The sequence below is a fragment of the Rosa chinensis genome, chromosome 7 (genome assembly GCF_002994745.2).
Source record: "Rosa chinensis cultivar Old Blush chromosome 7, RchiOBHm-V2, whole genome shotgun sequence".
NCBI classification, from domain to species: domain Eukaryota; kingdom Viridiplantae; phylum Streptophyta; class Magnoliopsida; order Rosales; family Rosaceae; genus Rosa; species Rosa chinensis.
Window position 1 is genome coordinate 13969829 of NC_037094.1, and position 70300 is coordinate 14040128.

The window sequence follows — 70300 nt, forward strand, 5'->3', positions numbered from 1 at the left end:
TACTACTTTTACTAATCAATTTTGCTCTTAGAACCAAGTAAGGTAAATAATTAAAAATTCACTAATTGAATCACAATTTTAGCTCAGTTTTAAATTTCAAATTCATGTATCTAAAATCTAAGCAATTCATCGATGAATAATTCTCAGACATATAAGACTAAGGGGGGTGTATTGTATTTAGATTTCTAAGGTGTTTTAAAGACTTTTTTGGACTTGAAAAATCTATGGGTATTCAATTATGATTTAATAAGACTTTTAAAGAGTTGTTGTAAGTATTAGGGTATTCAATTTGGATTTGTAAAGGGAGATTTTAATTCCACAAAAATCTGAAGGTATTCAAAAAATCTACGAATTTTATAGAATTTATAAAGTAGTGAACTCTTGTGGATTGCAGAGCCTCAGGTATAAATACCAAAGCTCCAAACAAATCCAACGTCTCCACCAAAGATTTCCACAGTATTCTTTTTTCAAAGCAGCTCGACATAGGTATGTGAAACCTCTTCTCTCTTTTCTAGGGTTTCTTTTCTCTCGCGTTTTTTCTTGAAACTTGGATCTCCTTTCTCTCGTTTCAATCATTTTCTTTGCTCCTGTACATATTGCTATTGTATGTATCCATATTTTGATCATCTATGAATTGTACCATAAGCCCTAGGTTGACTTCAGTAGAATTCTTGTTGGTGTGAAAATAATACCGATCCCAGGAGATTCATTCCGTTAATTACATGCTCATCTTCAAGATTTTGTTCATATGCTTTGTCAATTCCACTGCTCTTCTTGACATGCAATTTTGATCGTCTAGCCTTTGTACACTGTCTAACACCAGGGGATGGGCTATCAGCTTGTGATTTTCGTTGTCCACCCCTTTCTTTTACGGGAGTGGTAATACAAGACAGGATTAGAGTTTCAACCTCATTCTATTGCTAGGGAAAACAGTATGGTTCCACTAGTAAATTGTCAGTTCAAAAGTCATAAATTCCTAAGTATCCCATTCAAAAAGAAAAGGGGAATAGTGCAACAACATCTTTGCAAAATTCTTGAGAAAATCTTCCTAAACTATACTTTCTAGGACAAGGTTATTTACCCCTTCAAGTGGTAGTAAGGTCTGCGGTTGTAGACTCTCACATTGGTAGTACAATTATGATCCAAGAAGAAAACTATTGATAACAGAATATATATATATATATATATATATATATATATATATATATATATATAGCACCCAAGATTGCCAAATCAAAAACCTGGCATCTGAGTTAAATTCACATACTAGAAAATTGAGGAGCAAAGATCTTCAAGAAAACAACCAAAGGTTTTATCACTACATAATATCTAGTAATGTGAGATAGTTTGAATGGATAAGGACCTTCACGGATATCGTTTGCCTCATCCCAAACCAAAAGGGATTTCGATTTGGCCACTGCTAGAATCGAATTGGGAAGTTTTGCTTGGGAGCTCGATGCTGGGTACACACTATCTGCTTTCACTCTCCATCTCATCTCTATTTCCTTTTCTGTTTCTTTTTGTTTTTGTTTTTTTTTTTTCACTCTTTTGGTCTTGGGCCAACAAAAACACTCCATCAAAATCCATAAATTCTAGCAAAAAGTTTATACAAATCAGAAAAAGTCTATACGAATCTATTTATATAAAATCCTAAATTTTTTTACAAATCTATTGAAAAGTCTTTACAAATCAATAAAGTCATAAAATCTATTGAAATCTATCACTTAAAAAAAATCCACTAAAATCCAACTACAATACATCCCCCTAAATTCATTCGTATGAAATCAATATACCTAATATGCAAGTCAAGAAACATTGAAAACTTATATACCTACATTATAGGATGAAAAACATTAGAAGAAAAACGAATTCATACACTATAGCTTCAATTGTATTTTTATCTATATAGTAGGTATTTAAGGATGTATACTAGGTATTTAATTCACCTAGACATATGAAGCAGGAAAAAAACATATATAATATAACCAACCTAATAAAAAAGTACAACGTACATTTAGAAATGCCTAATTACATGGTAAAAAGTATGAAAGAGAGATTATGAGACACTATTGCAACCTCAGATATAAATATATACATAAACTTGTATTTTTGAAACTTGTGAAATCTTACCTACAAATGAAACATATATGTGAAAAAAAAAAATGTGTAATCAAATTTTAGGACAAAAGTTGATTAGTACCATAATCGTTCTACATTGAAGGTATGCAAAAACTTCTCACCATGTACATACTAAAGGTAGCTATGAATTAAAGAAGTCACATTAACAAGATATAAAAAGGAAAGAACTTGGCTGACCAGCCCTGGTCAGGATGGGCTGACCACAGCCACTAATAATTTGACACCTGTCTTTTTTTTTTTTTTTGCCTCTTTCCCTTTCTGTTCTCCCCCCTCTGTTCTCCTTCTTCGACATATCAGCAGGACCTTGGGCTTTTCGGCGATGGCGGAGATGAGATCGAAGCAGAGGAGCGGCTCCGGTGGCTTCTGGGCTGCGGAGAAGGAGAAGAGAAAGGGACGCCGAACTGAGAGAGCGACGGCGGAGATCGAAGCAGAGTCGATGGGCAGCCATGGGAGTGGAGAAGAGGAAGGAGAACAGAGGAGGAAGAACTGAAGAAGGAGAAGAGAAAGGGACGTTGAACTGAGAGAGCGACGATGGAGATGAGATCGAAGCAGAGTCGATGGGCAGCCATGGGAATGGAGAAGAGGAAGGAGAACGGAGGAGGAAGAACTGAAGGAGGAGAAGAGAGGCCAAAAAAAAATACACAGGTGTCAGATTATTAGTGGTTGTGGTCAGCCCATCCTGACCAGGGCTGGTCAGCCAAGTTTTTTCCATATAAAAATGAACTAAAAAGGAAGAAGCTACATATTTGGAGAGAAAAAGAAAGAAACAAAGAAATGAAAAGTATGTGCTGGAAAAAAGATAGCCGTGGAAGAAGGAGATGAAGAAATTAAGAGGCGGGATTGGGATTGTGGGCGCTTAAACTATAATGAAACTAAACCAATGGACTATGATAACATTCATACCCCAAAGAAGAATTCAACTGAAATATTTCATTGCAAGATAAATGTACGTATTCAACAACACTATTTCTCAATTTCCCTTTCCACATATGTATTTCAATTTCCTCTCTCGTCCATCCTTATCATTTGTGGAGGAATATATATGTATATGTGGACTATGGTCACACTCATACCCCCTTTTTTTCTTCTTCAAAATATTCAATTTATACCCAGATATCCCCTTTTGTATATGATATTAAATCTGTATATGTAGTGGACATGTTCTTCTTGTACAGTGTTCCCTCATTTATTAGAACTTGGCCAATTTAGAAAGCTCATCAACTGCTTCAACCAAGTGATCAAGCCTTGCCACAAACTCAATAAGCAAGGAAGTGAAGGTAGCAAGTGACAATGCTGCAGTGCTCTCCAATGCCTTCATCCTAGGCAAGAAGTCCGAACCGGCAGAACCATCATCCTCAAAAGCATCAACCTGTCTCGGAGGCCATGAATAATGAAGCCTTCTTGACTGCTTCCTCATTAACTCATGGTAAGGCTCTGCAGTCTGCTGCTGTGTGCTTTGGTTCTTTTCCAGGCTAGTGGTGCTATCAAGCTGAACTGCCTGTAATTGGTTTGAGAGGTCCGAGAAAGTGCTTGATAAGGTTTGAGGGAGCTTGGGAAGTGGCTTGGAGAAGTTGTTGCTGTCCGGGGGGTCAATACTTGAGGTGAGGAGATAAGAGTGTATGTCAATGGCACGCTGTAGTTTCTCGGTGGAGCTGTGAAGCTTTTTTAGTAGAGATGTTCTTGTGCTCTTTTTCATGTTGCAGATGTCTTGGCCTAAACTCCTTACTAGTTCTGCAGCTTGGCTTGTTGCTTCTTTGATCTCTGACTGGAATGTGATTCGGAGATTATAAGGCGCCTAAAGAGGAAAGAACAATCAGTAAAAGATTTATGTGAATTATGAGGTTGGAAGATATGCTAATACTGGGAGAACATGTAATGGTGAAATGATGAAAGAACTCAATGTAGAAAATGAATTTCTTTTTAGTTTCCTTTTGGTTTGGATTTTCGGCCAAGTACTTCAATTGCCATGACTGCCTCGGCCAGTATAGACCAACAGAACACTGTTGAAGGGAAGCTCAATGCAAATATTTTCGCATACCTCATGAGGCGAGACAGAGCTCTGTAGTGTTCGTCGAGTATGCTATGATTCCGAAATCCTTGAGATTTGTCCCACGGCCTTGTGACAAAGGATCTGCGCCCACTATAGTACTAGCAGATTCCCACAGTTTGAAAATTTGTATTTTACTTCAAAACATTATGTGTCCATTGACATGTTATGTTCCCGGCTGGTGAATTAGATCATAAATTGAAGAAAGATTTCAAATGATGTCCCTAGAGTCCCCCAATAACCTTAGTGATCGAATTTGATTTGAAGAAAAATTTCTTGTGAATCACGTCACTGGAATCTTATACTTTTGACTTGTAGTTCACATACATGCATGTATGAACAAATTAAAGAATAGGATCTTGAATGGCTTTTAGCACTTGTTAATTGGACTCCAACTAGCTATAGAGAACAAACACATCGTATAATATGTATTCATTCGATTCGCAAAACCAATTCATTCTTTTTAATTATTCCTCCTCTACCGCTGAAGTAATTATACGTTTTTCTTGTTCTTTAATATTTCTGTGGATACCTCAGATATGTTTGCTTTTTAGCAGTAGTACAAGTTCCTCTAAAAATATGAAACAAAAGGCTTCAAAAAGTACATGGTAGAAAGCTTGACAATGAAAACTTAATTGCATCCCATATGAAGACATATGGAATGAGAATAGTTACCTGAATTTCAGAGTGCAGAACTCCATGGAGGGCCATGACCTCATAAGCACAATATCTTAGAACTGCTGCAACTTTAACATATTCTGACCAAGGATAGAAGAAGTGTCTGAACCTTCCATGTGGTGGCTCCCATTTTGCAGATACAGCCTTGTATTTGAGATAATGCAGCAAACCGATGAGCAGGACTATCTTGTTAGGACTATTTGATTGATCTTACTAGATTCTAATTTTATGATCAAGTTAGGAAGAGAATCAGAGATAATTACCAACGACTCGAGCTTTGCGGATGAGTTCAATGTGCTTCGGCATTTCCTGTAAGCAGGCTCGTCCGGAAACTCATCCATGACAGTTTTGGAGAATTCAGGGTGCTCTGCCCCATCATCTTCCAGATATTTTTCAACACATTCTGAAATTTTCATGATGACTAAGAACTTTAGTAATGGTTCAGTAATGACACAAGTAAAATAGAAGTACTAATTAACTAAACAACGTAATTTTTTCATCACGCACTAAATGACATTAATGTACATGTGTATGTTTAAACAGTAACGCTAGAGAGATCACATTTTCTAACCATTATTGAATAGATCCAGATATGACCTTTTAGACTTTTTCTGGTAGATTTCTAGGTTGTCTTTCCCAAGTGCAAGTACATAGGGACAATTTGCAGACTATATTTGCATGGGATCCAATCACCATATATATATATATATATATATATATATATATATATATTTTTTTTTCATGGGATAGAAGCTGTCAAGCTGATATAATATGTATAATTTGATTACATTACCTTCGAGTGAGTCAGCCACTGAGTTAAAGTTATTCACTAGCTCCTTATGTAACTGCTCGCCAGCCCATATGGGAAAAACAAGGACATTCACGAAGACTGCTACAAACCCTCCGATAGCTATGGAGTAGAGTCGATCCATGGCCGTCCTGATGGGATTTCCCAGCGATATTCGATACCCAGATACTACTATCAAACAATAAGTGAAGAGTATGACTCGGAATCCATACTCATAGGGCGCAAGTGATGGCCACAGTTTCATAAAAGATGTTACAGCTCCTGCGTGGAACTTTTGAGTTAGACAAAAAAGTACTCACATTGTATGCAAAATTTTCTTTTGGTAAGATCTTAAATGGCAGATGTTGTTAGATTATCAATATGTAATTATTTTATTGGTATGGTATTCTAAACTCGTATTGTGGAATATTCAAATCGTCATATATATAAGAGAAATTGAAAAATTTATGTCTGCATTACCGACAATGAAGATGCTAATCCCAATGATGACAGGTTCAGCCACGCGGCCAGATCTTAGTGCTACTTGAGCAACACCTATGGCCAGGATTCCAGCAAGCAAACTTCCAAGAGCTCTGTTGAATCCCCTGTTAAATGTCGCACCTAAAATTTCACAACATGACATGTATTACATATGATATTTTAGTATCAGCGTGATTAGTGTTAACTATTAATCTCGAAACTAATCACATAAATGAATTAAAACAGATATGTGCATGTGAAATATATTAGCAATCTAGGAAAATATTTTACAAAATAGATAATTTAAATGAACGATATGATAACATATATATATATATATATATATATATAACATACTAGATTATTCAATAAGAAAGATAACAACTTGGAAAACCATATATTTCCTAATCAAATTAATTAGATTAGAAGTAGTATAATCACATAACATACCAAACGATCTAACTAGCTAGAGAAAACAATTTGGAAAACCCAATATTTTACCTGATAATTCAGACTAATATATAGTTCACATAATATAACATACTGGACGTCTAACAAGAGAAAATTTTAACATAGGACATGCATGAATGAACATATAACATACCAACTGTGTACTCGAACATGATGGCAACAGTGAGGATAGACCAAATGATATTGGTGCCAAAAACTTCATAAGGTGCTCGAAATAGTATAAGCAAAGACACAAGAAGCACAGCAAGGCCAACTTTGAATGCAAACTTGACTCGGTTGCTATCTTCTTTGATGAAATCCCAAACTCTCCGCATCCAAGCTCTAAAGGAGAAGCTTTCTCCTCCTTCTCCTCCCTTCTTGCCAGATTTCTGGCCACCATTAGCTTCGATATCGTGCTGCTTCATCACCTTCGTGGTAGCACAAGGAATGTTGATCTCCATACTGCCCTTCTTGCCGTTCATTCTCCAATGCAACAATATAGTCTCTTCGAAGTGCTTCAAGACCTCCGTGTTGTTAATAGAGACATGGAGTAATTAAGGAGTTGTAGAATGAAAGAGATATGGAGTACTCTGATCACAAACTTCAGTGCGAATAGTGAGTGATATTTCAGAGAATAGAAGACAGTACGTTATAAAGAGAAGGGTGTATGGCACTGTAGCTTATGGTTGCTGTGCAAGTAGTGAGAAAAAAGTACGTCTAGTCAGGATGTCATATATAGATATGGAAAGAATACAATACGACAATAATAGAGAATGAATGAGAGATAGTAGTAGTATACTGAAGCTAAACACTTCAGGAGATATGTGGCTAAAAACAGTAGCTCTGGAGATAAAAAGATGCTTAATCTTAAATTCTCAATAATGCTGCATGCATGGAGAATTAGAATCTAAACTGCAGTTTTCAATCTCCACACACGTTTTATCCTCCAGCTAATTCATCACTTCTACATGTTGGGGTGGTAATTATAGTCCATCCATCATCATACATATAGTTAGATGCACACATGTTAAAATTTCGATTTTCAAATGACTTTCACCATATAATTACAATTACTGCTACAAGAAATGAAGTTTGACTGAACTGACATTAATTAAGTGCATGCATGGTAAAAGACAATTGGTATTGGGAAATTAGTTAAAGGCTAGGGTACCTTAAAATAGCTAGAGAAAAAGGTAAGAGTGAAACAAGAGGAATGTTTATGGAATATTACTCCTTTCACAGCGAAGCCTCTCTGCTCATCTTTCTTCGTGTAGGAATATTACCTATGACTAAGATAGCTAGCTATATACCTGATCAGAGCATTGCAATATAACATGCTCTGGGATATGCAGGCCTAACTTATGAAAATAATTTCATCATAGAATTCGATCTCTATCTATCGATATCGATTCCTCATCCTCAATCTCCTGCTAGCTAGCTAGCTAGCTCTTTTCTATTTTTGCAGCCTAATGATTAAGAATAATAACATGTTCTTTCTTTCCTCTAAACAACAAGTTCGATCTTTCTTTCTTCTAAGTCGACTGGCCATGTTCTTTCTTTCCTTGACTAGCTAGATTTGACATGGAAATTGATGCCATGGATGATTCTTTGATAATGCATTTGTATATATATCCATTCATTCTAGTACTACATCCAAATATTTGTGAGGATACAGATATTTTCTTCGTTCTCATAAATTCAATTCTTCAATTAATTATCATAAGGAACATATTCCAGGAATAAAATGACGTGCGCGATATAATTTGGTGTGAGCATTTCCATGATTAAGGAATATTGCAGAAGGAGGAAAGGTGACTAAATCATATGTTGATGACCAAATTGGTGGTGCAGATAATGAATTTACAAAATCTTAGTTTAGCGATTAGAATCTGACCTTTCTAACTTATAATCATGCATACATAGGAAACTTCGTATGCTCAATACAAACACATGAAATCCATCATGCAACTGTTGAAGACTACTTAGCTAGAGTTCTATAAACAAGCTAGCGTCCAGAAAACATGCAAAATCCACTAATTTGCAGTAACATGATTGCTTGGATTTAATAAGGTTGTTAGGTTTAATCTCTACTATTGTCATCATGGATATATGGTTCAATTAAGATAACGTACTAAATCATTAGTACGTGGTCAACTTCTTGCTTGGTCCCAACTTGGTATATATCGACTCTTGCAACAATACTTTTCATGATCAGCTTAGTGGTCATTCTTATTCACTTGGTAATTTTGGGCAGGTCAAACTCTAAGCAAGAACTCCATATGATTATAGGTTTCCTTTTTATTATGTATAATAAATGAAATTGATAGTCTAATAACATTAGATATAATGTATATTACTGATGCAAAATATCGATCAATTTATAATTTATGTGTCATATTTCACGTGAACATCAATTTAGAATGAAAGCAAACCCTAGCACATATGGTGGAATTGGATTCCCACGGGGATCCCCAAGTTCTATTCTATACTCCCACGATTGCAGATGAGCTATATGCTTGTGGGTTGCGTGGAGAGATGCAAATGGACCACAGCATTCCCAGCACCACCATGCATAAGTGAGACAATGGGAAAGCAAATATACAGAGCTCAGTCGAAGACTCGAAGCTACTTCACCATAGCAGATGACGAACTTTGTGCAAGTACATATACAATTGTAATGTGATCGATTATCACTCTCCTGCAGGTTAATTTACATTTTTGATTGGGGAAGATAATAATGTTAAACATTTGTAAAGAACGACCACCCCTTCCTAAGTTTATTCAGTACGTTCTTCACCTTTAGGAATATGGATATGTGTTGAATGCTTGAATCTGTTTCCATGAGGTGATTACAACTTGATGTAAAAGTTTGAGCTTTCAAATGCGGTTATTGATGATGAAGGTTGGAATTGCATGGCAATCAACCCATGAGAAGCATACTCTATTATCTAGCTAGCAAAACAACACTACTAGACCCACTAGCTAATAATTTTTCGATTTTAGAAATTTTTTTCTCCATTCAAAATTTTAATCAATGACAATTAATTGGGTTTGTAACTCTAGTGCTTAAAAGAAAATTACATATCAAAGATTTAAGTTCAAATTTATATTTATACATATTAGTATCTTCAAATTAAAAAAAAAAAAAAACTTAATACGGTGACATTTAGCCAAATTGACTAGCCACATTGTTTATAGACCACCGGGTAAGAAGGTGGAGAAAAGAAAGCTGAAAGAAACCACTGATTAATTGGTGCAAATTCAAAAATTACATCAAAAGAAAAAAGAAAGAGATGGATAAAAAAAATAGAAATTGTGAAGGAGAAAATTGAAGTTGACAAGGAGAAACTGCGAATTAGGAAACTTGAGGCTGAGAACAGGAAAATTGATGCTGAGATGAGAATTATGTCTATGGATACATCTACTATGAATCCTGAGCAGAGAGCATATTATTCCAAACTTCAGATGAAAATTTTGCAAGGTGATATATGAAGTTTATTCCAATGGTTTTTGAAGTCTAGTTGCTCATGTAATGTGCAACATAAGTTTGTATGGGGTTCAAGAAAACCTTCTAGTTTTTTTACTTTGTATCAGTTTGTTTGGTTTCCAGTGAAGTACTATATGTTTATGTTTTAATCTATTTAGGTTTCCTGCTATATATGTATGATCTCAAATTCTCATAATCTCAATTGCATCTCTTATACGGGAAGCATTCATTGTATGATTTTTGATTTATAAGATAAAAAAAAATAAAAAGGGAAAACAACATAAATATATATATATATATATATATATTTGTTTTAGGAAAACGAGAATTGAGAGGAATTTGCTGCGTATTCTCATTGATAATAGGGGCCTCTTTATATAGAGGATTCAAATGCATAGAGTTAGAATCATACAAGGAAAGAGAATCTCTAAATTCTTCTAATTGAACCCTATTACCACTAGATCAAGTAACCTAGAGTTTGGATTAAACACAAATAGAGATATCCTTAAACACTCCCCCTTGTGTTGTCCAAACGCGGTGCTTCTCTCGTTGCCTCGTTAAAAACCTTGCCTAGTAACAAAAACCCAGTGGGACAAAAATAACCTCGGTCGAAGGGGAAAAAGAGCACAACACACCCTTCACGTTTCGAGGTGAACATGTAGACATCTCCCCCTGATGTCTGCACCTCCCCCTGATGACTACAATCATGAGAGTTCAGATAATTTCCGCAAGCCAATTCTTGCCACATGCTTCTCGAACGTGGATTTGGGCAATGACTTAGTAAACAAGTCTGCCTCACTGTCCTCAGATCGAACCTAGTTCACTTTGATCTCGAGGAGTGTCTGTTGTTGCTGATTATGCTTGGTGTTGTCGCTTTTGATGTAGCCTTGCCTCATTTGTTCAAAAAAAGCAGCATTATCCTAAATGCTCGTAGGATCATCTGTGGTAGACTTCAAACCACAATTGCTTCGAACATGCGTAATTATGGATCCAATCCATATACATTCACGAACCACTTCGTGAAAAGCAATGATCTCTGCATTGTTCGAAGATATAGCGACTAGGATCTATTATGTAGACCTCCAAGATGTCACAGTCTTTTCCCATGGTGAACACTTAACCGGATTGGGAATGACCTTTGTGTGGGTAAGAGAGATACCCAACATTAGCAAAACCTTCCAAAACACATGTCGTTTTGGGATGAGGATAGTGGACGCAGGCCAGTGTTGGTGGCGTACCTAGTGTGTGATGGGTCTGAATCCATCATCTCTTTGTAGGGATAGAACAAGCCCATATCACTCATACATCTCAAGTATCGAAATATATCTTTTACACCAATCCAATGGCGTCGCGTTGGCGCAGAGCTATATCTAGATAACAAGTTCACAACATATGAGATGTCCGGTCTTGTGCATTGGGATAAGTATAATAATGCGCCTATTGTACTAAGTAAAGTACTTCTGCCTCTAGCACATCTTCGTCATCATTCTTTCGACGAAAAAGATCCTTTTCAGGATCAAGACTATGGACGATCATGGGGGTGCTCGAAGGCTTGACCTTGTCAAAATCCCTAAGCATCTATCGACACGATGCTCAAGTTTCAAACCGAGACATAATCGTGTTCTCCCAAAATCCTTCATCTCAAACTACGGATTTCAAGTGTTCAGCGGTTCCCCTTAACTCTTTAAGGGCTTCTAATGAAGATCATGTCCAACATGAACAACGATAGAATCTGAAACTTGTCATAGAAACGAGTGGGCATATCCCTTCCCAATCAAGTAGTCACTTTAGTGAGCGTTTCAACCTTATTGTAAACGCGCTCCGTGGTCTAGAACCTCTTGACTTGGGTAAATGAAGTTAGCCATGAACCTTCATGTATATTCCATATCTAGATCCCTATAGAGATACGTAGTGACCACATTTGTAAGCTGCATGTTCAGTTATTCGAAAACTACCAAACTGACAGGGTAGTGGAGTGCAATGACATCCATTACGAGAGAATATGTCTCATCGTAGTCGATTCCAGGGCGTTTTGTGAGAAGCCTTGCGCCATAAGGCGAGATTGCCATCTCTTTTTCTCATCACGCTTTCTAACGAAGACCCATTAGTCAACAGGTTCTATGTTAGGAGGTGTTGGCATATCTAGCTCGAAAACCTTCCTCTTCATTAGAGAATCCATTTTAAACTGGATCGCATCTTTTCATTTAGGCCAAATTTCTCTACATTGGTATTCATTCATCAACGGAGCATGGTTCGATATCATCTGACTCAACAAACTCATGCGCAACTACATCATCAATTATGATGGAGTTTCTATCCCACGTCTCATGTACACTAGTGTAAGTTTCATAGAGCTCTATATTCTCAGGAATAAGTTCTGACGTTGAGGCGTCCCCCAACGATAACCATAACCTGGAAGATACTCATGAGACGGATTTTGAGTGTCGATGATCAAAGGATTGGTTTGTGCCAATGTATCCTTCGAACCCACGGGCCTCCCACGCATCCTAGCTGGGGCCATGGCCTGTAACGCCAGAGTGCCACTCTCTTTGGCATTGGCGCCATGCTTACCTCCGTGTAGGGTGGCGCTACGTCCTCTCGTAGGGACGTCCTTCCTTGCAGGCATGTTTGCAGGATATTTGTGTGATCTCGTCACTTTAATAGGGATCAAGATGAGACATAGTGGGGACAGATCACGACAATTCCTGTTGTTCCTGTTGAACATCTGTGTTCTTATCTCCCCCGAAAGACGGGAGGACTGTCTCATCAAAGTGACAACCCGCAAATCTAGCGGTAATGAGATCGCCTTGCAAGGGCATTAAGTGGCAGACGATTGTTGGAGTCTCAAATCCAATGTAGTTGCCCATTCATCTGTAAGGACCCATCATAGAGTGTTGTGGCGGCGCAATTGGCACATAAATGGCTCACTCAAATGTGCGTAAGTACAAAATACGTGTACCCAGTCACTAGCTGTAACGCAGAGGTACATTGAGTGGCGGTAGGTCGTAGACGAATTAGCATAGCTGCATGTGATATTGCATCACCCCAAGCGGATGTAATAAGATTGGTGCGCATTACCAATGTTCGGACTACTATCGTAGGCGTTTCCGCAAGACCAATTGGGTGTGTACATGAGAATGTGATGTCCAACATCAAGCCCATCGCAATATCCATCGAAAGTCTTTCGATGTAAACTCTCTAGTATAGTCAAATCCAATTGACTGAATAGGATGATCTGGGGAGTGAGCCCGTTGTCATATGATATGTGCTAGGAGTGTAGCGTAAGCAGCATTTATAGGTGGATAATGGCACAATACGTGACCAGCGTGTTTGCGTGTCAACCAATATCATGAAATATTTAAGCGTCCGCAAGTTGGTTTAATCAATTCACAAAATCCCTACGGATTCTTTGTAAGAGCAGAATGAGTATTGTCATATCCTTTGCATAGGATGGTCTTAGTCCTAGTTTCCCTAAGGAACGGGCTTTGTAAAACGAGCGAGAGGCCTTAGAAGCAACCAATGAGGATTTTGGTTGGGCCTGAGTGTCTGTAGCGCTATTAGAAGCAAAATGTGTGACTACATCTCCCATCATGGCATTGGAGCCCTGGAAATTAGCATGTATGGTGTCATGGCCACAAGGAGGAACAACCATGGCGTTATGCTCATGGTTGGCGTCATCAGATTCTTGCTTCATTTTGCTCAAAAAGATGGATGTCCAAGTGAAGTCTTTAGTAGACGGATCATCATATCATCCTGTCGTGACAAAGCCAATATGTGTCTAAATCTAAGAGATCTTCTCTCATAACTTTATTGGATTTAATAGCTCGAATAGTGACATAGAGTCCACTAGAGAGACACATAAATTTCTCTAAGATGCGCATTTGTTCGCAATCATTTGAGGTAATGCAAAAGAACTCATTTCCGTTCTCTACATGCATTTTCGCATGGAATTCGTTGGCTATTCATAGGGTAAGATTTGCCCTAAGAGCGTAGAGAGTTTCTGTGACAGCTGTAATCAAGGTGCCATTTGGCAAGTGGAACTTGGGCTATTCCATGTCCTTGAATTAATCTTGATGGCCCAGCCATCGTAGTCACAAAGTAATATGCTCAGAATCAAAATTGAGTCATAATGAAAAGAACTCGAAATTTTATTCATAAGCCAACGGAGTACATCATTGTTTCTTTGATCAAAGAAAATCTAATCCAATAAAAAGTAATATAGCAATCGCCTACATCTCTTGGAAAATAAAAAGACTTAATCAAAATCGCCAGTTTCTGGGTCTTGATCCTTGTAGTCTTCCACCCTTAGATCTAGATCGCCATCTTGATCTTCTTGTTCCATGTAATTTGCTTCCCTTGCTTCACGATACGTCTTGTATGCGTTTGCAACATTCTGTGGTGCTGTACATGTTTTGGCCCAATGTTCAGTTGATCTACATCGAAAACAAACATCATTATGGTCAGGCTCCGTTGATCGAGGCGCCATTGGGGCGCAATTTGGATGACCTATGCTCTTGGTGGCGTTACCACCATCGTCGGAGGCTCCGCCTCTCTTTCTCTTCACACGTTGACCTCCACGGTTCCGTGCACGCCTCTCTCGGCGATTTCCTTCCTCTTTAGGGTGAACATATGGACCAGAATGTCCAGAATTGTCCCTACTCTTAGGGTTTTGCTCCTTGCGTCCTCCATTGGCGGCGCGACTATAGTTAGACTCCGGAATAGACTTAGTTCCCACGGGTCTAGCATTATAGTTCTTCACAAGAATATTGTCGTGCTTTTCAGCTACGTTCATGGTGCCAATGAGCTCATGAAACCTTGTGATACGTCCTGCATTTACATCAATCCGATAATTCTTTGAAATCATCAGTGCAGAGACGGGGAAGGTAGATAGAGTTTTCTCGATCAACATCGTATCAGTTATGGCTTGGCCACAAAATTCCATCAGAGACTTGATACGAAGAGCTTCCGAGTTATAATCAAGCACAGACTTGAAATCACAAAAGCGGAGGCTATGCCATCGCACTTCTAAATCAGGAAGCAGGGAGTCACGAACGTTGCCAAATCGCTGCTCAAGTTCTACCCATAGCTTTCTTGGGTCTTCCTCATTGAGGTATTCATTTTGGAGCGCGTCATTCATGTGCCTTGTCATGAGAATTATGGCTTTAGCTTGTTTTGCTTCAAAAGCAGTAACTTGCTCAATGGAGAGCACGTTCTGGCTAGGCTCTTGGATGGCTTCCAGAAGTCTATCAGCCTTAAGATGTTGGCGCACATCTCGGACCCACCTATGGTATCCTGCGCCAGTTGTCTCTAGTGGAACAAAGTTCAACTTGTTCAGGTAACTCATCCTGAAAAACAACACAAGATTAGGGTTAGTTTCTCAGCGAAAAAGGCTACCACGAAAAACTAAATTTCTGAGCGTAGTTACTTCCAAGAAATTAGGAATTTTCTGAGCGTAGTCGCTTCCAAGAAAATCCGATTCCAAGAGGGGTTTTGGATTAGATCGAAACAACGATGTATGTGGTCGATCGTTTTCTTCTCAACAAACTCTAAGTTTGGAGGACTCTACAAGCTCCAAGCTTGGAGTGAGCACGAACCCCCATAGTTTGGCTTTTGGTCTCCCCCTATGTAGAGAAAAGGGGGTAGAAGAAAGGATGATGGAAGTCCCCGAGGAAAGAAGAAGAAATTGAAAAACTTCAAAAAAACGGGAACTTTTAGAAAAGTTTACCTTGAAAAATTGTCGGAAATCTTGACCAAAAAGTTGGCCGGAAAAATGTCGCTGGAAAAGTTACTGTAGATGACCGGAAAATTCGTCGGAACTTAATGTAGATGACCAGAAAAGTCATCGGAAAATGGCAGGAAAAGTAGCCGGAAAGTGGCTGAAAAAGTGTTGACTGACCGTTGACCGGGGGTGCTGACGTGGCAGTGCGGATGATGACGTGGCAACTGACTGGACGCCTGCGTGTATGCTGACGTGGCAGGGGATTCTGCGGCTTGGCGGCTCGGCTGATTCACGTGGGCTCCGCTTGGGGCTGCTGCACGTGGGCTCGACTTGGGCTTCAGCAGTTGGACTTGGGCTTAAGCATCTGGGCCTAGGGCTGACCGGAGGTTGATGTTGACTGAAGCACAGGTTCAGGCGGCGGTTCGGTGGTTCAGGTGGCCGGTTCACTTGGTTCTAGGCCGGTTCCGATTTTGATTTTTCGACTCCGGTGATCTGGGGTCCGGCTGCAGCTGCTGGTGAAGTTTGGTAGTAGTAGGCAGGGAGGAAAGCTTCGAACCGGGCAGAGGGACTTTCGCTACTTCCGGTGGCCGGTTCGGTGGTTTTCCTGCCGGTTCTGGACTCCTGGAGTTGAGATCTTCAAGGTGGGCGGCGGCGGTTTCTAGGATTTGAAAGCTACGAATTTAGGATTTCAGGGTTAGGGCTTCATGCTGATAACGTGTTTTAGGAAAACGAGAATTGAGAGGAATTTGCTGCGTATTCTCATTGATAATAGGGGCCTATTTATATAGAGGATTACAATGCATAGAGTTAGAATCATACAAGGAAAGAGAATCTCTAGATTCTTCTAATTGAACCCTATTACCACTAGGTCAAGTAACCTAGAGTTTAGATTAAACACAAATAGAGATATCCTTAAACAATATTAAAATAATATTCAAATTTGACATATCCATTGAAGCTAAAATGAGTCAAAACTTGTCACGTCATACGTCAAATTCAAATTTAACCAAAATCAAAAGACATAACCGTCGGAGATGCTCTAAGCAAACCAAATTATTACTTCCAAGTTCCGAACTACTTGTTTGGTGTTTCCAAATAGTGAAGATGAGCAATTGAAAATTTTACGTGCGTGTCCTTGTATGGCGTTGAAGGGAGAAATGGTACGGTGCAAGTCGAATATCAACGCAGTCTCCATTGCGGTGCTCCATCTTCTAATCGAGCTCGATTGCGATTAGCTGATCTATGAACTTCTATCTCAACTCAAGAATCTGTATAACTAACTGATCGATCATGTCCGTTTCGTACGTGAATCGACCCAGACACCAACACCGGTTGGTTCCGTATCAATTTCCACCTTCTCGATCTGGAGAGAAAACAGTAGAACGAAATGGAATTTTGTCGGTAAATATGTTTATGAGGTAAATTATTTTATTACTATTTACACCCTCTTTCATTATCTCCATTTTTACCCCAAAAACGTTTATCATGATTTCTCCAAAAAGACCTCCACCATCGTCAACCGGCCATGCAAAGTCCACTATAGTCATTTCAATCCTTCCATCCCACAACCAGTTTTCAGCTTTCAGCTTTCAGACAAAGACACACTGTACCTACCTGCCCCTGTCCTAACATCTCTGCCTTGACCCGCCGTTGACCCTCTCCAAATGGGCGGCAACTGCAGCACCGCCGCCGGCGACGCTCCCGATCCCCGGCCCTCCAACGGCCACGTCCGAGTCCGCCCCCCAAATGCCGCCCCGACCCGACCCGCCCCCCCGCCCAAACCCCACACCACCGCCCCAACTACCAGCACCACCGGCCGCGTCCTCGGCAAGCCCATGGAGGACGTCCGCTCCACCTACACCTTCGGCCGCGAGCTCGGCCGCGGCCAATTCGGCGTCACCTACCTCGTGACTCACAAAGAGACCAAGCAGCAGTTCGCCTGCAAATCCATCGCTACTCGGAAGCTGATCAACCACGACGACGTGGAGGACGTCCGCCGTGAGGTCCAGATCATGCACCACCTCACCGGCCACCGCAACATCGTCGAGCTCAAAGGCGCGTACGAGGACCGCCACTCGGTCAACCTGGTCATGGAGCTCTGCGCCGGCGGCGAGCTTTTCGATAGGATCATCGCCAAGGGCCACTATTCGGAGCGGGCGGCGGCGAATCTCTGCCGTCAGATGGTGACCGTCGTGCATTACTGTCACTCTATGGGGGTGTTTCACAGGGACTTGAAGCCGGAGAATTTCTTGCTGTTGAGTAAGGATGAGGACTCGCCGCTCAAGGCCACCGATTTCGGACTCTCCGTGTTCTTCAAGCCCGGTGAGGACCTAACATTCAGTTGTTATTATGCAGAACAAGTTATTGTTTTGGTCATTGCTTGTGTTTTGTATAAGCTGATTAGGTTGAGCTGAAGTTGACTACTTAATTGCCAAGGCAGCATTGGTTTAGAAAATGAAGAAATTTATGTCCACATTGCCTACTTTTCATGATTTATGTTACTTTCCTTGGGAAAAATCCTACATTGCATAGCGTGGTCGAGATCATGAATGACCACAATGTTGCCGGTCATCTTTCTCAATAATTATGTCTTGCTGTAACTTTTCATGTTGTTTGTACTTGAACTTGGAAAGTTGAGAACTTTTTGTCACCTTCATTTTTCAAGGTGTAGTTAGACAAAAGTAGAACTTTACAGTTCTTTTTTCGAGTGCAGGAGATGTATTCAAGGATCTTGTGGGAAGTGCTTACTATGTTGCCCCCGAAGTGCTGCGCAGGCGTTATGGAGCTGAAGCTGATATTTGGAGTGCTGGAGTGATACTATACATTCTACTTAGTGGGGTCCCACCATTCTGGGGAGGTATGGCTTGTATTGCCAGGGGATTATAGAATTTGGGTCAGCTGTTGTTCTTGTTGTTTACCCTTTCCTCAGAGTTATTATTATTATTATTAAATTAGCATTAAGATGTAGTCCTTTTCATCTTTAAGTACTCAAAGTTGCTTGGTGGTGATTTAGTGGCGCTCTTCAATTTCACTTTTCTTACATATGCAGAGAATGAACAGGGTATCTTTGATGCTATTCTTCGGGGTCACATTGATTTCTCATCTGATCCTTGGCCTTCCATATCCAGCAGTGCCAAAGATCTTGTGAAGAAAATGCTTCGAGCTGATCCAAAGGAACGGCTTGCAGCAGTGGATGTCCTTAGTAAGTTGATTTTGAGAATTTAACTTGTTTTGTTTTTGTTCTTAGTTTTCCTATTACTCTCCATTTTCATCAGTCTCACATGCCTCTTCCCTCTATTCTCTATCTTTTCTGCCCCAATACCAAAAACACAATCAGATAAAGGACATATTACCAGGCTGTATGAATTTTTATTCATACTTTTATTTATGTAGAAGTGGGCACCGTATTGCATAGTTTGTAGGTGGTATCAGGCTCTAGGAATGATGACATTATATGATCTCCTTCATGGCATCATTTTCATGTGAGAGGATGATGCTAATGATTACAGTTGTGCTACCCTATGTGGGGAAGTAGGCCGTCTCTGCATCAATGGACACCAGTTGACAGCAACTCCTCTAGAACTACCTTTCACCCAACTTCATCACAAAAAGAAAAAAAAAGAAGAAGAAGAAAACAGAATTGGATACATAGAAGTGTAAAAGCTGTGGAGGATTTAGAGAACCAAATGAAGAGCTCAGTTTATATGATTTCGATATATTTCGAGTCATTTGCTATTGGTCAGTACTGTTACAGGACTCTGTGTTTGGCCCTGTCATATTAGCAAGAAACATGTCATGTGTTGCCCCAATAAAGTCACCTATGCATTAAAGTTAGTTTTTGGTCTTTAATAACAATGAAGCTGACCACTCATTATATAATGCAGATCATCCATGGATGCGAGAAGATGGCGATGCATCTGATAAACCTCTTGATATTGCTGTTTTATCTAGAATGAAACAGTTCAGGGCAATGAACAAACTCAAGAAAGTTGCATTGAAGGTATGAACATCTTTGTTCAACATTATTGACTTCATCCTCATTCATTGACCATGATTCAAATGGATCCTAGGGTTTGGGCATGCTGCAGGTCTAGCCCATGTCATGGGATTAGAAATACATTGGCATCATTGGTCTTGTTTTCCCAACTAAGTGTGCAGTTAAATTATGCTTCCTATCTCTGTTTCAGGTAATTGCAGAAAATCTTTCTGAAGAGGAAATCATAGGCTTGAAGGAAATGTTTAAATCAATGGACACAGATAACAGTGGGACAATTACATATGAAGAGTTAAAAGCGGGCCTTCCAAAGCTGGGTACCAAGCTTTCTGAGTCTGAAGTGAGACAGTTGATGGAAGCGGTAAATATCTCTGGTCCTCTCACTCTCAATTTAACTTGACCTTCATGATGCCAATATCTTTGGTATTTTTAGTTTAAAGAAAAAAGATGATACAAAGGAAAACAAAAAGAGAACACAATGCCTGTCCTCTTGTTTACTTTTCTTTCATTTTCCTAATACCTATGATTTTCTTAAGAATATGTACTGAGAATACTTTGGCAGAACAGTAGCAGCAGCTTTTTAGTGTATCACTCATTGTAAGCTGTAATAACCATCAGCTTTGTGGCTGCCTCATTCATTACATTATTCTTCATGTGCACACTTCATTTGGATGATCACTTATGATTCTACACATTTGAAAATTTTCTTTTACTGTTTCAGGCTGATGTTGATGGAAATGGAACAATTGATTACATTGAGTTTATAACCGCTACAATGCACATGAACAGAATGGATAGAGAGGACCATTTATACACAGCCTTTGAATATTTTGACAAGGACAAGAGCGGGTGATCATTTTTTCTTTTTCAAACAGTATATTTATAGCAATCATTTTTCTCTATTATTCATATGAATAATGTTGCAAACCTGTTCCCTCCACTGCTATTGAGCGTTGTCTTTTGACCTCCTCTTGTTTTAGGTACATCACGATGGAAGAATTGGAGCAAGCACTTAAGAAGTATAATATGGGTGATGAACAAACGATTAAGGATATCATCGCAGAAGTTGACACAGACCTTGTATGTTCATGCTCTCTATCTTTGTGATATAATTTCTCCAAATATATATATATATATATATATATATATATTTATAATTTTTTTTTCTCTGGTAATTACACTTGTATGTAGGAGATTTACAAATACTCACTAATGAAGAGGTACAATTGAAGTATTAGGGTCTGGACTCTTCTCCAATATGATTTTCAGCATTATATGGAGGAAAGACTTTGCATTACTGTTTGTAGAATTGTTTTGACATAAAGACTATAGTGGAAAAGTACTGGGCAAGAGGGCATGAAAAAGTTTACATGTTTTTATCAGAAAAATCAGGACAATTTCAAATAATGAATCTATTAACACAATTAAGTTTGAGGTAAAAACAAACATGAACTCTGGCCTCTACACCTCTCTTATTCTTAGGCCAGAAACCATATCAGCTGATAGTTATCATCAAACAGAACTAACAACCTAGCAGGCTACTGCGCTTGTTCCTGCTTCTATGTTGGCTCATTTTGAAATCTAGATGTTTCATGTTGAATGCTTTTGTCATGATTAATAAATTAAAAAACTTTTTGCAGGATGGAAGGATCAACTATGATGAGTTTGTTGCCATGATGAGGAAAGGAAATCCTGAGTTGGTCACAAACAGAAGAAGAAAGTAACAGAGATCACTGTTTTTGCTCTGCTAGCTCAAGCAGTTTGTTATTTTTGTGGTTACACTTGAGATGTCATGCTTTATACCAGTTTAATTGCTTGGGATTGCAAGAAGTCTCTTCGCGTGCCGTCTGTGGGAAAGATGTGCTTGGTTTCGGTTATTTGGAGGATGATTCAACTGTTTTGTGTAGGCAGATTTCCTCAGTAATTTTGTGTTGCAATAGAGTTCTCTAACACCACTTCTTGAATACAAGTACCGTAGTACTACTTGCCCCTCTCTATTGGCTGTTTTATTACAAAACTGAGATTGGAAGCTCTCTCTTTTACCGTAACAGAAGCTGGAAATAGCAGAATCTAGATTTTCTTCCTTCCATTTTTACTCTGCATTATGACCTATATATTTTGTCAATTTTATGCATTTTATCTGTGAGTTTTCTTATAGAGCAATTATAACCTGGTTTTTGTGTGTGTGTGTGTGTGTGTGTGTGTGTTCAGTACACTCCTTACACTACTCTATGCACTCTGGTAGGTGGGTGTTAGTTAAGCTTCAGAACTTAGTAACAAGTTGGCATTGAGTAAACAATGTATTGTATATGAAGATTACGATGTAAAAGAAGTTGCATTGTTCCTCGAGATTATACAATTCATCTTAAGCTTTCACGACAGCTTTGGTGTGAACCAGACCTTGCTATGTGCTTGTTGAAGACCTCCAGTGAGCTGATATTTGAGTGTCCAGTCAGCCAAGTTATAAACACCAATGTTGTCGTCCTCTTCATCGGTATAGTAGATGCAGTTTCCACTTCCAAGTCCACCATGCTTGTCTATCACCGGCATCGAGTTGGTTGGTTTTGACATAGCAATCAAGGTTTTGGCTACTATATCGCTTATAAAGATTGCTTGCTCTCCAAGGTTATTCATCTCTTCCCAATCACAGTAACCGGCAGAATCACTGGTACAAATAGTTTTATCTACCTTAACCTTGAACACCAAAAGTGAAACTGCTCTATAGTTCCGTTTTCCGAGTACTCTCTCATTCTTCAGAACTAGTGCCATCTCACCACTGTAGGAGGTGATCAAAGAAAAAGATGGACTATGCATGGACCTCGTGTGAATCTGAACTTCTGAAGAGGGGTAACCCATAAACACTTGCCCTTGAAAGCAGCCTTGTCACTTCCACATTGAGATTGAGAAAGAACCTCTATGGGATCAAACATAAGCACAGCGTCGATCATCCTTCCCATCGTTGCATACAACTCTCCCTCATGGAAATGAAGGTCAGTCAAGCCAAAGCCACCTTCTTCGGGACTGTCGCAAAGTCCATGATGCATCATTTGGCCTGCAAAAGGCCAACTTATGTGCATGTAATGTAAGTGCTGCTACAATGCAGTTTGGATATGTTGGATCGGAAGAGGCCACTGTCTTGACAACAACTTTCTCATTCCAACCAGTTTCATCGTCTCTGACAAAGAAAGAACGGTTCCTATGGGGTGGCAGAGCAATGCAAGCACCCGATACTGGGTTGAAGAAGTAGCTCTTGGCCGTCTTTGGGTTATGCCTGTGTTCTGCAATTATCAACCAAGAACCGAAACAGCCGGAACAATATGAAGCCATGCCGTCACGATCTACAATTTCCTTTGGAAACTTGAGGTTGTTGGCGGCTCTATCTTCGCAAGGACTATATAAACTATAACATGGAGTGCCTGCTGAGCAGGCTTCATAAGGAAGAGATTGTAGGCTGCACGGAAACTGGGTTGCCAACCATTGTGAGGCCATGGTTACACTTCTCCAAGATGAACAAACAGCAGCAAATGTTTTGGAATCAACTAGCCCTAGCCGCTTCACTATCATGTCGGCCAATTCACGAGGAAGATGCTTGGACCATCTGTCGTCTACGCCGCTGATACTCATTGTCACACAGATTGAATCCTTCAAGAGCCAGCAGAGAATCAGGGGCGCACATAACGAACTAGAGAAATCCTTAAGAATTTTCTGATTGAATAATATCACAAACTAGAGATGTATAGATGCTTTATATAGAGCGCTATTACTAATTCTAAAAGAAATAATCAAACTAGGATAGCACTATTCAATTCAAACCTTTCTTAAAAGAACAGAAATGAACACATATTGGTCTTTAATTTCTTAAACTAATGAAATCTCAGACATCTCCTCTTAACTTAATACCAAACCCCTTTTTATCAAGTGATTAAACTAATTTTTTTTTCTTGATTCAAAGTGATTAAACTAATCTTGATCTGCATACACACGACATCAATTTTTTCTTTTTGTACACTAAAACAAGGAAACCTTTTCAAATTAGGAAACTAATTTTATTTCTTGCTAGGAAAATAAGATGAAAACAACCAGTGGCGAAACCAGAATCTGAAAATGAAACGGGCTAATTTTAAGTACATAAAAATTTTGTGAACTTCTATTTTTTTTTTTTTTTTGTGGGCTACTCTGGGCTTAGGGGTAAGACATACCCAATACTTGAAGGTTTTTCAGCCCAAATCTGGGTTGACCTATAGCCCAAGGAGCCTCCTACACAATTCCGTCCCTGAAAACAACAGTAACCAATTGTCAACGAACCTGAAGGTCACTTACCAAAAAAAGAAAAAAGGAACCCGAAGGTAGAAAGGACGGTACCAATCTTTCTGCGAAAAAAAAAAGACAAAAAAGGAAAGATAATATTTTTTTTAAGCGGGACCCACTGAAACAGAACTGGCGAAAATCTGTGCGGCAATGACCCGCCAGATTTGCATCCGATACGACGCCGTTGCAGCTCGACTTCGATGATTCCCAATTTTCCGTTTCTTTTTTTGCCTTTCTTATTTCCTTCAGCTCCAAATTCCAGGTTACTGAGCCGATCGTAGACCTCCCACCCCCGCCGGCCATGGTAAAGTTCTCAACTTTTCCGTTCGTGTACCGGAAAAATGAAATTCTTGATTTTTGTTTGTTTGTTAGCACAGTCAAAATTCCTAAAGTTTCTTACTGTACACTGTTTAAAATTGATAGATCAGTTTAGGCGGATTCGCTACAGTAATTGATTATGTTCTCTGTTTAGGTTAAGGCTTTGATATTTTCGGGCACTGTGGTTTTTGTATTTAACAGGTTGACAGTGAAGGTCAAACTGGACGAATTCTCGTCAAGGCTTATCGGAGTTTTGGTTTGGTGTTTGGTGCCTTGTGCATTCCTCCCATATATGTTTTTAAATGTGCATTTTCGGGAGGATTGACCCATTACCAATCTGAAGATGTAGTCTTTGGGGTGTTTTCGGTGGTTTTTTGGACTATCACTCTCACTTCGTTGATCAAGTATGCTGGGTTCGTGTTGAGTGCCAACGACAATGGTGAAGGTGAGAGCTTTTACGCTGGTGATGGGGTTGTTTTGTGGATTTGTGGGGTGTAATATTTTTGGGGTGGTGAATTTGCAGGCGGGGTCATTGCATTGTATGCATTGCTTTGTAGAAATGCGAAGTTGTGTTTGATACCTAATCATCAAGCGGCGGATGAGGAGATCTCTACGTATCGTTACCCGGGTCATTCCAGCGGTAACACGCCCAATTCGCCGCTGAAAAGGTTTATTGAGAGACATAAGAGTGCAAAAACCTGTTTACTTGTTCTAGTTTTGTTTGGAGCTTGTATGGTGATATGCGTCGGTATCCTCATGCCTGCCATTTCGGGTGAGTGTTCTTTGGTTGAGCTCTTTGATTACTAGACAAAATTCAGTGTAGCTTGCACTTGATTGATTTTAGACATCAGTGAATGGTTCATTGTGTTATTTGTGATATCTTCAATATCCTGTGCTAATAAGTGTAAGATTTCTTGCAGTTTTTTCATCTGTTGAAGGCCTAAAATTTCAAGCAAAGAATCTGCATGATGGTTAGTGTTTCTTGCCAACAATAGAATATATCCGTACATAAGTTATACAAATATTTCATATTTAATGCTTATATTCATCCAAAACATAGATATAGCTTTTAGTGGTGAACTTGAGCAGTTGCCTGGACTTTCTGCTCCTGCTCCAAGTTTCAACCTTCTTTTATTATAGATTTGTGGCGTCTCATATTTTACAAATAAGGTTGCATATCCACTACCTCGGAAGTTATTAGATGAGAAAGTAACCTTTAATAAAACCATAACCTTGTTGAGTACTTGCCTCCTAGTGCTGATTTGCTTGGCTGCATAATGGAAACTCACCATGGTCTCACCCTCTTAAAACTTAGCTATGCAATTCTAGTTGCTAACACTTCTACACAATCACAGGTGTGGTGGTGCTTATTGCATGTGTTTTATTAGTTGGCATATTTATTTTGCAACACCGTGGTTTCCACAAGCTGGGCTTCATATTTTCTCCCATTCTGATCCTTTGGATACTGCTGATTGCTGGTGTGGGAATCTACAATATCATAGAGTGGAATCCAAGAATATATCAGGCTCTTTCTCCATATTATATTTACATATTTTTCAAGAGAACAGGAAGAGATGGTTGGATTTCTCTTGGAGGAATAATTTTATGTATTACTGGTAAGTTTACCAATTGAACTTTTTTGTTCTATAACTTTGGCTTCTCATAATTGCATAAATGTTTTTGTCAATTGCAGGAACTGAATATATGTTTGCAGATCTTGGCAACTTCAAAACAAGACCAATAAGGGTATGCAACTACTAATTCTAAAGTTCGTGTTAACCTATGAATTTGATTTTCGAAGTCATGACAAATAATAATATCCATTTCTTTATACAATTGACTCCTTGTATTATCTTTCTGGAGATTTGGCACTCTACACTTCATGGATTGATGTTCTCAGTCTGCTGTTCTATGTGGACCAATAAGTTCAGTCACCATTTTACTCGGCTAAACTATTTCTGTTGAAAAGCGAATCTTATGTTTGAATTTTACTCTGCAACTTCGCTCTACCTGAATAGTTACTAGATATGCTTTTAAATAGTATTGCTTAGATCAGTGGTTCAAGGCTGCAAGGGAACTGCTAACTGTTGCTATGTGCAGGTCGCATTTTCTTCTGTCATATATCCATGTCTAATACTTCAATACATGGGACAAGCTGCATTTCTTTCAAGAAATCTATCTGCAGTGTCTATGAGCTTTTATGCTTCTGTGCCAGGTAAGCTTCTAAAATTGAAAAAGAATGTTTTAAAGCATCGATCACTGTCTTGTATTTCTTTTAAGCGTTTATTTCTTTAAGAATTGTTATTATTAGGCTTAACAAATGCTCATTTCTTGTTTGTAGCTCCACTAATTTGGCCTGTACTTGTGGTTGCACCTCTTGCTGCCATTGTTGCCAGCCAACCTGTTATCTCTTCCACATTCTCAGTTGTCAAGCAATGTCATGCAATACGATGTTTCCCACGTGTCAAGATTGTTACAAACAGACGGATCCCTGGTCAGTTATACATCCCTGAGATTAATTGGATTCTTATGATTCTCAGCCTGGCCATCACAATTGGTTTTCGAGACACAAATTATATAGGACATGCTTATGGTATGTCATCTTGCTCTAAAAAGTACCTTCAATATCAGTTAGTATTATTCTTGGTTTGGCTATTAGTTTTATTCTTCAGTTTGTTATGAAAAGCTTAGCTTGCTTTCTTGATGCCAGGGATTGCATTTTTGGCTGCGACAATCATAACTACGTGGTTGACATCACTAGTCATCAACCTTGTTTGGAATCAGAGTTTCATCCTCTCTCTTTTATTTAGTTTACTTTTTGGTTCAATGGAAATCATCTACCTTTCATCTTCATGTATGAAAATCCTTAAAGGTGGATGGGTTCCCCTTGTTTTCTCTGCAATCTTCTTGGTGGTTATGTATGTCTGGCAATACGGCATGAGGAAGAAGTATACGTATGACCTGCATAACAAGGTTTCAATGAAGTGGATACTCACGCTGGGTCCAAGTCTTGGGATTGTTAGGGTCCCTGGGATTGGCCTCATCTACACTGAGTTGGCTACTGGAGTCCCATCAACATTTACTCATTTTTTAACCAACTTACCAGCCTTTTACCAAGTGGTTGTCTTTGTTTGCATCAAAACTGTTCCTGTTCCTTGTGTGCCCCAAAAAGAAAGGTTTCTAATTGGTAGGATTGGTCCCAAGTCTTACGGAATGTATCGATGTATGATTCGGAATGGGTACAAAGACGTCTTTAGAAGTGGAGATGACTTTGAAATTGACCTGGTGATGAGCATAGCAGAGTTCATCCAGATGGAAGCAGAAGGTTCTGAAACACCGGAAGGGTCTGTGGATAAGCGTATGGCAGTTGTGAGGACATCTGGGAAGTTCGGCACAAGATTGGTGATGTCACAATCATCTGGCCCTGGAGAAAGCAGCAGTTCAGGTCCTTCAGCCCTTGTGGGTACCTGCAAGTCACAGGTGCTGCAAGATTTGCAAGCCACGTATGAGAAAGAAGCGCCAAAGCTCAACTACTGGCGGCGGGCTCAGTTTGGGTTGCTGGATACAAAGTACAAGGATCCTCGAGTGAGGGAACAGCTCTTGGAACTTGTGAATGCAAAGCATGCTGGGGCAACATATGTAATAGGTCACTCTTATTTAAAGGCAAAGTATAGTTCATCGTTTATAAAGAAGTGTGCTATCAACATTGCCTTCTCTTTCCTGCGTAAAAATTGCCGGTCGCCTGCTGTTGCTTTGAACATTCCTCATATTTGTTTGATTAAGGTGGGTGCCAACTATATTGTGTGAGGCAACCCTCTGGTGGAGCATCTTCTGAGAATGGATATGATTATTTTGGCAGCAAAACTGGCACTAGTGGCTGCTTTATCCTTAGCCACAAGCACTTGTTGTATGTGAATAGTTTCAGATTCTTGGTTGGAAGATATGTTGCTCAGTTGGCATAAGCACACAGGTGAGTTTATCAGTGACAAGTTGGTGTTCTACTCCTAATTAAGAGATTCTGAATAATTGAGTTTGCCAGAGATGTGCAGTCTGTCCTTTGAAGCAGAGCATTACCATCGAAATTCAAGCCACATAATTGTTGTTTCCCTGGAAGTGGTAATTTTCTTTACCACTATAATATTTTTGGTGCCCTAAAAGTGGTAAATTCTTTCTTGTGAACCAAGATTCAGGTTGGTGTACTTAGAAATAGCATTGGTTTATTCCTTCTTTCTTTCTTTTCCATATTATTTAAAGTGAGGTGCAGAGTAGGCTTGTCAACATTACGGATAATTGGTCTCTGTAATTCATTATTTATAGCAAAAGAAAGTCATTGATGTTCTGTAGCATCACCTTCCCCTTTACTGTTCGATTTGATGTGAATGTTGAAATTCTATTTGATTGCTCAACATTCTTTGGTGTTGAGTTTCTTGACCAAGTTCCATCCGAGTTCACTTACCCTCACCGATTCAAATAGGGAGTAGTCAATTGTGGACGAATACATAGATTTAGAGAACTAGCTTGAAGAAGGATGGTTCGGAACTCTTCGGGAAAGACTTTAAAACTCAAAAATATAATAAACACAATAACTTTCGTGAAAGGCTTTAAAACTCAAAAATATAATAAACACAATAACAAGGATCGTGTCAAAATTCTTATCGTAAATATGAAGATAAGTATCAAGTCGAATCTCAAATGTAATGAATAAGAAGATAAGTATAAGAGCTATAATCATCCCCCATCATCATAAATATGAAGATTGCAGAAATAAATATTGGCAATCCCTTAAGAGACAAGCCATATCACAAGTCCCTTGTTCTAGGGTAAGCAAGAGCAACCACAGAGTTGGCATCAAGTTGAGAAGAGGAAGTTGGGTTCTTATTACAATCTTACAATCCTAAATCCTATATTATATTTCCTCATTAGTTTATCAGCCCCTTAAGTCCAGCACTCCAGCCAAATTAATCTGGTCAAAGATTTAAAAAGTTTGCCCCAATGCATGTTGAAATTATGATTGTCATTTATTTCATGGGTATGTCAAAATCTAAATGCAATTATCCACCAACTAATAAATAAAATATTATGTAAAAATTCTTCTTTGCACCGCGGGTAAAAAAAAAAACTAATAAAAATCAGCAGACCTCCGCCGTTAATATTTATATCAGCAAATTAATTTTGCAGAGAATCTGTTGAAGTGAAAAATACTAGAGTAAAAACACCCCCAGAAAACCCAAAAATTACCCATAAAGCCCCTATAAGACTAGAGTAATTACTCTAATCCCAAACTTCCTTTCTCTTCTCCAAATTCTCTGATACGCCAATTCCCAGTTCTCCTATATCTGGGAATTGGATAAGCAACTCCAACTCAGCCATAGAAACAAAACACCAGCAGTTCTTCTTTGGGGGGGGGGGGAAAACCCAGAAAGAATAATTCAAGTCAAGTTTCTGATGCGAAAAGGGTTTAGAGCTTTGGAGATTTTGCTCCCGCCACCATGTTGAGCTCCACTTGCGCTCACTCGCTTCTTCGCCGCCCTTTCCTCCCCTCCCCTATCCCCAGAGCTAGGGTTCCGACCCGACCCGGGGGTTTGTATCCAATTTCCCGCAGTTTAAGGATCTCCGAATCTCATTCCAGGCCTTTCAACACTGTAAGAAACTCGGGAAATTAATTTTTGGCTGTTTGGTATTTATGTTCATGTTATTTCACTGTCTGGGAATGCCTGAAAAATCTTAGCTTTGGTCATTTTTACATTAGTTTAGTTAGTTAGAGCTGTGTGTATTGTTGAGGGCATTAATTATATCAGAAAGAAGTTGAGACTTGTTCTTGTTAGTTTTTTTTTTTTTTTTCACATGTGTTTCGGGGTATTTGTGCAGAGATGGACGAAAATTTCATGCTTTAGGCAAGAGGAGTTATCTTCAGAAACCCCGAAAGCTGAGTATATTGGACACTTGGTGCCGGAGGAAGTAGTCAAGCCGGAATTTGATGGTTCGAAGGAGGTGAAAAGGGACTGGGGATTAACTCTTAAAGAGGTGATATTTCCTTGTTTTACTAAATTTCATGTTCGTGCTATTTTTCTTAATCGTTGAATGTCTGGTGGCTGCTGTTGAATGAAAGAACCAGATATTAAATAGCTTGTTGAGGATTTTGTAGACATATGATTGGGATTATTAGGTATGATAAATTGGGTTGAAGGTTGGGTTTTGGAACTGACTGATTGATCCATCTACGTAATATGTGTGGTAGTTGAAGTTAGTAGTGATATATCTGATAGGCTCATAGTGTAAGGTAATCATTTGACCTGATATCAAGTAGGCAAGGGTTAGGCTGATTTGTCGTGTTCAGGAGTTGCACTATTCATCGTGTTAGGAGTTCTCTGTCCTTCCAAGTTACAGTTTATTTGTACTAGGTTGGTGATTACCTCATTGGAATCCATTTATGCTGGTATTATGTACTTCAAATATTGAATAGCAAACATCTAAAGTAGATCGGTGGAATCGTGGGGCATATATATATCCAGCAAAATAGCGGGGTGTATTCTTAGGATTAAAAATTATCTTACAGTGTATTACAGTCATCCATCATATTGTTGTCAAGACATTGAAGTAAAAAGATAATAGGTGATCTCATATTTACCTAACCGAGATCTAAGTTCAATTTCTCTGTCATTGGTCCACCCTACAAAGTGAATTAACTGGTCTACTCAAGTTGTATATGTGAGAATGGAAACTTGTTATCTTTCTGACAGGAGAATCCTGTAGACAACTATTGTTACTTAAATGTAAAAACATACCATCTGTCACATCAAGGTTTTAATATTTGGAGGTGTAAATTTCAGGCTGCAGATACAGTGTTTAGGGCAATAGGCAGTCGGTGGAGTGTACCGTGGACAGCAGAAACCATATTGCAGGTAAGTATTCTTCACTTCAGTAGCATACATATTATGATGAAACTTACAGTTGTATATGACTAGAAGATGATCATGGATAAGAAGTGCCATTATCCACCATCTTCTTGTAGGGATGTGTTGTTAAAGAAGAAAGAAAAAGGAAGTAACATTATGAAATACGCTGTAATTTGCATCCGGTAACAAAGAAAGACTTTCATTTCTTCATTGTTCTGCAATAGTGACTTGTTGGCAAATCTAATGTGATATATGCTGTAGCTGATAGTGATGGAAACTGGAAAAGAACAAAATTATGAATTACACTGTAGTTAATGTGATATACGTTATGCAGGTTATGCTACTCTGGGTTGTTGCTTTCTGGTTCATAGGTTCTTGGATGGTTCCATTTGCAGCTCACCTGGCTGGTTTCAACAGGGAATCATTAACATTTAGAGGCCAAGCCTTATTCAGCCTAGTGACTGATGTAACTGAAGGTCTTGCTGGCATTATGATCCTTCATCGCTGCTTATCTCGTTTCCGTCCACTTCCTCCTGATTGGTTTAAATTTAGCTTGAAAGGAACATGGCAGATAGATGTTGTGCTAGGCTGCCTCATGTTTCCCTTTGTCAATCGGCTATCGCAATTTAACCTCAACCTATTACCACTCTTGCCGTCCACCCCTGTTACGATATCAAGTGTTGAGCAATCAATTTTGGCGCGTGATCCGATAGCAATGGCACTGTATGCAATAGTAGTTTCAGTGTGTGCGCCCGTGTGGGAGGAGATAGTCTTTAGGGGTTTCCTACTCCCTTCATTGACCAAGTACATGCCCGTGTGGTGTGCAATATTGGTTAGTGCAGTTGTCTTTGCTTTAGCACACTTCAATGTACAGAGGATGCTACCACTTGTTTTCCTTGGGGTGGTGATGGGTGCTATATTTGCACGGTCAAGGAATCTATTACCATCGATGCTCTTGCACAGCCTTTGGAATGGCTTTGTATTTTTAGACTTAATGAAATAAACCCAAGAATTGTACTTGTGATCCATTCATCGGCCAAACCATCCAGAAAGAAGCCTCCAAGTGGTTTGAGTTCCTTCCAAGGATTAGAGGCCTTATGCCGACTACAGGATTAGCTGCTAGCTCTGTGCCATTGATGTTGATAAAGAAGTCCACTAACTTAATAGTCACAGGGATTAACTATCAAATTCAAATCCCTTATCAAGAAGATCAGCATGATTCTTTGTTCATATGTATAATGGATGAGGGAGATGAAGAACAATTCTTTGGGAAGATCTTCAAGTCAGCATAAGAAAAAGCTCTTGTAGTCTGTGGTTGAGCACACCTATGTATTTTCTGTTTTTTTTTTCTTTCTCAGTTTTCAGTTTCTCTCCCACAGACATTATTTTATAAGGGTATGGTTGCTGAGTATAATAACTAATAAGTAGGCGGGGCTGCCCATTGTGATGAAAAATGTTGTAATTTACTTTTTACCAAATAGAATTACCCAATGAGTAGTTACTAATTGAAAAACAGAACCGACTTTCTACTTCTCTTGGTACCTATGTGGGAAAGTTGAGTATGACATTAGTTGATTAATAGCAATTTTAATGCTTTGGTCTAGAACCTAGTAAACGTGCCTTTAACATGTATTATGTATACCGACGGTAAATAAGGTTGAGATTCCAGAAGCCATACTATATCATACAAATGATTGTCAACTATCTCTCTTTCATGTTAAGCAAATGTACTGTAGGGCTATGCAACGAGCGATGTTTTTGGTTTGGATGCTTGCATTCAGAATCTATAATTATGGATTGTTGGACAAGAGTGTACAAAGTATAAATATATTTTGAAGGCATTGGTTAACATCAAGTCAGGATGGCGGAGTGGTCTAACGCGCCAGACTCAAGTTCTGGTCCTCTAACGAGGGCGTGGGTTCAAATCCCACTTCTGACATTTACTCTTTTTCCTTCTTTTTAGGACTTTACCCTTTTTTAGTTTTTTAGGACTTTACCCTTTATAAAACTTTTAAAATGAAATGGGAGAGAGGAACAGAGAGCTCACTGAGCGAGCTAGGCTGTATGCGATTGGAGAATGTAAACTGGTTTTCATATTTTTATGACAATATAGAGCGGAGTCACTACCTATAAGCACCATCTTCGATGACACCATGAATAGCTTGCACCAATCTCAAGCTAGCTAACTGCTAATAGTGCAATGCTCGATCTGTTCTCTTATGTTAAATGTCACGTGCAACACACCGGCCAGCGTTTTCTTTTATTCTGCCCACAGGACTCGACCCATGCTTGATGATGTTGCTGGTATTCCCATATATAGAATCGGCATGCTTTCAACATTGATCTCTATCTATTTCGGGAGAAACAGACACCCAATTATGGAAAAACAAAGTTGTAGAGGGCTTTCCGCCCTTGCCCTTTGTGGCTAACCAAAAAACAAGATCAGCCAGCAATCCCAGCATACTTGCTTCTGGGCATACTAGTTGCAAGCACAGACACAGTCGCAAACCCCAACAAGATCGAATATTCATTCGCCATTCTAAGATTAGCTCATCATGCATTGTCTTTCGCTCGATTCACAAGGAAGAGCCCTATACTTATGTTCATGTACCTGTATCAACTCTTCGAAACTAGTGCGTGCATTAGTAGGAGAGTCATTGAAATTAATGTTTGTGGTATATCCTACGTACATAATCAATTCATCTAATACCTTTTGTTGGACATACTTTCATAATTTTAAAAGTTTATCTATCACCATTGTTTGAATTAAAGTAGTGAATATATTTAGTCGATATAAGCTATATCCAGTGGCAAGGGGTAGAATAATAATTAGGATGTGGAAGGGTAAGTCTGAGACTCAATCTCAAAAATGTTTTACGTATAGAAATTTCTTGAACAAGTATATATTATTGTAAACTTTTAGGTTTAGATAAATAAATAACATAATTCCATATAGAAACAGATCAAGTAAAAAGTTATCATACATACGATTTTTTAGAGCATTCATTATGAGAAAATTTAAATCGAGATAAATTGTAATGATATATGCATTTTGTAAAAGTGTAAATTTACGAGTACACGATAAAATAGATGTTATAAAATTCATGTAGAATTCTCTACATATGTATTCGTTGACGACTTAGAAGTTCCTGGTAGCAGATGAACAAGTTAAGACTGTTGTTTTGTACAAATCCAGCCTCTACATATATTCAGCGCAAAAACGAATGTCTCATGCATATGGAACTGTCGCATGTGCCCTATGGCTGGGAAGTTGGGGACCCAGATCACATCCAACAGAGTCATCTGAATTCATCGGGGCCGTCAAACGTCACCGAGTATTTGAAGCCATACCGAGGCGGCGAGGCGGGTCCCGTCGATGAAGAGTGGAGATAGGTGTCCTAATCAAAGAAGCGCAGGTGCAGTTACCGAAGAGATCCAAAGACACTCAGAATTGAAGCTTATCCTCTGCCGTCTTCCCATTTGGGCACACCAGGCTGCAACAATACTACTCGTCATTTTTCGATTTTCGTAAACTACTTGGACTAGCTAGCAACATGTAGAGACTGCAGACACCACTGAATGAATTCTCATGATGATGACAAATACAGAGAACTGGTCAGAATAAAGCGCCAAGCCACTAGCTAAGTAGCTATGCTATTTTATACTAAAAATAGAAGTAGAAAATATTAATATATTTTTTATATAAAAAAAGACTACAACAAGAAATTAAATACAAGGCATAATTATCAAATTACTACCCTAAAAAGTTTATTAACGAAAGTTCTCTCTACGTTAGCCAAAAACAATGAACCCTAGCCGCTATGGCTTGGGATTCCATAATCGGCGTCCATCTCCGAAGCAAAGCTGATTTCTCCTCTCCACCGCTCGAAGCTGTTTCACAGCCTTCCAACATCAATCATGGGTGACAAACGCCCAAGCAAACCTGCATTCCACGGACATGTCCTCTAGTCGGGATGGGTTCAAGGAGGATTTTGTGGGAATTGGTTGGAGGCTGCGACTAGCAAGAGGGCGTCTCAAGGCCCTGAAAGACTGTGACAGACTCAAGGAGGAAGATCAAAATTGGTGTCGTCGATCTTTGGCGTGGAATAGGGTGGACTAGATCTTTGGGTGCCCAAACTGACCCTAAAGCCCCATATCACTTCTGAGGCCCAAACCAATGCTGATGACCAATTGGGTGTCCTTAGTTTTTGGGAATGTTGCTTGGATTTGGATCATTCGTGGACTAAAATCATGGGCTCTTAGTCCCTAGGGTTTCGTATTTGGGACCCCGGTGACTTCATTCAACAATCTACGTTTATGTTTGACTTTGTTAGCCTGCAGATTATGACGTTTTCTATTTACATCTTGATAATGGAAGCTTCTGGCGCACCGCAATTGAGCGCATTGGCAAAGAAAGTTTTCACACAAAATTATCTCTTTGTAGGGTAATGTTGTAGTTTGTTAGGCTCCTTGTTTTTAAGTGAGCTTCAATGTCTTAAGCGAATGGTGCATGATTCCCCTTTTTTCTGGGAAATTTGTAAGTGCCGTTCTGGCCTGCGATTATCAATGAAATCTTTATTTACTTATTAAAAAAAATTACTACCCAAAATTTTTGTTAAGCTAATTTGGTATCTTAGGTTTTATTTTAGTCAATTTGCTACCATTTCATCAAATTTGTTATTCTAAGCTTTCAAGATTAACTAATTTATTTCCCTAAATTTTTAAAATTAGTCATTTACTACTTTAGAGTTTAGACTTTCAAAATTAATCCATGTTCGGATGAAGAAATTGACAAATTATTATAACGACAAGGTAGCAATAGGCTAATTTTGAAAACGTAAGGTAGCAAATTGAAAAAAATAATACTTAGTGTAATAAATTGGCTAACTGTGAAAATCTAATGTAGCAAATTGGCTGAAATAAAATTTAGGGTAGCAAATTGACACAAGGTGAAATCTAGAGTAGCTTATTGGCTATTAAGCCTAAATACAATCTCCTTTGAGATATCATGTATCAAATAAGTCAAAATCTATACTATTATTAAGAGAAGAGATTTTGTCAGCTAAAACTGAATTTTTTTACTAAAATATCCCTTAAATATTAAAAAAACATTTGAATTGAAATATTTGAGAAAGACAAAATGGTCAATTAAAAAATAAAAGAAAAAAAAAATTAACAAACAAAATTCAAAAATAAAAAACAAAATATGTGCAATAATTTTCTCCATATTTTATGGAATAACTTCCTACGTAATTATTCACACCCATTTAGGGTGTGTTTGAAGTTTGGTTGAAAACTGATAAAGCCGATAGATGAATGCCATGTTGTCAGATTTAATTAAGAATAATATAATTTGATAATCAAAATTATTATTATTATTTTTATTATTTTCCTTTTTTCAATTCAATGAGAATATAAAAATATGTTAAGTAACTACATATACTGAGATAATTCACTTCTTTCCCAAAAAAAAAAAAGAAAAAAAGAAAGAAAGAGATAATTTACCTAGAATTACACCATAATATACTATTATTCACATCTTAAGTGTGAATATATTATTTTTAAGTGTGATCACATGAATCTCACAACATTTTGTAGTAGTTGATCTAATACAAGACTGTATATTAGATTAATTTTCTTAAATGTTGTGTGCATAAACATTAACTATCATAGAAGATGAGATGTAAGTAGTGCTGTAAAAGGTGATTCATAGCATTGCTCATTTGTATGTGACAGATTGACATCTAACTTCATAATCGATATTCATTCTCTTAAAAACTTAATTACGTAGAGTTCGAAATGTCAAAAAAATTTAGTTATCTATAGTCTACATGTACTAGATAAATGGATGATTTATTATGTAAGTATGATCCGGACTATAAATTTAAATTTTGCTTGTTATTTTGTTGAATTCTTTTTTCTTTTCCCAAAAAGGAAAAGAATAAGACAAAATTACACAAATACTATTCAAACTTGACTCATTCGACACTTTAATAATTCACTTTTCAAATATATCACTTCAGTTATTTGATTTTGATACCATATTTCATTATAGTCATTCTGTAAATTTGGTTTGTTAAAGAAATATTCACTATTTGGATGATATTTTGTGAACATGCTGAAAGAAAAAGTTTGTTCTTTATTTCTTTATCTGTACACACTCATATCTATACTATTATTAAGAAAAGAGGTTTTGTTAGTCAATATTAAAATTTTTGACAGAAATGACCCTAAAACATTAAAAGAATTAATTAAATCACAAGGGCTATTGTGACAATTACAAATTATATTTTTATTATAAAAAAACAAAATAAATCGCACAAATTCAACTTTTCTCTCTCACTAGCCTCTCTTTGCAATGACTGTTTTCATCCATCATTTTTTTTTTCTGAAAAAAAAAATACATATATATGCAGAGAGAAATGTTAATTATTCTTTTATAAGACACTGATAATTTTGATCGAGTTTCGAAATTGACAAAAATAACTAGAGTGAATTGCAAAATTTTAAAGGTTAAAGACCAAATATCAAATGCGGTATAATTTAGTGAAAATTTATGTAATCATCGCGAATGAGATAGGTTTCAAATCCCAAGGATTATACCGTCAAACCGATACCCAATCCCTCCAAAACTCGACACGTAAAATAGTGACACACCCCTCTCTTTAAAAATCTCACGCACACCAACAGTCTGCCCCTGCAAAAGCGGGAACCAACTTCCTCACCACCACTCTCTCCGCCGCCATACACCATCTTTTCCCGGCGATCCACTTCTTTCGCCCCATCCCTGAACTCACATCACACACCACCCTTCCACACACAAAAACACAAAACATCAGAGGTTGAGAAAAATTCGCGTAACATATTTCCGGCTTTCTTCAGTTCTCTGTCTGAAACCAGACAAAATATTCCGAGATTGTTTTTTGTTGAAAAAGAAAAAAACAGAAACTAAATTTTAGCCTTTCTTCTACGTTTTTGTGTACCACTGAACACTCAAGGATCAAAGCTTTTATAGTCTCCGATCATTTTCTGAGTACTCTGTATTCTCAAGGTGTTACAGGTTAAGTTTAGCTGTAAATTTTGGGTTCTTGTGGCGACAAAACGCTTCTGCATGTATGGATCAGATTGTTTGCTTTGTTTGAAAAGACAAGAGTGCTGAGGAATACAGAGGGAGGGCCGGAGGGGAATATGGAGCAGAAAGGTATACTGCTTTCGGCGTTGGGTGTGGGGATGGGGGTCGGAGTCGGTCTTGGGCTGGCTTCGGGTCAGACGATGAGCAAATGGGCCGGAAACGAGGGCTTGTCTAACGGCATAACTCCAGACAGGGTGGAGCAGGAGATGCTACGACAGATCGTTGATGGCAGAGACAGTAAGGTCACGTTCGACCAATTCCCTTATTATCTCAAGTAAGTATCAATTTCCTATTTGGCTTGATCTGTGTTGTTTTTTTTTTTTTTTGACTTTGTTAAGAGGAATCCAAAGGCTTCCTAGGCCAAGATAAATCTGTTCGGCGCATGTGAAATGCTATAACTGTACATTACAGCACAGTGCCTGACCACTTTGACAGTTTCAGGTTCGAACCTAGGTTGGGGAGCACACCCAACTAGACAAAAATCACTAAGCCACTTGCAGTGGTTGATCTGTGTTGTTAATTCTTCTTATTTCTTGTTGATTAAGTTGTTGTAACTTTTATTTTTATGAATGAATTGATTTACAGTGAACAGACTCGAGTGTTGTTAACGAGTGCGGCCTATGTCCATCTGAAGAGGGCTGAGGTTTCTAAGCACACCCGGAATCTTTCTCCGGCGAGTCGGGCTATTTTGCTCTCGGGGCCTGCTGGTTTGTAATCCATAACACTATAATCCCTGTAACATTCTCATGGTTGTTAATTCTTATCATTGTTTCTTCTTTCGTGGGTAAATCTTGAAGAACTCTACCAACAACTGCTTGCCAAGGCTTTAGCCCATTACTTCCAAGCCAAGTTGCTGCTCTTAGATGTAACAGATTTTTCATTAAAGGTGAGTATAAGAAGCCTTATATAGTATATACAGATTTTTATATGTGTGTTCTGTTTCCTGTCCTACTAATGTTTATAATGTTGTTTTGTACAGATTCAGAGCAAATATGGTACTGGCAATAAAGCATCTGTAAGTTTTCCTCAGATCATTTGAAGTATGTTCTTGTGTAAAAATTGTGAAATTAATTAGAATGATATAAAGGTGTTTCAGTAATATTTTCTACCTCCTGTGGTTGTGTAAAGTTTTACTTGTGTTTCCAAGTTTGCATTGGGTCACATGTTTAACTTGTTGAAGTTTAAGGACGTACTTTTATATCAAATCATGTTTTGTAGGCTTTTAAAAGGTCCACTTCGGAGATGACACTAGATCGGCTCTCTGGTCTATTTGGATCATTTTCAATTTTTCCTCAAAAGGAGGAACCCAAAGGTTTTATTCTATGATGTTTACACCATTTTCCCTTTGCATACTCTTCTACGATTCTTTACCCGGGTAAAACACACACCATGATATCTGCTTGTAGGCACATTACGAAGGCAAAGCAGCGGTGTGGATTTAGGATCCAGGTATTTGGAGGGGAAATTTTTGATTGGTTAACAGGGAAATATGTTAGTTTTTAACTTAGTTTAAATGAGTTTTCTGACTATGACTTAATCCTGTATCTGCAGGGGACTAGAAGGTTCTAAAAATGCTCCAAAGCTTCGTAGAAATGCTTCTGCTGCAGCTAATATCAGTAACCTTGCTTCTCAGGGAACTCCTTCAAATCCAGGTTCTTTCCTCTCACATGTATTAAAAAATAATCAGTAGGACTGTAGGAGTAAGTTGCAAGTTAAAGAATTGAGAGACAGAACAGGAAGTTAAATACTACTGATCCGAAATATACTTCATAGGACAGCCCATCTAAAACAAGGCAGTTACATTTTTAGATGTACAAATCTGAATTTGAATTTGTTGTATGCATGAATTAAAATCATGCCATCTGATGCACTTTTTCATGATGAAAAGACATGCAGTTTGAAGTTTCATTTGTTCTTCTGTGCGATTCTGATGAACCCTTCTGCATTTTTAGCTTCTCTTAAGCGCACAAGCAGCTGGTCTTTTGATGAAAGACTTTTCATACAGTCCCTGTACAAGGTAATTGGTGGCGCTTTTTGGTCCTTTATTGCGATTTTTAGCAGTCAACAACGCGCCATATATTTCCCCATAAGTCTCTAAAAAATTTCTCCATCATGATATTGATTGCTGAACGTTATACTTTTAGGTCTTGGTTTATGTTTCAAAAACCACTCCCATTGTGCTGTATCTGAGGGACATCGACAACATCTTATCTAGATCTCAAAGGATATATAACTTGTTCCAGAAAATGTTGGATAAATTATCCGGAGCTGTGCTGATCCTTGGTTCCCGAATTGTGGATTTGGATAATGACTACAGAGACGTTGATGACAGGCTTACCGCACTTTTCCCTTACAACATCGAGATCAGACCTCCTGAAAATGAGTCACATCTTGTTAGCTGGAAGACTCAACTAGAGGAAGATATGAAGATGATTCAGGTTCAGGATAACAAAAACCACATTATGGAAGTCCTTTCAGCTAATGATCTCGACTGTGATGATCTAGGTTCAATTTGCATTGCCGACACAATGGATCTCAGTCACTATATAGAAGAGATTGTGGTATCAGCTGTTTCTTATCATTTAATGAATAACAGAGATCCTGAATATAGAAATGGAAAACTTGTGATTTCATCCAAGAGGTGAGGTTATTTTCTTTCCAATAATAGTATCACAATATATGTGCGTTCTGTGTTCTTACTGACTTTTTTGTAAAACAGTTTGTCTCATGGATTAAGTATATTCCAAGAGGGAAAGTTCGGTGGCAAAGCTACAATGAAGCTGGAAGCACAGGCCGAATTTTCCAAGGTATAATGTGTTGTGTTTGAATACCTCTATAATTCGAGGAAAACAGTACTGGTTTAATAACTGCTTATTCTTCTCTGTTAATTGTAGGAAGCAGGAAAGGAAGGGGCTGCTGGTGCGAATCCGGAAACAAAAGCTGAAAGCACTGCTCCTGAGAAAAAAAGTGGAGCAGAGACGGTAGCTTCATTGGTAAAACCAGAACCTTTAACCATAAAAACAGAATCTTCCGCACCAAAAACAGATGCTGACAATCCAGTCCCAGCTTTTAAAGCTCCTGTAAGTAACCATTCTTCCTTTAACTTTTCACTATTGTGCCTAAAGTTATTTGATAAAACACTCCTTTCTCATTCAGCATACTGAGAAAGGTTATATATGTTTTGGTGTCATGAACATTTTTAACAGGAAGTTCCCGATAATGAATTTGAGAAGCGAATAAGACCAGAGGTTATACCAGCCGATGAGATTGGTGTAACATTTTCTGATATCGGTGCTCTGGAGGAGATTAAAGAATCCCTTCAAGAATTAGTAATGCTCCCACTGCGGAGACCAGATCTTTTCAATGGAGGCCTTTTAAAGCCTTGTAGAGGTATATTGCTATTTGGTCCACCTGGTAGTGGGAAGACTATGCTGGCAAAGGCCATTGCTAGGGAGGCTGGAGCTAGCTTCATCAATGTATCCATGTCTACCATTACTTCCAAATGGTTTGGTGAAGATGAGAAAAATGTCCGAGCTTTGTTCACATTAGCATCCAAAGTCTCTCCAACTATCATCTTTGTGGATGAAGTTGACAGCATGCTTGGGCAGAGAACCCGAGTGGGAGAGCATGAAGCCATGCGAAAGATAAAGAATGAATTTATGACTCATTGGGATGGTCTCATGACTAAACAGGGAGAGCGGATCCTTGTCCTTGCTGCAACCAACAGGCCATTTGACCTTGATGAAGCAATTATTAGGCGTTTTGAACGGAGGTACAAATCATATATGATATATTCTGTTGATTGATAGTATCAGTGTTGTGGCAATTCTGTAGTAAATGTTGGTGAGACTTTTAATGCATATTGATATTTTAAAAAATTGGTAACATAATAATTTCTGAAATAATTTTGCTAATGACAAAGCTGTGTGGAAAACAGAATATTGGTTGGGCTACCAACTGCAGAGAACAGAGAAATGATCATGAGGACTTTGCTGTCAAAAGAGAAGGTGGATGACCAGCTAGATTTCAAGGAGCTTGCAACTATGACTGAAGGATATAGTGGAAGTGATCTTAAGGTCAGAGAATTAGATTACATATTTGGTTGTCTGGTGGTCCAATGCTTACTTAATTGGGTCTGAATTAGAATTGACTGTGACATCATTTTTGAACAGAATTTGTGCACCACAGCTGCCTATCGGCCTGTTAGGGAGTTAATACAGGCAGAGAGACAAAAGGATTTGGTAAGATGATCTATTTCTAAGGAAGTTTGGATCACAAATGTTTGGATCTAGGACAGCAACTTTTATTCAATTATCAATGTTTGTTCTTGACTGTAGGAGAAAAAGAAGAGAGCTGCAGAAGGACAAAATCAACAAGATGCTTCTGAAGAACGAAATCCAGACGCCGTCTCGGATACAAAAGAAGAACAGAAAGAGGCAAGAGTGATCACCCTCAGGCCCCTTAATATGGAAGACTTCCGGCAGGCAAAGAATCAAGTACGTTTACTCTCTTACTTCTTATGTGCCAGTATTTTGAGCTTAATAGTACTCGCAAGAGTTTTCTCTTCAATGTGGAACCGGACACTTCCTCCCTCCCCAGTGCTCTTCCCACCAAAGACATATGTTCAGTTCTCTCTCTCCCTCTCTAGGCATTCTTGTATCCCCTTGGCTGATTCAGTATCATCGCTAATTCCTGTTATATATTCGGAACGCAGGTTGCAGCTAGCTTTGCAGCTGAGGGAGCTAGTATGAATGAATTGAAGCAGTGGAATGACCTATATGGGGAAGGGGGGTCGAGAAAGAAGGAGCAGTTATCTTATTTCCTATGAGACTGGTGATAGAACCTATACATTTCCACTTTGGAGTATGTCAAATCTTTCTTGTATTTATTACCTTCATTTCATTTCCATTCAGTAGAAACAACAGCCCACTCTGGAAGATCGATGAATGAGATTGAATTTGAAGCATGGAGGTTGTATTAGTATTTAGTAATTAGAAGGTAACAATCTTGTATCGACTTGCTTCCTGTATTCTGAGAAAACTGTATAACTTTATCCCTTGTCCGGATTACTGTTTTAAGAACTTTTAGTAACAGCTATATTCAGATGTGCGGTACTACTAGGCGAAGTGCCTCGAGAGCTTTTAGATATCTAACCATATACACCTTTCTTTTTTCTGTTTCTTCAAATCCTCCAGAGCGCTGGAGGACATGTCATTATACTATGTACTAAAGTCCGGTTACTGTTACTACTGTTCATAAGGGATGGAAAAGACGGTTCTGTCCTCACTTTGTCGTTTTTTACTCCTCTGCCATTCACTCTCTCTTCCTCCCTTCAGCCTCTCTCTCCTTCACCTAAAACGAATTTTTCTCCTTTCGATCTCTCGCTCTCCTACTCCTCTCTCTTTCAAATTTCAATTGGTTTTTGAAAAAAGCCCAGAAGCTACAACTTGAAGGCACCAATCAAAGAACACAAGTTTGCAATTGGGAGATAGAGTTCTGCTTAGAAGACGAAGGAATTGGGAGAGAGAGTTCAGAGTTTCTGCCATTGGTTGTTGACCGAAGCTAGAATCACAGACTGATCGGTGTTCGATGTTTGCTTGCTTTTGGCCTTTACTGAAGGAAGTGTCCTCTGAGAAAGCGGATTATTGCTTAAGTTCTGCCCATTTCTGTGTTTGCCCAATTTCTGGTTCTCCAGTAAATTATGTTGCTGATTCTCGGCTGAAATAAGTTTTGTTTATGCAATTTCATGAATTTGAGAGATTTGAGGGAATGAGCATACTTTGATTTTTCTTTTCAATTCATTTATGTTGTTGCTTTTATGTGAAATTTTTTTTTAATTGTAAATTGGGCGGTTCTAGTCAGACCTCTTAATTTACTATTTAGACCTCTCATAATTTTTGTATAATTTTATTTTCTATTTTACCCTCTAACTAAATGAGAAAAAACAAAGAATCAAAGCCATAGTAGTTGTGTTCCCATCTCCTTTTTCTTCTCCTCCATTTCAGTTCAACTTACCCAATAATGATCTTTCCCAATGATGAAACATGAAAGAACGATCGACAAAGATACATGAAAGAACAACAAGAAGCGGTTTTTGGGCAACATATCCAAATACCTAAACTTCACTTTCAAGCCTAGCGAGCCCTCGGATTGTGAAGATGTCAGAAAAGTTTTCCATTTCTTTTAAGCCGAGGGATCTAATAGAACACCATTCTTGATGCAGTTGAAGCTATATCAATTAATTACAGACACAATCTATTTTTCAACTTAAATTCTAGAAACTGCATATATCCTACCAAGCCATAGATACAAATTAACCAAAACCCAGTTAATCTAGCAATCCAAACCCCAATTATGATAGAGACATCTAATCTTGCCGAATTAAAAGATACACCAACTTACTTTTCTTCTTCTAATTATATATTTTTAGAAGGAAGAAATAACCACCCAAAATGTCATGGTTTTCTTTTCAATTTTTATGAATCTGGATTACCGAATCATCAAATTTGCCAAGCCTTCGGTTTGAACCTCAACTCAACTTCATACTTGATCTGCTGTGTCCCAATTCAATCATGAATCAGAATAACATGTATTAATGATTATGCAAGTGAATCCTGGTTACAGAGCATGGCTGAATGAAGATTGAAACTTGTTGATCAATCTTTATGGCCTTTTATTATATGGAAAGAAATTGAGTCATGCATATAACTGCAATTGAAAATCTTGATAGAAGAATTGAGAACCTTGAGTGGGTTGAACAAAAGAAAGGGTGAGAGAGAGAGAGTGGAGGAAAAGCTTTACTCGGTTCTTCTCAGATTAAACACAACTCTGTAAGCCGGTCATTGTTTTTTTTTTCATACTGTAAGAAGGGTAAAATAGGAAATAAAATTGTACAAAAATTATTAGAGGTCTAAATAGTAAATTGGAAGGTATGAATAGAATCACCATTGTAAATTTTGTTGCATATTTCACTAATTACTGTTGCTTCTCATTCAACTGATTCAGCCCTTCCACCAGTTGTGTTGAACTTCTGTGGTTTCATTTTCTTAGTTCTCAATTTTTGCATTGTTCTTTTTTTTTTCTTTTTTTTTGAAGGACAATTTTTGCATTGGTAATTGATATAAGAAATTGAAAACATGATTACTCTTTTACAAACATCTTGAGATCATGATAATGGTTTGTGCAGAGTGCATTTTGGGTTTAGGGCAGTCTGTAATTATTTGTCAATTACAGAGAGAGCCATTGCAAAAGATACTGAATTTTGAAATTTGTGGTTGCAAACAAGCTATTATAAGTTGCAGTACAATCTTGAGTCTTTTGGTAATGAAGATAGCCTAAATATGTAGGGGAGACACTGACATTTTTAATTATAGTATAAACTTATCCAGATAGACTTGCTTACATGGGCAGAGTCAAAGTTTTGGGCTACTAGGATGTCTGGCAGAGAGATTGGCAAAGGGCTAATAGCTTAGCTATTGGTTATGCCCTCCCTGGATTTTGCATATGCTGTACATATGGACCTGCAGCAATTACTATTTTGAAATTTGAATGAGTAACAGCATGGCATTTTTATTAGCGAATTAAATCATTTAGCTTTTATCCTAATTTGACATTCTTATTTCTGCTTTTGAGTTTTGTTGGTTAAATTTCTGAATTGGTTGGTTCTGCAATCGGTGCTCGATGTTTGAGTTAATTCCGAATAGATGCACTTCTTTTCTGTCCCTGTATAGATCAGTATAGCCTGGCCACTATGGTTCTAAGTAGTAACATATATGCATGATTTGTTAACAAAGAGTTGATAGATTAAATGTTGGACTCCTCACTTTGTTTGCTGGAACAATGTTATCCTTTTTGCTCCTTGCTCACTGATTATATTTCATTAGCTTTTCTCACTGATTATAACTGGTCCTATAACTGATATATCAATGCTTTTCTCACTGCTTATAATTGACACCAAGTCTCAACTTAATTTAAAATCATGTTGAATTGGAATCTTTTTGAGCAAAGTCTCACACTTGCTTTGTTGGTATCTTCTATTATGTGCAGGAGGAATGTGTTAGATGGTTACAACATGGAGAAGACTGTAAAAGTACTTGGGCTCCCTCCCTCTATGAACTAGAGAACTTCATTTGATTACTATTAGTTGTTAGTTCAGTTAGAAAGCAATTGATAATTGTTATATAACTTGAATGAAGTGATATACCCGCAGCAAAGCGCGGGATCTCTAACTAGTTTATAGACAAACATCAGATCTGAGAATTTTATAGGTTTAAAAAAGGGCTAAATACTGGTTACTACCCTGTGGTTTGGGTCCAAAATCAATTTAGTTCCTCAACTTCCAATTTCATCAAAAACATCCATGTATCTATAATATCTCATCCAATAGGTCATTCCGTTATTTGTCCGTGAATTAAAGCTGTTAAACCGCTGATGTGGCATGCCAACTCAGCTTCGGTGGGGCCCACTTGACAGGTAAAATTCCCAATTTAACCTTGGCTCCCTCTTCTCCCTCATTACACCCGAAAAACTCCAATTTCCTAAAATCTAGAGCTTTCGCTACTTCTGCATCAACATCATCCTGGAAACAAGGAGCACAAAAGGCTGTTGCAGAGAAGAAGCCACCATTGGCTCCCAAGACATCAAGGCTTCCCCCACGAAGAATTAGCAATTTTTTGCCCCAGCCATCAAGGCTTCCCCCACGAAGAATTTTGTGATTTTCATGGATGCTTATTGCTATTTTATCTGGGTTTCCTCTAATGCCCAATAATTCGTTGTCTTCTTTGCTTATTTTGAGATGGATTTATGAAATTTTGTGATTTCATGATATTCTTCATTTGGGTGTCACTTATAATGCCCAATATTCATTGTTTTATTCACTCGTTGTGGCCGAGTATCGTAAACCGGTTAGGTGGGTTTGAGGGTAGTGTAGCAATAGTCATATTCAACGTTGCTTTGATCTAGATGCGAGATGTATTTCAATTATTAAACTGATACCTCTTTTTGGATTATGAGAAAGGGTTTTGCAGGTGAAGAGAAGAAGAATCTTTGGTCAAAGATTCATTTCAATTATATAAGTGAATAGAAAGCTTTCATGGCAGCTTAATGATTGGTACGGGCTTAAGAATCAAATGGGTTATAGATTATGGCGTCAATGAATAGAAGCATATGATTGAGTTTTTTATAGCTAAATCTTGACAAGAGGAAAAAAAAATGGTACTGAGTGGGAGGAAAGGGAAGGATATGGGAAGATTGGCCAGAGGCTTGTCTCTAATTGCTAAGGAGTTTGCGAAGCGATCTTCGACTCATCATACTGCTACTCAAAAACAGAGGTTGTAAAATGAAGGCGTTAGACTCTATTTAAGACACCCAGAAGTCTGAAACCTCCAAAACCTCCTGCAAACAAGCAATTTCAGCTAATACCTCTGAAGCCAAAGCTCGGGGCCCAATGGAACCACCACAATGCAGCGATCATCATTTTTCTCGATTCAATTGATTCATTTTGGACAAAGAAGATGTCCGATTCAGTTTCCCCATATCTTTCAAATTTATATTCCAAAATTATTTAGATCAATCTTAATTTTGATTTCGTTTCATGTTCTTTAAAGTTTGAGATTTTCGTTTTGAAATTTGACTAGTAATTGCGATTTCACTGTTAATCCGCGGCGGCCATCAAGTCAGCAATTAATTGGAGAGGTGCTTGGAAAACGAAGAAGAAGCGGCCATGGGATAGGGTTCCCAACTAACACTTGAGCTCTCTAGGGTTAATTTTGAAATTTTACATGTTAAGTGGGCCCCACTGAAGCTAAGTTGGCACGCCACATCAGCGGTTTAACAACTTTAATTCACAGACACATAACAGAATGACTTATTGAATGAGAAATTATAGGTACATGAGTGTTTTTGATGAAATTGGAAGTTGAGGGACTGTATTGATTTTGAACCTAAACTACAGGGTAGTAACCAGTATTTAGCCCTTTAAAAAATGTACTCAATTTATTGTAGGGTTCAAGTCTTGCAGAAGCATTTCACACAAAAGCATTTCCATGCAAAATTTTTATTGAATAAACGACTTTGAAGTTGAGAACTGCTAGTACTTCCCTAAGTAATGTGATTTATAATCACCACTAAATTAACAGAGTGATTACTTTTGCACGTACAATATATATGCTTGTCTAATGCCTTCCATTACTTATTAATCAGTGACCTAGTTATAATGGGGTAAATTAAATTATTAAATTAATAATGATCAATCTAGAACAATTACTTTATTTGTCTTGGTCTACAGTGGGCCAGTGGCCCTTCTCACACTATAACTTTTCTTAGCATCTTCGCAGTGACTGCACGACACATACTCCTGTATTTCGATCATTGCCTTGTCGTAAAGTCCAAACTAAACCTGGTCCACCTATATATTTCTCATTAGTCATTACAAACCAGAATTTGGTGTTCGTTTGCACTTTGCAGAAAGTTATGGCCGAGTTAGTCGCAGGGGCTGGTTTAGGAACAGTGTTCACCATGCTCTACGATGTGGTTAAGGAATGCTTAGTAGTGGGCAAGTTTATGCAGTTTAAACCCCTCCTCGGAGCTCTCAAATCCACCTTAGACTCCATTCAACCACTCATCATCCAAAAGATAGGAGAACACAACCTGAAACTGGGTCTCCCAAATGATGAAATACAAAATCTCGAGAAACAAATGAGGGAGGCGGAAAAGCTTGTTGTCAAGCTCTCCAAGCTTCGGATGTGGAACCGCATCAAGTCTCGTTACACAGACCAACTTGTGGAGTTGGATGGAACTCTGAAACGGCTCTTGAAACAGGTGTTGATGCAGCAAGCGAGGGACGTTAAGGAGAACTTGATGGTGGCAAAGGAAACTGCGCAACAACTTGTTGAGATGCAAGAGTTCAATGAGAGACTGCTGAAGGAACGGACGCTGCAGCAGGAAGAAGCGATAGATCTGCAGCACAAGTTTGTTTCGGCACTCCAAAACAACGCTAAACAGCTTGTTCATTTGCAAGGAGTGATAGAAGAAATGATGAAGCAGCAGGAAGCAAGGGAAGTCACTGATGCCGGAACAGGTAACTTTTTCTTGGATATATATATATATATATATATATATATATATATATATATATATATATATATATGGTCCTTCTGGTGAAGGATTCATTTTTTGGGTATTTTCTAGAGATAGGGCATTAGATCAACTTTCCGATAATATTTTTGCATCTCAACCGTTCATTTTTCAGGTCCTAATGTGTAGATCACTTTTGCAAATTTTCAATGAAATCGGTGATCGTTAAGGCATTTAAAATGGCAATTTCAGATTACAAGTATGAACGGTTCAAGTTTGACAGAGTTGGTTCGTCCGTTGATTTAATCTAGTTTGATACCTTAACGATCACCGATTTCGCTGAAAATTTGCAGAAATGATCTATATATTAGGACCTAAAAGCTGAACGGTTAAGATGCCGAAATGTGATCGAAAAGTTGGTATAATGCCCTATCCCTAGAAAAACAAAAAAAAAGAATCTCTTAGTGGAAGGGCTCTCATACACACACAAAGATCTTATCCAGAGTGAGGCCTCACTCTGAAATTAAAGTGTGCTTTTAGAGTTTATAGTCACTTTTCAGTCACATATCCACATTTCGATCGTTCAGTTTTTAGGTACTAATTAATGTATAGATCATCTCTGCAAAATTTCAGCCAAATTAATGGTCATTAATGTTGATAACTGTCTTAAAGCTAGTACAGTTCAGGTTGGACAGATTCAATTTGTCCATTAGTTTAAGCAAGTTAGATACCTTAAATATCATCAATTTGGCTGAAATTTTGTAGAGATGATTTATACATTAGTACCTAAAAACTGAACGGTCGAGATGTGGATATGAGATAAAAAAGTGACCATAAACTCTAATTTCGCACTTTAATTTCAAAGCAAGGCCTCGCTCTGGATAAATATTATATATATATATATAGCTTCTAAAATTCACGAGTTTAGAAAAGAATGTTACACTTCAGTGAAATATTTTGGAAATAACATTAATTTATAATTATGTTGAGTTATGGTGAAAATAATGGTGAGAATAATGGTGAGAATTAGTGACTTTATAGGTTATGGGAGTTAGGAAAGTCTAAAGTTATTGTAACGGTCTAATACTTATGTCCGTTGTGATTGTCATACTTATGGCAATGTCTAGTATAGGCTTATATAAGTAGGCTAGTTTAGTTGAGTAAGGTGTAGAGGAGTATTTTTTAGAAGTTTTATCAGAGTGAATTCCTTTATCAGGTATTTTGAGTGTCCCTCCATATCTTTCTCTAGGAGCTCTGTAAATGGCTTCGGACTGTACATCTTCCATATTGTGTGTCAGTCATGCATCATATCTCCTTACTCCAAATTAATTTATCTTATTTTACGCTTCCACTATTATCCAACAAAATGTATTAATATACATGTTACTGCTATGTAGTAATTAATTAGCGTATGTTAATTACTGCATTAATATTGCAATAAAATTCTTATGATGCGAGAGATATATTGCAAGTTTTCATTTTATCATTTTGTAATATTACCAAAGCATATACCATGTTTCTCTATATTTTTAATTGCACTTTATATTAGCTGGTTAACCATGAAAAAAATGGATGTGTCATACACTATTCCAAAATTTCCATAGAACAGTAAGTATTTTTGTCAGATATGATTTTTGCTTTCTTGACTTGGAAGTTTCCTAAAGTGAGTCAACAAGTAAACGATCAATGAAATCAATATGAATTGCTTAAGCATTCTGATTTTGGTGGAGCAGGGTATGATCTAGAGAAACTATTCAATCTGTTATACGAAAGCGTTCAGCGGGTGATGGTCGAGCATGTCACATATAAACCCATGCTCCAGAGCATCGAATGCGCCCTTGACTCCTTACAACCACTGGTCAAGGTGACAAAGAAACCTAGTGGGCTGTTGTTGGATCGCTTGAAGGAGGACCTAGAAGTTCTGAGAATACAAATGCAAAACGGCATGGAGCTATTACGCAAGTGCGCAAAGATAGGTACATGGAACATCTACAAAAGGTTCAAATACGCCAACAAGCTTATTCAATGGGAAGAATCTCTACGAAGACAGATAGATATATTGTACTTACGTACAATGGGGCGTCCAATTACAGTTTAAGGCCTAAGCAACAATTACTAATAAGTCTTGCTAAATTGAAAACGGAACTAATTACTATTGAAATAGTTCACTACTTCCGTGGGAGTGTGAGCCATAGGTGTTGCCAAATCTCAACAAGAAGGAAAACAAGGCTTTTCCGGATGATATACGCACAAGAACTTTTGTATCGGCTAGTAATACTTAACGGTAAATACATAGCATCTTTTAGTCACAGTCATGTAAGTTTGTCAAACCACATAAAGTCTTGTGAGCACTATTTTTCATCGTTTATGCTTTATATGTGGGTTAAAAACTGAAACCACCAAGTACCAAATGCATCTCTTATTAATTACATTAGATTCATATACAAATCTAATATATTAGAGTATCTTTAGCAATGCTAGTAATTTTTTAGTCAAATTTTAGCCAAAGTAGCTAAAAAGTTATTTTGGCTAGCCATTTTAGAAATACGTCTGCATCAGTGTTCTCTATGATAGCTAGTTTTGAATTTATATTATTTTTTAAAGGAAGGTTAAATAGTTTAAATATATTTAAAAAGGGAGCTTCTATTCATAAATCCAAAGTTGGCATTTGGACCTCCTAACTTAATAAACCTCCAACTTACTTTTATAAATAACCAATTTGCTATCTAAACCTCCCTAATTTTCCTACAATACCCATCGTCCAATAAAATCAATAAAAACTTTTTTTTTTACGTTATATTCATACCTCCAAAATCGGTAGTTGAACCTCATTCAATTTTTGAAGATTTCACAATTCTATTTTACCATTGGCACAATTAAGCTGCACCAAAAAAAAAAAAAAAAAAAATTCTCCAGTTGGTAATCAATACAGTTTTTTTTTCATTAAATCAATTGACATGAGTACAATTGCCTTAAAAGCGGTAAAATGAGTCCTCAAAATAGTAATATTAGTCCTTAAAGTAGTACCATGAGTCCTTAAAGTGGTAAATTTTCTTAGTTACCACATGAGTCCTCAAAATAGCAATATTAGTCCTCAAAGTAATAACATGAGTCCTTAAAGTAATAACATGAGTCCTTAAAGTGGCAAATTTTCTTAGTTTACCATATGAGTCATCAAAATAGTAATATTAGTCCTCAAAGTGGTAACACGAGTCCTTCAAGGAGTACAAATAGTTGATGTATGAAAAATGTTAACATACCATAGCTTTACCTGTTTAGATATTACTCCCAATTCTCAAAATTATTAATTAAACTGAGTTTTTGGATACAAAGTTTTCATCACTTAATTATGGTTTACGTACTGCAGGTGCCCATACTGAAAGTGGTCATGGTGTTCCAAAGCAGGTCCAACATAATGCTTCTTAGCTTGGAGAGAGAAACATATTTACTAATTGCTTCGAGTTGGGTAAAAAACGCAAATAGCAATATAATAGGTAATGCACAGCTTAGAATTTTGCGAATTGCCTCATTGAAACATAATGTTTGTAGAGGTAAGAAGAGACTTTTTTTTTTTGTCAGTGAGCTGTAGCCTGTTGGTTATCTAGGATAACCGATAGCGTGGAAATCATAGGTTCAAACCTCACTGACATCATGGAAGGGGAGGGGTGGGGTAGGGTTAAAGAAAAAAAAAAAGAGAGAGTTTTTTTTCCCTCTTTTGTGTCCTTATTGGTAATTTGATATGAGTTGACAAAGTCAACTATAACTTGGAAAAAGAGAGAGGTTCAAATACCAATTTTGGAGGTATGAATAGAATCTCCCATTTAAAAATTACATAAAATAACTCAAAATGAATGTTATAAATTATAGAGAGCCTCATCTCGCTTTCTATATTTAGGAGCGAGATAGCTAAAAATTATAATGGAGAGCCACTTAGGAGTCTGGTGCAGCTGTTAAAATATATAAAAAGCTAAATATGCTCTCTAAAATAGCTAAGGAGCCAAAATAGAGAGTCTGCTAAAGATGCTCTGAGCATCTTTATCAATACTAGCCATTTTTGAGTCAAATTTTAGCTAAAGTAGCTAAAAAGTTATTTTACCTAGCCACTTTATAATTACGTCTGCATGAATGCTCTCTATTTTAGCTAGTTTTGAATTTATATTATTTTTTAAATGAAGATTAAATAGTTTAAATGTATTTATAAATTACATAAAATAACTTAAAATGAATGTTTTAAATTATAGAGATCCTCATCCCGCTCTCTATATTTAGGAGCGAGATAACTAAAAGTTATAATGGAGAGCCATTTAGGAGTCTGGTGCAGCTGCTAAAATAGATAAAAAACTAAACATGCTCTCCAAAATAGCTAACGAGCCAAAATAAAGAGTCTGCTAAAGATGCTTGTGTTGGATCAGAACTGGGCTGGGCCCTAAACTGTGGCTGTTATATCCTTGACTCTTGGGTTTGGGTCCGGCCCAGGTTGTTTTATTTTTTGTAATTTTTATTTTTCTAAGTTGTCTAGGTTGGCTGCGGCAATAAAACCCTACATTTGTTGTGTAGGACTAGTCAAACTATGTGTCTGTGTATGCATTCTATATGCCTTGTTTGCTCTAGGTCGGCGGTGAGTTATTTGCTTTGTCGAATGGGGGCTGCTGCCTAGTGGCAGGGTGAGAATAAGTGTCGTTGGATCTACTTTTCGGCGGCAACATAGTAGGAAAGTTGTGCTTATGGTAATTATGTGTACATACATGTACATTTGCAAGCATAATTAGCTATAATGGGCCATGCTCATTGTACTGATAAAGGTACTAATTCCAACCAAAGGAATGACGTACAGACACACCGCTAGACGGGCTACAACCCCAACATCGGACCACCTCCAGATCGCCACTAACGCGCCGCCACGCGCCGTGCTAAGATGGCATCAGAAGCTTCTGAAACTGAGAACCGAAGCATATCAGTCCCACATCGAAAACAAAGACAAGATCAGTCTCTTCCTCACCTATAAAAGGTTCTCTCCTCTCTCCTCATTAATTACGCATTCAATACTTACCTACTATTACTTTGTCAACATAAATACATTGACTAACTTAGGCATCGGAGAGTTGAAGACCGCCCAGCGCGGTCTCCCTCTGACGCCCATTGTATTTTACTTGACAGGTAACGGGAATTACAATAACAACTCAAGTATCGGTCCGCCCACCGGATCAGCGTTAACTAAAGTCCAGCTACCGCTAGACTTTTAGACATTAACATTGGCGCCGTCTGTGGGAATCTTTTGAACAAAAGATCATCCCGCTACAATCACCATGACTAACGATAGCGAGGGAAACGCTGAGGAGCAGGCAGAACTCCCCGCCATTCCCCAACCTTCCGACCCCGCGATCGGCGTTAACCGCGCATTATTCACAACCCCGGCCAACCCCGGCGGTGAAGTAAATCCAGGCAGCAGCCGCCCGTCAGGGCAGGACCTCGTCACCATGTACGAGATGGCACTGGCGGATCTTCATAAAGCAAATAGAGAACGTGAGGAGGAGCGCAGGGAGAAGGTCGAAGCCCAGAGACAGATGGCCGCGCTCATGACGCGTTTCGAGGAACTAAAAAACACTGTGGCGGCCACCGACCGCCCGGCACAGAGCGAGCAGTCACGTAGCACCAGGCGAAGTCGACCCAACGCCGGCACAGTAGCGCCAGGGCCGGTCGTACAAATGCATGTACCGCTAAGCCCACCTGGGTTGACAGGAATGGGACCACCGCCCATACCTCAACTAATGTCAGAACAGGTGGCGGAATCACTTCCGCACACCAATCGCTCGAATACCAGGACAATGACCGAGGAGGATCCGCCCATGCCTAGGCACAGGCCAACTCGGCAAATCAGTCGGGCCGATTCTGCCGGTGACGCAACCGCCCAGCTATTGGACAGGATGCACCAACTGGAACAGAGGTTGATCCGGGCGGAGACAGGTGTCCCGACGTCAACCCGGAACCCGCTATTTACTTCCAGACCCGGCCCCTTTTCCGCCGCGATCCTGCAGAGCGTCAGACCAACACATGCAAAAACCCCAAAGATGTCACAATACGGCGGAATGACCGATCCCTTTGTCCACATGGACACCTTCAAGAAGGTCACCAACAACAAGGGCTTCGACGACGCCACCTTGTGCCATTTATTCAGCGAAACGTTGGACGGCGAGGCAATGAACTGGTTCTTTGAATGTCCGCCAGGATCTGTCAGCTCATTCCATGCACTGTCGCATGCTTTCCTCTCCCGCTTCATCTTACTGTCCGCCGGACATCACAATACAAGTCAGCTTTTCGGCGTTAAGCAGGGGGAGGACGAGTCTCTAAAGGCCTTTGTCACCAGGTGGCGGGCGGCAGCATCTCAATGCCGCGACCTGGACAAGACCATGGCATCGGCGGCCTTCAGGAAGGGGCTCCTCAAGGGACCGTTCCTCTATCACCTCAATTACAACCATCCCAATGCAACATACGACCACGTCATGAGTGAGGCGGTCATTCACGCCCAGGCGGAGTTCATTACATATGGAGAGACCCCACCGCCGACAACGCCAGCAAGGTCCACACAGCCATCTTCCAGTCACCAGGAAACCACTGACAAGCTCCCCTCAACACCGCCAACTGACAAGAAAAGAGAGTGGCAGCAGGGCCACCACCAAACCAAGCGGCAGAAGGGGCAGCATTTTTACAAAGGAAACCGCCCAACTCATGGGGATAACAACAAGCAGACGGAGTCCTCCCAGCGGTATGCAGTGTTCACGGTCCTAACGGCCTCACATGAAGATATCTACAATCAGTGCAGGGATCAGATCCCACCGCCACCCCCTCCAAAGTACCCAAAAACAGGCAAACCCAGGAACACCGGCAAGTGGTGCAAATACCACGCAGACAGCGGCCACAATACAAACAGCTGCAATGCTCTCAAAACAGCCATTGAAACTTTATACCGTGACGGCAAGTTGGAGCAGTTCAAGGTGCGCCAACCACCACCAGTGATTGCCAACGTCGAGACCTTGGGCCGCATCAACACCATCGATGGCGGCGCTCCAATCACCAACATGTCTCACAGGGCAAGAAAGCGCTATGAACGCGCCAACCACCCAAAGGAAGTTTGCAACATCCACTACGAAAGATCCGCCAAACTACCGAAGTCAGGTTGGGGACCTGTTACCTTTTCAGAGGAGGAGGAACGCGGAGTACATTTACCCCATGACGACCCATTCTTGATCGATGCCATTCTTGGCAATTTCTCGGTGGGGAGAATCTTGGTGGATAGCGGATCCGCTGTCAACGTCATCTTCAGCGGTTGCTACGACCATCTCAAGCGGAACAGAAAACTACTCCAGGATCACGAGCCACTGCTCAGTTTCTCCGGTGACATCACACAGCCACTGGGGTCGGATTACATGCGACTAGTCATTGGCACTAGTCCTTATATGGCGGAGATACACACGGAATTCATCATTGTCGACTGTTTTAGTTCATACAACGCCATCATTGGTCGACCAGCGCTTAATAAGCTCAAGTGCATCATTGCCGGATACATGCTTCTCATGAAGTTCCCCACGCCCAACGGCACAGGCTGCGTGAGGGGAAGCCAACAGCTGGCACGAGAGTGCTATTCAACAACTGTAGCACGGTCAGCGCGCCGTCATGAAATCCTGACAGTGGGTAATGACCCACCACCACCGAATATCTTTGAGGATCCCAGAGATGAGGAGAGGAAATATGTAATGAAGGAACCGGTCAACCCGGACACATCGCTGAAGGACGTCTGCATCTCAGACGAGCATCCTGAAAGGACGGTCCGCATAGGCGCACAGCTAGACCCAGAAGTAGAGGCGGAACTCACTCAATTCCTACGTGACAACGCCACCGTCTTTGCATGGTCCTATGCGGACATGCCTGGCATCTCCACTGAAATAATCACCCATAAGCTGACCATCAAACCTTCCTTCTATCCCATCAAACAGAAGCGGAGGGCTTTTGATGAGGAAAAATACCGGGCAATCGGACAGGAGGTCGCCAAACTACGGGACATTGGATTCATCCGCCAGGTCATCTACCCTCAGTGGATCTCAAATCTGGTAATGGTTAAGAAGCCCAGCGGCAAGTGGCGGATGTGCGTCGACTTCAAAAACCTAAACAAGGCATGCCCAAAGGATAGTTTCCCGCTACCTCGTATCGATCAGCTGGTCGACGCAACCGCCGGACACGAACTCCTCAGCATGATGGATGCCTTCTCTGGATACAACCAGATCAGGATGGACCCCAGAGACCAAGAATGCACCACTTTCACCACCGACAAAGGCCTCTACTGCTACAATGTCATGCCTTTTGGTCTGAAGAACGCCGGTGCAACTTATCAGCGGTTGATGAACGCCATGTTCGCTGAGCATCTGGGGAAAATTATCGAGGTGTATGTGGACGACATGCTAGTCAAGAGCACAAAGGCCAGCGGACATGTCACAAACCTCAGGATCATAATAAACATCCTCCTGGCCTACGGTATGCGCCTCAACCCAGAAAAATGTTTCTTTGCAGTCACCGCCAGCAAATTTCTGGGCTACATAGTCAGCGAGCGAGGTATCGAGGCTAACCCAGATAAGGTACAGGCCATCCTTAACCTGTCGGACCCCAATTATAAGGTAGACGTCCAGTGTCTCCAAGGCAAGTTAACCGCCCTTTCTCGATTCATCTCTCGACTTACTGACAAGTGCGCCCCATTCTTCAAACTCCTCAAGACAACTCACAAGAAGATCATCGACTGGAACCCGGAGTGTCAGGCGGCGTTCCAGAGCCTAAAAGAATATCTGGCGGCGGTCCCTCTCCTTTCTGTTCCTGTGCAAGGAGAGACATTATTCATATACTTGGCGGTCTCGGCAACAGCAATAAGCTGCGCCATTGTTCGAAGGGAAGACCAGAGCGAACTCCCGGTATTCTACGCCGGCAGAGGCATGAACGGAGCAGGAACAAGATATGCACCGTTGGAACAACTGGCCCTCGCACTTATCGTTGCCGCCAGACGCCTCAGGCAATATTTCCAGGCTCACACAGTCCATGTGTTAACCAATCAACCGCTGAGGCAGGTAATGCAGAACCCTGAACACTCAGGACGCCTCAGCAAGTGGGCAATTGAACTCAGCGAATTCGACATAGAATACAAACCAAGAACCGCCATGAAGGGCCAGGCGGTAGCGGACTTCATCGCTGAACTTACTGAGCATCAGCCAGAACTCGATACTCAAGCAATGCCCGGAACAGAAATAGTAACCAATACAGAGGCAACTTCCCAACAGTCGGATTGGGACCTACATGTGGACGGCTCTGCCTGTGCCAAGGCCAGCGGCGCCGGAGTCATTTTAACCGGACCCGGGGGACTGAACGCAGAATACGCATTAAAGTTCAACTTCAAAGCTTCAAACAATATAGCGGAGTACGAGGCGCTCATAGCCGGCTTGCTCCTCGCCATTGACTCAGGAGCCGACAGCGTCAACATATTCAGCGACTCCCAACTAGTCGTCAACCAGGTCAACAACAGCTTCCAAGCCAAGGACCAGCAGTTAGCAGCGTATTTGGGATACGTCAAAACATTGCTAAAAAAGTCCAAGTTCCATACAATCACACAGATCCCCCGGGAAAAGAACGCCAAGGCTGATTCGCTGGCCAGACTAGCAACCGCCCAACCACATCAGAGTCCAGCGGATACAAGGGTGGAGTGCCTGGACAAGCCAAGTATTACAAAAACCCTGGCGGAAATCTTCAACGTGCAAGTCAACCCCAGCTGGATGGACGAGATCATTGCATACAAGCGCAGCGGAACGTTGCCAGAAGATAAGGTCCAGGCAAGGCAGCTCTAACGAAGAGCAACCCGCTACAACATCCAGCACGGCAAGCTCTACCGCCAGGGATTCAGCCATCCTAATCTCCGCTGTCTAACCCCAGAGGAGGGAAGGGTTGTCCTAACCGAAATCCATGGCGGGGAATGCGGAAACCACTCGGGCGCCAGGTCCCTGACCAACCGCACAATGCGACAAGGCTACTTCTGGCCCACACTTGGCGATGACGCCCGGCGGATTTCGAGGTCTTGCTACAAATGCCAACAGTTTGCAGATCTCCCACACGCGCCAGCGGAACCACTATCAATCATCGTGGGCCCATGGATTCATTCCACGTGGGGCCTTGACCTGATGGGAAAGTTCCAAACCGCTAAGGGTCAGTTCAAATACATCATTGTTGCCATTGATTATAACAGCAAATGGATAGAGGCAGAGCCATTAACGGCAATAACAACCGCCAAGGTAATTCACTTCCTTTGGAAGAATATCTATTGCCGCTACGGTGTCCCCCACACAATCATCACAGACAACGGCACACAGTTTAACAATGACGAGCTCATCACCTTCACCACCAACTTAGGCACCAAGTTGAGGTTTGCATCTGTCGCCCACCCACAGACCAACGGCCAGGTCGAAGCAGCAAACAAGATAATCAAAAAGTTGTTAAAAAAGAAGCTCGACGACGCCAAGGGTTTATGGGCGGAGAAACTCCCAGAGGTCCTGTGGGCCATCCGAACAACTCCAACCTCCGCCACCGGAGAAACTCCTTTTTGTATGATGTTCGGCACAGAGGCTGTCTTACCCATTGAAATTACCCAACCTACCGCTAGAGTCGAAGGCTACTGCCCAGAGACCAACAGCGCCGGCGTCAATTTGGACAGGGACCTCCTAGAAGAGAGAAGACTCGAGGCCCATTTACACAATCTGCAAAACAAGCAACGGGTATCACGTTTTTACAACGCCAGGGTCAGAGCCCGGAATCTCCAATGGGGGGACTTGGTCATGAAGGAAGTTATTCCGCCACCAACAAAACTCCGCCCAACATGGGAGGGCCCGTACAAAATCGTGGAAGTCGTTAGCCCAGGCACCTTCTACTTAATGGACAAGGACGGCGTCACGTCGGCCCGCCCTTGGAATACTGAACACCTTCGGTATTATTACAAATAGTCAAACCGCTACCCACGCGCATCTTGACTTAGCTAAATCTTTTGTTCAAATGTTTAGCTAAGGGAAGCTACCCAACGGGTACTACCCCACTTTTGTACGCTGATCAGTCAGCCACTAATGAAACGAGGAATTATTCAAACCATTGTTCCTAAGTCTAGCACTGAGGGCAACTGGCAACGCCAGCGATCGTCAGCGGACCAAGTCCGCTACGTAGTGCACTTGGACCAATCTTAATTCCTTTAATGTTCCATTGATCGACAAAAGAAAAACATAGCTCAAAACGCTACACACACATTGTACCAAACCAAGTCAGAAATTTACTTTATTCCACAACAGTCTTTACAAACAAAGATGCCCCAGCGGTTACACAAAAAAAAAAAAAAAAAAAAAAAAAAAAAAAAAAAAACACACACAACTTTGGTGGAATTCTCAGTCAGCGGTTGGCGTCGGCCTCGGCAGCTTCAGCGGTTGGCGGCGCGACCGATCGGCTCGCTTGATCAGACCCTCGGGCGGTCGAACTGGGGTTTCTATGGTACCGTCGGGCCGGGTGTGTGCCTCCAGAAATCCGGCACGTGACACCTCCGACGGGGTCTGCTGGGGAGTTTGCTGCTACCCTTCCGGCGGATGTGGGCCACTTTCCCCGCTGCCCGACTGAGTACCTACAGCTGGGGCAGGCACATCTGTCTCCGCACGAACACTATCGACCGGCGGCACGTCAGGCTGCAACGCCTTTACAAAGTCAATGGCACCCTTCCGCTTCAACATATCTATATTGGCCCGGGCCCCAGACTTCGCCGCTTCGGTCAGTGTCTTCTTATACTCCGCCGACTACTTGAATGATTCAACAGCAGCGGCCGCAGCGGTGCTCCCCTCAGCTTTCAGACGGGTAACCTCTCCCCCCAGCCGCTTCAGCTCGGCCATCCTTTCGGCGGACTCCCGCTGCACTATAATAAGCTTCTTGTCCTTGGCGGCTATCTTCTCCTTCAGCAGCCCAATCTCCTGCTCTATCTTGGAGACATGTTCATTCCTCTCCAGATCCCGCCGAATAGCCGCATTAAGCTTGCCGCGGGCGTCCGCATAATCACACTCCGCCTTGGCGAGTCCCCGCTCGAGCTCCGCCAGTCTCTCCTTGTCCTCCGCCAGCTCCCTCTGGAGATCTCCGATTTCCCCCTTGAGCTCCTCCTCAACCTGGGGCTGCTTGGACGCCGCCAAGAACATATCGTGTAACCCCGCCGATATTTGACCAAACGCCGAGCTGAAGGGCGATTGGTCAATTGCCGTCGGGCGCGATATGCCCGCCAGACCTCCGAATCCCAGCCGCTCGCACAGATGAAAGAGGAACTCCCGTTCCCCTTCTGTCATGAATGGCGCGTACTCGGCGAAGGAGTCCAGATCGCTGACGGCGGGCGCCTCACCCTCCACCGCCACCGTTTTTACAGGAGCTGGCCGGGCCTTCTTCTGTTGGCGGGCACCAACCACCTCCACCTCCTCTCCCTCTTCCTCTTCAGGAGACTCAACCGTCCGGCGCTTTTTCTCTAGCGCCCTCTGGCCCCCAGCGGCGGCCCTCGTCGCCCTGACTGGCGGTTCCTCCCTCCTCACAATAACTTCTCCCGCCGCCTGAACCTTCTGAGAACCACGCCTCTGGGCAGGCATCCGCTCCTTCTGAGGCCCACCCGCAGCACTTCCCCTCTGCTCCCCGCCGGCCGTCTGGGTACCCGCCTGCACCACAGGCAGACCATCTTCACCAAGGTGGGACTGGTGCGGCATCGCCATCACCACCGGAACCTCGGACTGGCTCAACGCCAACGTTTCCGGGTTCACTACAGTCTGCTGGGCCGCCAACCCCTCGGCGTACATGGCCTCCAGAAAATTTTCTATCTCCGCCCGATCCATGGCTTTCTCAAACGCGTCGCGACTTGATTTGTTGCCCGGCGGAGTTTCTAAAAAAAAAAAAGAGAGGAAGGACAGCCACCAGTCAGACACAATTCAATTATAAAACAAAACGACAGGGTAGAATCCTCACCAATAGAGCGTGTTAGTCGCAGGTCGACCAATAACTCCCAACCAGTCAGCAAGCGGAAATCAAGCAGGTTTCGGTTCCGCCAGCAACCTCTGATCCTCGCCACCCGACACTCTTCTTCACGCGTCAGCGTATACCGAAGTCCCGCTGCACAATAAAAACACGTCGTTAATAAGAATACAAGTTCAAGCACGTAAGCACGTCAAAAATTTTCAGCGGACACCGGCCACCAACCTCGAATAGGTTGGAACTCGGACTTAATCCTAAATGATGGCCCTTCCTCGTTAGACCTAGCGTGGTACTCCCAACCGTCGGTAGCAACGCAAAAAGTCCCCCGCCAGTAGGACATGGAGTCCCTCAGATTCTCAATCAGCTTGGGCGCTCCCTGCCGGCGACTCAAATTTACTTGCCCGTGGCAGCCTTGGCGCTTCACATATACTAACTCGTAGAAATGGAGCACTTCCGCCACGGTAGGCCCCTCGCACCCCGACAAGCGCCACAAGGAGTTCATCGCCAACATCAACCGCCACATGTTTGGACAGATCTGACCGAAGGCAAGGCCAAACTCGCAAACAAGGATTTGGAGATTGGGCACCAGCGGAAGTGTCACCCCTTGGCGGAATATGGCCTCGTGCACAGCCGCACACCCCGTCGGGAGAATCGACGCCTTCTCATCCGCCATCGGTGGACGCAGCTTCACAGACCCCGGCAGCCGGAACGCCTGCTTCAGTCGTGCGACAGCAGCACCGCTCATCCCCCCTCCCGCCTCGTCAACGGCTGTCCCATCCGGGAGGAACCACGCTGACTCAACATTTTGCTCCGCTGTTTCCCCCTCCCCAGCAGAGCCGCTGGCAGCACTATTACTCGCCAGACGCTCGTCGCGCCTGGCTTTGGCGGCAGCGGCCTCACCCGCCTTAGAACTCTCCGGACGCGAACCCCGACCCATAACTACTTCCCAGGGAATGGTCTGTAGTGGCTCGACGTCTAGCACTTCTGGCAGTGAGGTTCCTGCAGGGGCAGACGGACGCAACGAATCAATAAAAACCCCATCCGCCGCGCTGAGCGACACGTCAGACCCGGAATCCTCACTGCTCGAAATCTCTATAACGCTAGCCATCCCAAAACCCTAAAACCCACATCAGTTAGCACAAACATAGATCTAGCCTATTCTCGCATCAGATATAGCCAAAATAATCAAGAACAAAACCCAGAAAACCCCAAAGTGTAAACAAACACTCAACCCAGACTCGCCTATCCAAATCCTAAAACCAATGAACGCATTGGCCAACCATCATTCAATCCCCCACAAAAAACCCCATCTCACACCTCAGAGCACACCCAGAAAAGCAAACACAACAAAACCCAGAAACTAGCAGAAACAAATAGCAGAGGACAGAGATCCGAATACCAACCTCAGTGGTGCAATCTCCGGCACGGTGATGCGCGGGTACGACCGACGTCTCTGGGAGTGGTATATCCAAACTTCGGTAGGCTCCTTCTCCGGTTTCGAACAAACGATGGCTAAGCTTTCAAAATTTTCACGAAGTGTCGAATCCCCCAGAGTTTCCCCCCTTTTTATATAGGCCCCAACGCGTCCTCGACCGTCTGCTCCATACCGACATCCCTTGCTAGCCGTACACGTGTCATACGTCTCCACTCACTCTCCGGATTGCCCGAAGCGTCATCTCGGTTACGAAACCCACAATTACTATCATTAAAGGCTAGAAGACGGACAGGCTTAGCAGACAAGCCTACGCACGCTAACCCGCTATAGGCACGACACGTATTAACCACCGAAGGGGCAACTTCGAAAAATCCGCCAGCGGAACTTCTCCCTTGTCACCTTCCAAGGAGTGAAGTCTCCGCTGAGCAAGTCCGCCAGCGGAACTTCTCCCTTGTCACCTTCCAAGGAGTGAAGTCTCCGCTGAGCAAATCCGCCAGCGGAACTTCTCCCTTGTCACCTTCCAAGGAGTGAAGTCTCCGCCAGCGGAACTTCTCCCTTGTCACCTTCCAAGGAGTGAAGTCTCCGCTGAGCAAGTCCGCCAGCGGAACTTCTCCCTTGTCACCTTCCAAGGAGTGAAGTCTCCGCCAGCGGAACTTCTCCCTTGTCACCTTCCAAGGAGTGAAGTCTCCGCTGAGCAAGTCCGCCAGCGGAACTTCTCCCTTGTCACCGTCCAAGGAGTGAAGTCTCCGCTGAGCAAGTCCGCCAGCGGAACTTCTCCCTTGTCACCTTCCAAGGAGTGAAGTCTCCGCCAGCGGAACTTCTCCCTTGTCACCTTCCAAGGAGTGAAGTCTCCGCCAGCGGAACTTCTCCCTTGTCACCTTCCAAGGAGTGAAGTCTCCGCTGAGCAAATCCGCCAGCGGAACTTCTCCCTTGTCACCTTCCGAGTGAAGTCTCCGCTGAGTAAACTCGCCAGCGGAACTTCTCCCTTGTCACTTTCCAGGAGACAAAGCTTCCGCCAGACAAAACCCCGCCAGCAGGACTTCCTCCTGGCTACCCTATAGGCAGTGTGACTGTCGCCACACACCGCTGGCAGAACCTTTCTCTTCATCTTGCAAAAATACCGCCAGGCACGTCTATCGGACGCTGCTGCATCTAGCGGGGGGATATCCGCCAAACGGAAAATCCCGAGGCTACGCCTCACTGACAACGACAGCCACGCGGCGTTACCGTCAGACCGTCCCTACGGGACACGGGGACTAGTCAATCAGTCTACGACGGCCCTGATCAGGCACGTTGACCCCCGTCACTTGGGTGCTAAACATTGGGCTCGCTACCCAACACCCCCTGCTCCGTGCAGCTCCCCTCATCAAACAAATTACCGACCATCCGGAGGTCTATCTTCGCCGGGGAGTGGGGGACTCCCTGGGGGGCCCAGCAGGGGCCCACCCGAAAGGGTACAAAGCGTTTGCTCAATAAAACCAACGGTTGACAACGCACTGACGCTAATTATGCTCTTGCAAGTCTAGCGGAGGAAAACGCTTCAAACCGCCGAACAACTCCCCAACCAAGATTGCCCTCCTTGACTGGGGACTTGGGGGACTTGTACATACATGTACATTTGCAAGCATAATTAGCTATAATGGGCCATGCTCATTGTACTGATAAAGGTACTAATTCCAACCAAAGGAATGACGTACAGACACACCGCTAGACGGGCTACAACCCCAACATCGGACCACCTCCAGATCGCCACTAACGCGCCGCCACGCGCCGTGCTAAGATGGCATCAGAAGCTTCTGAAACTGAGAACCGAAGCATATCAGTCCCACATCGAAAACAAAGACAAGATCAGTCTCTTCCTCACCTATAAAAGGTTCTCTCCTCTCTCCTCATTAATTACGCATTCAATACTTACCTACTATTACTTTGTCAACATAAATACATTGACTAACTTAGGCATCGGAGAGTTGAAGACCGCCCAGCGCGGTCTCCCTCTGACGCCCATTGTATTTTACTTGACAGGTAACGGGAATTACAATAACAACTCAAGTATCGGTCCGCCCACCGGATCAGCGTTAACTAAAGTCCAGCTACCGCTAGACTTTTAGACATTAACATTATGCTATGTTGTAATCGGGTTACATATCGAGTTATCTTTCCGCCATGTCACTGCTATGTTAAAGCAAATAGAGTAGCTAATTGTGCACTCTTTGTTAGTTGGTGCTTGTTAGAATAAAAGTATTCTATGGAGATTTCTAATATTATTTCAGAAAATACTCTAGATGTTTATTGTAATAAGGGGTTTAGGCTTAATGTCCCCCCTTGTATTTGACAGTTTTATTAATCAAGGCTTGAAAGCAGCCGCACCAGCCCTTTATATATATATATATATATATATATATATATATATATATATCTTTAGCAAAGGTAACCATTTTTGAGTCAAATTTTAGCCAAAGTAGCTAAAAAGTCATTTAGGTAGTCACTTCTTTAGAAATACGTATGCATCAGAGTTCTCTATTTCAGCTAGTTGTGAATTTATATTATTTTTTAAATGAAGATTAAATAGTTTAAATGTATTTATAAATTACATAAAATAACTTGAAATGATTGTTTTAAATTATAGAGAACCTTATCTCGCTCTCTCTATATTAGGAGCGAGATAACTAAAAGTTATAATGGAGAGTCACTTAAGAGTCTGGTGCATGTTAAAATAGATAAAAAACTAAACATGCTCTCCAAAATTGCTAAAGAATCAAAATAGAAAGTCTGCTAAATATGCTCTAAGACTACAAAATTAATCCAAAACTCTAAAGGTTCAAAACATATTAAAGATTCAAACATAAAGCGTTTCTAATTAAGAAATCATACATGCATGTATTTATGCCAAGTGAGACATTAAAGCCGAGTAAAATTTCAAATTTGAAGATTGAGGAGATCCTCTTCTAAATTCCCTCAAACTCATAAGAGGTGGTCTACATACCTTCCAATGTCATTTTCAGCAAGAAAGACTTCAACACTAAATTCCAAAAAGACTTCAACACTTTCCCCGCTGGTGTTGGCATTGTGACTCATTAGTCATTGCCGAGAAATGTTGTAGCTAATTAGTGTGGACCTACACATGTCAATGAGTTCCCGCTGGGAACCTTCATTAATTCCACCATCCATTCTTTCGTTAGGGATCGACTTGGTCTTAACTCTTAAGTTGATGCAGTTGTCAAAGACTCAACTTTCAGAGGTCGAGTCTTTGGCCAAGAAAAAATGAAAACGATTATACAATGTGTTATTGGATTCCACATTTACATATGAAGAGCTCTTGCACCTTTTCTTTCCTCTTCTCGTAACGTTTTGCAATTAGACAAGATGTGAGCTGCTCGTTGGAACAGAGACTTTTCTGAATTTGATGTTCAGTACCTCTTGTTGCAATCAGAGATGCCGGGATCGCTCGGTTTGGCGGTGACCCGCGATCCCGATCACCCGACCCGCAACGCGGTACGATCGCGATCCAGATCGGTAACTCTAACGATCCCATTGTCTCAGCGTATCTGGTCTGTGTTTCAGTCACTGAATCGATCCTCTTGAAGCCTAGAATCCAACGCACAGAGGCGCGGAGTACTGCGCCGTCGCGACTGATTGCGCAGTCAAGTTTGATTCTTGAAGACCACCATCTTTGTCAGTTCATCGGCGGTGTTCTTGAATCTTGATCAAACCTCCATCTTTGCGATCTAGATTCTAGATCTATGAAAGCATAATTCAGATTTCAGAATATAAAACTATGAAAGCATCGAATTATGATTTGCTGAAAAGAATCCCCAAAAGATTTCAAAGGAAACCATAGAATTATGAAAGCATCGAATTATGATCAGACCTTTATCGGCGGTGTTCTTGATCAGAGCTCCATTCTGCAACTTTGCGGCTCGGATGACGCTGATATTCCTTTTTTTTTTTTATTGTTTTGTTTATCATCTTTTCATTTTTGTGAAGAGGTTTGTTAAAGTTAAAAGCAAATTACCAATTGATAATTTCTGATAAAAGAAGAGGAAGATAATATCTACAAGAGTTCTCTCCTAATGTCTAATTACCTCTAATACTAAACAAAAAACAAAAATTATCTTTAGTATCTAATTTTACTTGTTTACCCTTTCAAACTAATAGGATTTTCATAGTATATGTATGAGGGTTATTTAAGTAAAAAAGTATATTTTCAAATATGCTATTAGGATTATGATTAGGAATTATATTTATCATATATAATTTATTTTTAATTAAAATTTTAGTTAATATATTCTAGCGTACCGCGTACCCGTACTGCAACGATCCGCGATCCAGGTAACACTGGTTGCAATTATGGCCGACTTGGTCTTAGGGGCTGCTCTAGGAATAGCATTTACTGTGTTGTAAGATGCGGTCGATGAAGCGACGGTGGGCAAGTTTAAACTTAAATTTAAGAAGTTTAAACCCCTTCGAGGAGCTCTCTAATCGATATTAGGCTCTATACAACCACTTGTCATCAAGCAAATAGCAGATTACAACGTGAAACTGGAGTTCCAAATGGTGAACTAGAAAAGCTCTAGAAACAAATGAGGGAAGGCAAAAACCACATTTGCAGATTGTCGAAACTGCGTTGGTGGAATCACATCAAGTCTCGTTTCCAACTTGTTGAATTGGATGCGTCTCTTAAAGGGCTATTGAAACACATAGTGATGCAGCAAGCAAGGGATAGTAAGGAGAACTTGCTTGTGGCCAAGCAAACTGCCAAAAAACTTGTTGAATTCCAAGAGTTCAATGAAAGACTGAACGGACGTTGCTGCAAGAAGATGAGAGAGATTTGCAGCAGAAGTTTGTTTTGCAACTACAAAACAACAGGAAAACATCTGATTCAATTGCGACGAGTGATAGAGGACATGATGATGCATCAAGAAGCAAGGGGAGTAACTGATGCCGGAACAGGTGACAATTTCTTGAAAATCAAAGAATTGCTATTGGTCACTGATCAAATTTGTTTACTAGAACTAGTACTTGTTAGGAATAAATTAGTTAGAATAGTTTTATTTGAAAGCTACAGAAGCAAAGCTAAGCTAGAGAGAGAAATGTAAAATGAAGAAGATGATCTATTCCATCGATTGTGAAGTTAGGTACAGTAGGACTATATATAGTAGCTGAAAGAACACAGATGATTGACACGTGTATACTATCTATAGTTCACATGAAGACAACTCATGCATACTGATAACAGAATTAGTACCTAATTAACCAAACTAATTAACCCTAATTAACTAACTAACACTCATAATCCTAACACCCCTCCTCAGCTTGATGGGAGGTGCAAAGCATCAAGCTGGAGCAAAGATAAGAGTGTTGAGGTGAGCACAGTCCTTTAGTGAAAAGATCAGCCAGCTGATTTCTGGATGTGATGAATTGCAGTTTGAGAGAGCCTGCCTTGACTTGATTGCGAGTAAAATGCACGTCAACCTCAATGTGCTTCAACTTGGAATGATAGACTGGGTTTGTGGCCAAGGCAAGAGCAAAAATATTGTCACAATGAAGCACTGGAACATCAGCAAGATGGACATGAAGGTCATGGAGTAAATGCATTAACCACATGACTTTTGAGGTAGTGTCTGTCGTGCTCCTGTACTCAGCTTCAGCGGAGGACCTAGCCACTGCAGTTTGTTTCTTACTGCACCAAGATATTGGGGAATTATGAAGGAGGATCACGAATCCTGTGGTAGACTTTTGATCATTTGGATCCCTAGCCCAATCAGCATCACAATATGCTTGAAGCTGCAGTGCAGTGTCTTTGTGAATGTTGTGTCCCTTCTAGAAGAAAAAACCTTGATCCATGGTGCCTTTGATGTATCTGAGAATCATGTGTGTAGCAGTCATGTGTTCATCAGTAGGATTGTGTAGAAATTGACAAACTGAGTTGACTGCATAAGAGATGTCTGGCCTTGTGAAGGTTAGATATTGGAGGCATCCAACCAAACTTCGAAACTGAATAACATCATGAGGCTGCAAGGGAGTGCTTGTGTCTTTGAATAGCTTTAAACTAGATCTGCAGGGTGTAGAGTGAGTGTGACAGTCATCCAAGCCAGATTTATGTAACAAATCTTTAGCATATCTCCTTTGTGAAACGAATAAACCATCTGGCATATACCGAATCTCGAGACCGAGGAAATAATGGAGTTTTCCCCAGTCTGTCATGTCAAACTCCTATTGCAAAGCATGTTTAACTGAAGCAATCAATATTTCACAAGAACCAGTAATGATTATATCATCCACATACAGAAGTAGAAAGACATAA

The 70300-nt window shown here is 40.6% G+C and overlaps 7 protein-coding genes and 1 non-coding gene across 8 annotated transcripts; 6 read left to right on the forward strand and 2 right to left on the reverse strand.

Annotated features, from left to right (window-relative positions):
* Positions 1-3052: 3052 nt before the first annotated feature.
* LOC112176172 (aluminum-activated malate transporter 9) lies at positions 3053-7306 on the reverse strand. The gene is made up of 6 exons (XM_024313992.2): positions 6736-7306; positions 6132-6272; positions 5658-5933; positions 5128-5267; positions 4862-5008; positions 3053-3934 (listed from the first exon to the last, which is right to left on the reverse strand). The coding sequence occupies exons 1-6, from the start codon at positions 7061-7063 to the stop codon at positions 3329-3331; spliced, it is 1638 nt and encodes a 545-aa protein (XP_024169760.1). The 5' UTR covers positions 7064-7306; the 3' UTR covers positions 3053-3328.
* A 10010-nt stretch (positions 7307-17316) lies between these two features.
* On the forward strand, positions 17317-21938 carry LOC112179178 (calcium-dependent protein kinase 1). The gene is made up of 8 exons (XM_024317520.2): positions 17317-18109; positions 18501-18644; positions 18837-18989; positions 19672-19787; positions 19975-20142; positions 20503-20630; positions 20762-20861; positions 21422-21938. Exons 1-8 carry the CDS (start codon positions 17452-17454, stop codon positions 21503-21505), a joined length of 1551 nt encoding a protein of 516 aa, XP_024173288.1. The 5' UTR covers positions 17317-17451; the 3' UTR covers positions 21506-21938.
* Positions 21939-22772: 834 nt separating this feature from the next.
* On the reverse strand, positions 22773-23405 carry LOC112177438 (F-box/kelch-repeat protein At3g18720-like). Its single transcript, XM_024315727.1, has one exon. It carries the CDS (start codon positions 23403-23405, stop codon positions 22773-22775), a length of 633 nt encoding a protein of 210 aa, XP_024171495.1.
* Positions 23406-24202: 797 nt separating this feature from the next.
* Positions 24203-28753, forward strand: LOC112179078 (potassium transporter 3). Its single transcript, XM_024317396.2, has 9 exons — positions 24203-24393; positions 24609-24852; positions 24931-25179; positions 25328-25378; positions 25763-26023; positions 26101-26153; positions 26508-26622; positions 26749-27000; positions 27118-28753. Exons 1-9 carry the CDS (start codon positions 24391-24393, stop codon positions 28212-28214), a joined length of 2325 nt encoding a protein of 774 aa, XP_024173164.1. The 5' UTR covers positions 24203-24390; the 3' UTR covers positions 28215-28753.
* Positions 28754-29645: 892 nt separating this feature from the next.
* LOC112179126 lies at positions 29646-32834 on the forward strand. Its single transcript, XM_024317457.2, has 4 exons — positions 29646-30049; positions 30276-30431; positions 31238-31309; positions 31638-32834. Exons 1-4 carry the CDS (start codon positions 29897-29899, stop codon positions 32304-32306), a joined length of 1050 nt encoding a protein of 349 aa, XP_024173225.1. The 5' UTR covers positions 29646-29896; the 3' UTR covers positions 32307-32834.
* A 324-nt stretch (positions 32835-33158) lies between these two features.
* On the forward strand, positions 33159-33242 carry TRNAL-CAA. The gene has a single exon. It is a non-coding gene; the product is annotated as a tRNA-Leu (tRNA).
* A 4698-nt stretch (positions 33243-37940) lies between these two features.
* On the forward strand, positions 37941-43488 carry LOC112179741 (putative cell division cycle ATPase). Its single transcript, XM_024318220.2, has 16 exons — positions 37941-38709; positions 39021-39142; positions 39233-39321; positions 39415-39450; positions 39654-39747; positions 39842-39884; positions 39987-40087; positions 40388-40452; positions 40580-41076; positions 41155-41242; positions 41330-41515; positions 41642-42207; positions 42373-42511; positions 42608-42676; positions 42773-42931; positions 43150-43488. The coding sequence occupies exons 1-16, from the start codon at positions 38492-38494 to the stop codon at positions 43261-43263; spliced, it is 2586 nt and encodes an 861-aa protein (XP_024173988.1). The 5' UTR covers positions 37941-38491; the 3' UTR covers positions 43264-43488.
* A 5417-nt stretch (positions 43489-48905) lies between these two features.
* LOC112180138 lies at positions 48906-51792 on the forward strand. Its single transcript, XM_024318638.2, has 2 exons — positions 48906-49512; positions 51242-51792. The coding sequence occupies exons 1-2, from the start codon at positions 48906-48908 to the stop codon at positions 51604-51606; spliced, it is 972 nt and encodes a 323-aa protein (XP_024174406.1). The 3' UTR covers positions 51607-51792.
* Positions 51793-70300: the final 18508 nt, after the last annotated feature.

Bases quoted from the DNA above. Each gene is read 5' to 3' on its own strand.
- LOC112179078 (XM_024317396.2), top strand. The intron at 26,154-26,507 runs GTATGCAACTAC...TGCTATGTGCAG, and splicing joins TCAAAACAAGACCAATAAGG to GTCGCATTTTCTTCTGTCAT. The intron at 26,623-26,748 runs GTAAGCTTCTAA...TCTTGTTTGTAG, and splicing joins CTTTTATGCTTCTGTGCCAG to CTCCACTAATTTGGCCTGTA.
- LOC112179126 (XM_024317457.2), top strand. From the start codon at position 29,897: ATGTTGAGCTCCACTTGCGCTCACTCGCTTCTTCGCCGCCCTTTCCTC. The intron at 30,050-30,275 runs GTAAGAAACTCG...GTATTTGTGCAG, and splicing joins ATTCCAGGCCTTTCAACACT to AGATGGACGAAAATTTCATG. The intron at 30,432-31,237 runs GTGATATTTCCT...TGTAAATTTCAG, and splicing joins GGGGATTAACTCTTAAAGAG to GCTGCAGATACAGTGTTTAG.
- LOC112176172 (XM_024313992.2), bottom strand. From the start codon at position 7,063: ATGAACGGCAAGAAGGGCAGTATGGAGATCAACATTCCTTGTGCTACC. The intron at 5,934-6,131 runs GTAATGCAGACA...AGTTCCACGCAG, and splicing joins GATTAGCATCTTCATTGTCG to GAGCTGTAACATCTTTTATG. The intron at 3,935-4,861 runs GTAACTATTCTC...TTTCCTCTTTAG, and splicing joins TTCTGCACTCTGAAATTCAG to GCGCCTTATAATCTCCGAAT.
- LOC112177438 (XM_024315727.1), bottom strand. From the start codon at position 23,405: ATGAGTATCAGCGGCGTAGACGACAGATGGTCCAAGCATCTTCCTCGT.
- LOC112179741 (XM_024318220.2), top strand. From the start codon at position 38,492: ATGGAGCAGAAAGGTATACTGCTTTCGGCGTTGGGTGTGGGGATGGGG. The intron at 39,143-39,232 runs GTTTGTAATCCA...TAAATCTTGAAG, and splicing joins TTTGCTCTCGGGGCCTGCTG to AACTCTACCAACAACTGCTT. The intron at 41,243-41,329 runs GTATAATGTGTT...TGTTAATTGTAG, and splicing joins CACAGGCCGAATTTTCCAAG to GAAGCAGGAAAGGAAGGGGC.
- LOC112180138 (XM_024318638.2), top strand. From the start codon at position 48,906: ATGGCCGAGTTAGTCGCAGGGGCTGGTTTAGGAACAGTGTTCACCATG. The intron at 49,513-51,241 runs GTAACTTTTTCT...TTGGTGGAGCAG, and splicing joins AGTCACTGATGCCGGAACAG to GGTATGATCTAGAGAAACTA.
- LOC112179178 (XM_024317520.2), top strand. From the start codon at position 17,452: ATGGGCGGCAACTGCAGCACCGCCGCCGGCGACGCTCCCGATCCCCGG. The intron at 20,143-20,502 runs GTAAATATCTCT...TTACTGTTTCAG, and splicing joins TGAGACAGTTGATGGAAGCG to GCTGATGTTGATGGAAATGG. The intron at 20,862-21,421 runs GTATGTTCATGC...AACTTTTTGCAG, and splicing joins CAGAAGTTGACACAGACCTT to GATGGAAGGATCAACTATGA.